At 42.4% G+C, this 71,876-nt stretch overlaps 3 protein-coding genes across 8 annotated transcripts; 1 reads left to right on the forward strand and 2 right to left on the reverse strand.

Annotated features, from left to right (window-relative positions):
• Positions 1–4,332: 4,332 nt before the first annotated feature.
• On the reverse strand, positions 4,333–56,882 carry FYCO1 (FYVE and coiled-coil domain autophagy adaptor 1). 6 transcript variants are annotated; one of them, XM_064444099.1, is made up of 18 exons: positions 56,696–56,882; positions 46,970–47,154; positions 45,344–45,450; positions 44,115–44,240; positions 40,355–40,461; positions 39,343–39,486; positions 38,506–38,599; positions 35,468–38,098; positions 34,327–34,419; positions 33,183–33,301; positions 31,625–31,792; positions 31,053–31,202; positions 29,390–29,595; positions 28,913–29,057; positions 12,111–12,206; positions 10,031–10,241; positions 8,625–8,734; positions 4,333–8,188 (listed from the first exon to the last, which is right to left on the reverse strand). In XM_064444099.1, the coding sequence occupies exons 2-18, from the start codon at positions 47,022–47,024 to the stop codon at positions 8,113–8,115; spliced, it is 4,638 nt and encodes a 1,545-aa protein (XP_064300169.1). In that variant the 5' UTR covers positions 47,025–47,154; positions 56,696–56,882; the 3' UTR covers positions 4,333–8,112. The 6 variants fall into 6 exon arrangements, with proteins under 6 accessions (XP_064300169.1, XP_064300168.1, XP_064300171.1 ...); XM_064444098.1 differs by having other exon boundaries at positions 56,692–56,882; XM_064444101.1 differs by having other exon boundaries at positions 56,599–56,882.
• Positions 22,933–23,996, forward strand: CXCR6 (C-X-C motif chemokine receptor 6). Its single transcript, XM_009510949.2, has one exon. The coding sequence runs from the start codon at positions 22,960–22,962 to the stop codon at positions 23,992–23,994; it is 1,035 nt and encodes a 344-aa protein (XP_009509244.1). The 5' UTR covers positions 22,933–22,959; the 3' UTR covers positions 23,995–23,996.
• Positions 56,883–69,747: 12,865 nt separating the features above from the next.
• On the reverse strand, positions 69,748–70,761 carry XCR1 (X-C motif chemokine receptor 1). Its single transcript, XM_009502023.1, has one exon. It carries the CDS (start codon positions 70,759–70,761, stop codon positions 69,748–69,750), a length of 1,014 nt encoding a protein of 337 aa, XP_009500318.1.
• Between the last annotated feature and the right edge of the window lie 1,115 nt (positions 70,762–71,876).

Genomic DNA, 71,876 nt, shown 5'->3' on the forward strand with positions numbered 1-71,876 from the left:
CCAGGGTCTCCTACGGAGGTGGCTGGGCTCGGGAGCCCTGCCTGCACCTACACCATGTCCTGTCGGCTGTAAACAAGAACAGCTTTTCACTCCTACACTGGCTTATTGCATCAAGCAAATGCTGCAGTCTGTGATTGTGCAGATGCAAGTCTGATTTACCACATGGGCAGTTTGTGTTGCAAAGGAAAGCCAATGGTTCGTGTTTCTAAGGTGGGCGATAAAGAATTAGATCTATCTTTCTTCTATATTTTAGCTATGTGACATAAAGTGAAATTGCGTATAATTTATTTGCTACAGCTCCTACTTTGATACTCGAAACAAATCACACCTCACAGTAAAAATTCAAGGGCGTCAGAGATGTTGAATTGTCTGTCCTGGAGATATTTGCTGTATGGTGCAAAGCTGTAGTAAACCGGAACGCAAAAACCAAACCCATCGTTCAACAGACCTCCAGTTACATGCTGATATCTTTGCTAATGGTAGGAAAATATATTTAGCCTGGGGCCAGTAAGACAGAGAGTAATTAAGCGTCGCACCTAATGTTAATGAAATTTGGGTTGAGACTTCAGGTTGGTGGCGGCAGTGGTTCCCAAAAGCAGCGTGCTGTAATGCACCCTGCAACTTCTATACGGCTTTCGGCATGCTGGCGGTGGCACGATAATAGTCCCCGAGGCCGCAGGGGCACCGGGTGGCTGTTCCTCCTCGCTCTCCCCCTCTCTGGGATGCGGCATCGCTTGTCCTGACCAGCTGCACCCTGCATCTCCCAGCCTTCAACCACAAGTTGTAGTGCTGAGGAGGCTTTCTTTTAAACCATCACATTTAACCTGTCTTGCCTTCTGGTAATTATTTCTCGCAGGAACAAAGTGTTTTCATTGTGCATTAATTGTTAAAGTGTCAATAAATATGAGCTTTCTGCAAGGTTTGGTGTTGCTTTTTTAGCTAATAGGGTATATCTAAGCAGATATGATGCTGGTTTTATACATATTTATTAGGATTTTAAAAATTTTTTTACCTTTTCCATAGGGAAAAAAATGGTGAAAGATGTATACATTTTTCACAGTATGTGTAAGAAGGGTTTGGGGGAGTTTTGTGATTTGTGTGGAGCTCAATACCAATGGAAGCTGAAATTCTGTTAAATAAAGGCACAGCCACAAACAGCAAGGGGATGAACTGGTTGTTTCTTGCCCACACGTCCTTCCCAGGTTTGGATCTGTATGCATAACCTGTTTCCAACGGCAAGATTTAACCCTCCTCAAAAAGGCCAGAGGAAAACCTTGCTCACATGGTTTACTATGCGTATCGAAGCCTTGGGGAATGGAAGTCGCAGCTGTGGACCCCTGGAGCGCGTTTCAGCTCCCGAGGCAGTGGGTGGGGTGCAGTTTTGGGAGGGAGGGCAGGTTTCTGAGGGTGTGGGGGAACGGAGCACGCTTGGGGCAGACACTTCCCCACAGTAGCTGAGCCCCGCCACCCCCTCCCAGGGGTGGGGCAAGGGTGCTTCTGCCCAGGGGGTCCTTCCAGCCCCAAAAGAGCCCTTGAGTCATGAAAACAAACAAACAAAGGTACAAACCTTATCTGCCGCTGACCAGTGGTCCTGCCTGGTGGCCTCGAGGTCCTCTTCCCTGCATGGCATCCTGCTGGCCCTGGGAACTTGAATATCAGGGCCTTCTCAGAGAAGGTGAAAGCTTCTTTGCTCCACAAAACACAGTAGGAAGTTTTCATGCTTGGTTGGCAAGTGAAACTGTTGAGGGTTGTGAAATGGCGATGAACTTCCAGCAGTCTGGGGTGGTGGGGTCATCCCCGGGTCATGCACCTCCTGCTGCGAGTCAGGCTGCTCCCCGCTGCTTTGCTGGGGGGAGCTGGGGGACCAGCCCTCCTGGGCCGTTTTTGCCTCGTGGGCTCTGTCCTGCCAGGGCTGCCTGCCGCCCAGCGGCTGCTGGTGGCTTCCCAGGCTGCCAGCACCCCCCTGAACTTGTGGGGAAGCTGCCTCCCTGTGACCCCTCAGGCTGCAGCCTTGTCCCCAGTGGGGTCCCTTGTCAGTGGGGTCCCTTGTCACTGGCCACCACACAGCAGGGACTTGGTCATGGAGGTGTTTGCTGCCATTACCCCCTCTTCCATCCGCTGGGGCCTCTGTCTGCCAGCAGCACAGTTCCTTGTGGTCAAGCCCTCACTGGGCTCCTCTGTCCCGCTGCCCTGAGGTTTTAGCTGGGTTTATCCCTCTGAAACCCCTCTTGTGCCTCCCTAGGGTGTCCCCAGCCCTCAGCTGGTGCTGTCTCCTGGGAAGAGAGGTTTCCCTGAAGGCAAGGGGTATTGCCTCCCCTGCCCCACAGCCCCTCACGCCTCCCATGGGGTGCTGCCTGCACCTTACCCACAGCTCCACCGGGACAGTTACCGAGCAGTTCTTGGAAGTCCTGGGAGAGGCCTGAGATCTTACACAGCTCCCCTCCCCGCTCTTTAAGGCTATTTTTTCCCAGCTGATCCGAGTTTTGTGTTGCAGTCTTCACCGCTGTCCCTTTTCTTTGAAGGTGCAGCTTGGCTTGGCTGTGCCCTAAGCCTTACAGTGTCACCCTGAGACCCGTAACTTCAACTCCTAGTCCCCATCTCAGACTCCTGAGAGCCAGAAGTGTGCCAGGACCCCGGATTTCACCCAGGCAGGAACTGGGCCAGACCTGCCCGCTGGCCTAACACCCCTGAACGAGGCAAAGGCTGGGAGCTGTGCTGTAGTGGGAATGGCCACGGCAGTTGCTGTGTGTTGTCATCGATGCGCTATGGTGAGGGGCTCGGAGGTAGCCGCAGCTGTGGTACAGGCAGTCCCATACAATTGCCCAGCCTGCCTGTGGTACAAGGAGAGGAAGTTGAGAGACTTTCACTCTCTGCAGGCAAACCCACCTAAATGATGCCTGCTCCTGCCTGAAACAGAGACGTGCTTTATAGAAGTGCCTCTTCCCGAGAGCAAAAAAACAATGGGAAGGTGTGACAGAATGGTGATGGGTGTGGCAAGAATGACTGAAGTCGCAGTAAAGTAGCCCAAAACCGGAACCATCAATCTGAGTTCGGTATGCACAAACCCACTGTTTCCAAGTATGATCTGGATCAGTTACCCATCATTTAACTGACCAGATACTGACAGATACGGTCCCAGCACCCCCAAGTGCTGCCTTTTTTTCCAAGCCTCCTGGGCCATATGTGTTTTGAAACCTGATATTTGGACTTCAGAGCGTCCCTCTGACATTTCAAGAGCTAACGGAGAGGATACTGCTGCTCGTGGCAGCTTTACATGGTCCCCACAGCAGAATACCACACTGGGTGTGCCGAGGCCAAGAAAGAGGTGTGTTGAGACCCCATGTAGGGCAGCACTAAGGCTGGAGAGCCTTGCTCCCAGCTCCAAAGAAGGGAGGAGATATTGTCTAGTCTGGCTAAACATGGATTACTGGAGGTGTACACACAGGCTTTGAACAGCTACAGCTTCCCCTGCCGAGCTGTTGTACAGCAAGGTATGGTCGCTTACAGGTGGTAAGCGGTGCCTTGCAGGTCCCTTGCACTGTGGGCCAAGCGTTGCTGGAGACTCTGTCCCAGCAAGGAGCCTCCGAGCGCGGAGCAGGGGCTGGTGCTGCTGCTGGGGAGCAAGGATGGGAAGTGTCGCAGCCTCCACCCCAGCAGGAAACTCCTGTGAGGAAACAAAATAACAGATAAAAGAAGCGATGACTGGTCACGACAGTGCCTGTTGTCCTCCGGACCCCATTCCGATGGCCCCAGCAGCTCAGAGGAGCCTATGTGTTTACCACATGCCCCGGGTCTGGGACTACAGATGCAAATGCAGAGGCAAGGCGTGACGAGTGCCTGCAGATCACACAGCGCTTCTTGCCCTCCCACAGCTGTGCAGCGCAACCCAGGCGCAGAGACCTGGCCAGGACCTGGGGGAAACCCGATGGGAGCCCAAGCTGAAGGACAGCGCTGCTCGGTGCGATGGACGACGGTGAGGACTGCTGTCCTTGGGGTAGCTTTGTTTTTGCTTCCGAGGGCAAACAAAGGTGGATGAAGGTGTTTCTCAGCCACAGGGCTCTGCCCTCGCTGGGGGAGGCCCGGCTGCTCTCAGCCACTGGGACACGGTGATACTTCCTCTAGGTTGGGGGCTGGCTCAGTACTTATTTAAGGATCTCTGCTGTTGCTCTGTTGTACTGCACAGATGGGCTCTGTGTCCACCAGCACGACAAACTATTTTCTATTTTCCTTATTTTGTAAAATTTTTTCCTGCTTAGAAGTAGATCATACAACCATCTGATTTATCTTCCAGGCAAAGCTACCTCTACAAGATAGGCAGAAAAGGGACACACATTCTCAATAATATAGAATTTTATTTTTTTAATTCATGAGGTTAAAAAGGGGAAAAAAAAGCATCAGGAAACATTCCAGAACACAACCGCCTACATTTCTGTAACTGTACAGACGCTGGTATACATAAATCTTTTTTCCCCCCATCTGGAGCATGAAGTGTGATGTGAATGGGGTTTGTAATTCTTTGGCAGTTAAGACCAAATGATGCTTCTGAACAAGTTACAGCCTTGGTGATAATTAAAACTATAGTGCAATTTCAATTCTAAAAAAGGAGCAAAGTCAGGCTCTTGTAGCTTTGCTATTTTGTAACGTGGTAAACTCTTGTGCAATACATCTCTGTGATTTTTCATAAAGCAACACTGAGTAACGCTGAGTAAAGGGACACTGTCATTTTATTAAAGCAACTATGTTTTTTCCTTTGCATAAACCTCCGCATACCAAAAAATATTACCCTCCATTGTTCCAGCATCCAGGAAAAACATCCAATTGCTTATGCTGACCACAGTTATACTCTCCTTGTCCCACGAGTGTGACATCCCCTTCAATTAATTTAATGATCAATTTTAAATATTTATTTTCTCTTAATTGTATTCCTGCAGATAATAAAAGGCCCAATTCAACAAATCACCCGAGCACCTGTAAATAAAGAGATTTATCAGCATCCCTTGCACAGTTCACACAAACAAGTGCTTTATGAGTGGAGGTACAAGGTGCTTGAATGAAATAATCTCTTGCACAAACCTGCATTTGTGCCAGGTCCTTTATTGGGTTTCCATGGCTCCATCTGGGACCTTCAAAGAAAAGGTCAGTACTAATCACTTTACTGCCTTCTCTGCACAGCCTTTGAGGTAGAAATGACTCCCTCTTCTAGCTGACGTGATGGGGTTCCTGCTCTTGAACAGCTGCTTTGAACAGTTGCACTCCTGACCACTTGTACCTCACCAGCTTGAGTATTTCCTCTTTTGAAACTTTTTCTCCGTCTTAAATACCCTCCTTGGTTAGAAGCAAACCTTTTCTTTTCATCTTTTTACTACAGGTTCTGGCTCCCACCCTTAGTCCTCTTTCAGAGAGCAAAAAAAGCCATAAAATTACTCTCATGGGGCAGGAACACCTGAAGAAAAGGTACCATAAGACACAAATGCAAAATAAAACCAATCCAGTGTTTTTATTCCCCTCCTCCCAAGCATATGCTTCAGCCAGCCTCAGGACTGTGTACACGAAAGACTGGCAGGGAAACATCTGGCTTACTAGATGGAGCCAATTACTTTAAGATTACATAAGTAGTAGTTTAAAAATATTTGCCACGGGATGAAAAAACGTTAAGAACTGGGATGCAGAGAGGAAAACCAGAGGCAAGTCTGTCAAATCATTCTGAATGGAGATATTTCCAATACTTCTGAGCAGAGTTGTCACGTTTTGGCCTAACATACTTGACAGTGTCCCTTGACCTTACATTTGGCATTTTAAGAAAGACAGCCCAGTAAGATTAGTATTCTAACTAAAACAACAGCAAAATGCTTTTTAAAACCACACCTAAAAGCTTAAAGGAAAACTGCAGCAGACTGCAGTAGCAGCTCAGTGAAACTGCATAGCCTGTGGTACACAGTACTCCATTTTTAAGCAATAAATAATCTCTTCTTGCCTAGTTAAATATAAAACATAGCTTCAACACTGAAATACACCGTAATTCATGAACAGATCTGTGTGCTGTTTATTGCCAACTTCAGCCTCTTGTCCACCTCATTTTCACGCACACAGCCAGGTAAGGGTTTAACTGCGCTGCAGCCTGTTCCCTCGGGAGGGGCAGTAAGCCAGCTTGCACCTTCCGCTCACCCCTCTGCCGGGCAGAGGCTGGAGAGCACAACACCCATACTGGGAAGGGAAAGCTTCTGATGAGCCAGACACCTAAAATCTAGGTGCTCCACAAAAGGTAGTCATTCTTTCACAATCTTTTTCAAGATCACTGTATTTATACAGTGTTAACAACTGGAATGATTAGCAACCCCTAGCTTTATCTGCTGTATTATTTTCTTTCCTATAAAAAGAAATTTCCCTCTCCCTCAGCTGCTACTGTGTACCTGTCCAACACCTGGCTTGTGATCACCATCTTTTAAACAACAAGCCTTTTGCTGTATAGGAGATCCCCTGTGGGTAATGGATTGGACTGGCAACACATAGACACCAGCTGGACTCTCCTGACTTCCTTCCCTAGCTGACCTGATCCCTTAAATTTACTGCCCTTGTTTTTACATTTACAGGTTTGCCGCTGCACCTTCTTTCCCCTTCCCTAAACCATCTGCTTCAGCTTGTGCTTGCCCTTTTCTTCTTCCTTCCCCTCATGTTTTATCTTCTGTCTCCCACCACGACCCCTGTAAACCAGCTACAGCTGCCGCCAAGAGTCTACAGGGTTCTTGGCAGGCTGAGCTGGTCTGCTACCAACTGCTGCACAAAACCTTCCAGGTCTGAGGTTTCCCTGGGAGAACAATAACATCAGAAATCAAACACACCTAAAATGATGAGGAGGGCTGGCTGGGACAAAGAGCTTTTCTCCTTTCTCCTGCCAAAATGTTTTGCCTTTCCATCAGAAGACAGGATTTTTAAACAGGAAAATCTGCTTTCAGACACTTTGACAAGAAGGTGAAATTCTATATAGAAAGCAGAGAGTTTGCGTGGAAATTTTGCATAAACGAGAAGCCAGTCTTCCCTTAAAAGGCAGTGTTTACAGCAAGCTCTGTCCCCAAATCCATGATGGAAAGTTAGCAGTTGGCATGGGCACTGCAACGGTTAGGAAGGGGCAGAATATGCCGGCACCGGGTGGAGAGCTCATCAGGGCTGCATATGCATTTGGTTTTGGATGAACTTTTTGAGACCGATTCAAACGTTATTGCTACCTTTCATGTGGTCCAGAGAGAGAGAGACTGCTAACCTCCTCAGAACCTGTGCTTTCCTGTGAATGCAGATGATTAAGGTGCTGAAGCAGGAAAAAGGAATGCTCCCCTTCCTGATATCACACAGTGAGCAGTACTTTATTCTACAAACGACACTCCTGATTCTGCCACTGGTACTCACCGCAACAGCTGATTTCAGTGGACCAACTTACAGAGTACAGTGAGCAAAGGTGAAAGGAGTCGCTGCTTTGTTTTGTATTGTTCTGTAACTGGTATTCAGTACCAAAGCGTTTGTAGAAGTCAGACTACCAAATCTTAGCCCGAAACGTAAAAAAGCCCTACGTTTGCTGTTTATATAAAACTTTGAAAAAACTTGGAAAACTTGGAAAAGATAAAAATTTCTAGATGCATTACAATATATGCCTGTGAAGACTGAAGCATTGCATAGCTGCTGTCCTGACTGTAAGGGCAGTAGAGCAGAACAGAAGTGGTTATGTTTACTTCTCGTGAAGACGTCCACAAAAATACGCATTTTTCTTTAGATTTCCTTTTGAAGGATATGTTTTGAAGCGAAGTAATTCAATTTTCAGTAGAGAATTTCAGTTTGCATTTAGACGCCCCCACGCTTGTTCTTCTCCCCACTGAAAAAAATTTGGTTATTATTGACCTGTTAAATCAAACAGCATGGCTTTTCAGCAATCTGTACACAGTACAGAACCATTAGTGTTCCTAAAAAGGCTTCCATTTCTTAGTGTGTACATGTTCTCTAAGTGCATTTTAACTATTGCATAGTTTCAAAGTCTTCAAACACAGTGGTAATCATAATGCTTACATGTACATAAATAATAGCATTTCTTAAAATTTTAATTAAAAATAACACAGTATATTCAGGCTATGGAAAATCACTTCCATCATAGATGACAGGTCGCTCAATAGCCAAGTGATAAAACACTTTTTTTGAGATAAACCTGTCAAGGGAAAAAAGAGATCATGTTAGCTGAAGTCAACTAGACAGGAAGCCTCAAAGTTGTATTCAGTCTTTCAGTTTATACTCAGGCAAAAAACTGACTGCTGTTAAAAAGAAGTATGCCTGCGCAAATTGTTATGCCTGTCTGTTGTTAGTAAGATGATGATACTGACTAAACTGCCTTGGAAAGAGTCACAAGTGACTTGCTCGCTTCTGTTTACCTTCCCAGAGGTTAAGACAGAGGAGTCGAATTCTGCTATGGGGGGAAAAAAAACCCGAACAAGAACAAGAACCAAAAGTCGGGCTGAATGACGTTTGGCAAGCTGGGACCACTCTCTCATACTTACTTCTGAATGGCAGAATAATGGTACCTGTGACCAGTTCCACAGTCTGTAAAACCAAGCTTATTTCACCTTTTACACCCAGCTAGGACCTACCTAGAGAATGTGTTGTCAAATATCAGTGTGTAGATTCCAGAGTTTCTGACTTTCACCTGTCCTCTGATGGTTTCCTTATGAGAGTTGCAGCGGGTCATAGGAATAAGAACCTGGAATTCAATACAAATCAAAATGAAACTTGCTATTTGCCCTATAAATTAACATTTGCTTTCAGAAAAATATTTAGACTTGCGCCATCTTGCAACTCCCAAAGTGTATGTGTGCCTGCTAAACTATTTTCACTGATAAGCATTAAAAACTCACCCAAACTAAAATCTCTCAGTGAGACATCTGTTTTCCTTTGATAACCTCTTTACAGCATTAAGCTATGGCTATAAATCTCTGCTTTAGAGATAGAACCAAATCCTGATTTTTTAATGTTAATCTAAGCAAGTTTACTAACATGAGCAATGCTACATCACATCTATACAAATATATCCAAGAGCAGGATTTAACTAAATATGTCTTTTAATATATGCTTTTTTACTCCCTGTATTATAAAATAAGCTTTCTCAGCAAATCTTAATTGTTCATCTAAGCTTACAGCAAATGCATGTGTAAGCATCTGTCTTGCTGTAAAACCCTAGCAGAGACAGTTGTCGGAACAGCAGCTGACATAGATCAAGGACAACCCTATAAAGCCCAAAGTTATATCAAGTAGATATATCAAGACAGAAGCAGCATTCGCTCTTCGTTTGGCTTTCAGATTAAGAAAAAAGGAGATTTACATGGTGTTAGTAACTGTGGAGTGAATTAACTTATGCTATATAAATGTCTTATCCCCCCCGAGAAATCACAGCCTTAGAGTTCCTCCTACCATGGTGGGTTAAACCAACAGCTGCCTTGTCTTCATTAAAGCTTTGCAATTAGCTGAGTAACATAGACCCACTTGATCCATAATTCTCATGAAATATGGACAGCACATATAAAAACTGGTACCTTGGGCACTGACAAAGTGATTTGGCGCACCATCAAGGCACTTAAATCTCTGCATCACTGTAAGAAATGCAGGTAACCCAATCAATTTATCTGTCTGCTTGTGGCCTCTGCTTAGCAGACTGGCTAGATCAGCCCTAAGAAGCTTACAAATTAAGTAATATTGAGGAGGTAAATAAAGAAGAATTTTGCAGGCTTGGACTTTTATTTTGGCCTAATAATAGTGGGTGAATTTCAGATGTGACCAATAGCTACAGTGCCTTTCAGCTCAACTTTTGCAGGCAACATTAAATAAAGAGCTCTTAATTTAAAAAGCAGCTCTGCCTTCAGCAGAACTGTAGCTTAATTGGATAAACAAGTCCTTAATGCAATAGCAACTGGCACTTTTGTGGAGACCTCCTAGCTATACTCTAGGCGGCTGATTGTAGTGTATTACAATCTCTAAGGTAGCAAGGAAACAAAGGCCTTACTTTGCACTGATCCAGTGGTGTGTCTTCTGATTCTTGGTAGACAACGCTGAAGGATATGCTTTTAGGGTCTGATGAAAAGATCCAGCTAATTGTTAGCCCCATCTCTGTAACGGTGATAGGAATGATACTGTAAGTGCTGGATTTAATGAACAGCTCTCTGTTGCCTTCCCCAAAATTTAAGATGTCTTCCACTGTAAGGGGTAATTTGATCCTGTGAGGGAGAAAAATACAAATACTTGAAAAGACACAATCAAATTACTCAGACAGAAACAACAGTCATTGCTTTTTATTTTCCGTCTATTTGAGGCAGACTCCACAGCAACTCTGGGACAGGTCCACCAAATGCAGGAAAATTCAGCCTTGGATGAAGGCAAGAACTGCAGAAAAGATGACTGATATCAAGCACTTTCACTGCTCTGGCAAATGTGGATATTATTCACTTATTTATTTCATTTTGACTAGAAAAATCTAGTGCTTTAATAAAGCTTTTTAGAGTCACTATAATAAAAAGAGTCTGCTGCCCTCTACTGTTCATTTTAAACAAAAATTTAAACAAAAAAAGTCACATAATTTCTTCACCTTTCTAGATACCATTTGTACAGGAGATAGGGATCAGGAGTAGAGAGGGGAGAGACGGATGGAATGTGAACAGCAGGTCTGCCTAGATCCTCCGAAGCACTTAATGCTACAGCTTGGTCTGCAAGCTGAATAAAAGCTGACGCAGAGAACTTCCAATTAAAATGAAGTTCTTAGCACCTAGATGATCCTGAGTCCTGAAGCATTATATTAGCTTGCCTCATTCTAATATCTATTTCAGACTGAAAACAGAGAGGCCCTTAAACAGGACAATGCTGCTTGCTTTCTTCAGGGGAAACCTGTAATTTCTAAGAGCTGTGGATCTCACCTCTATTACCCTAACTAAAATTAATCTAACATACCACTCTTTAGGCCAAATAAATTGTTTCCAAATCTGTGATTTGTTTGTTAGCAGCTATCAAAAATAAACACATTTACCAGAAGATATCACAGTCACCATGATGATTTGCTGTTCTATAGTAAGGAGTTCAGTTTCCAACCATGACTACACAGTGGTTAGGGATCACAGCTGGTTTATTATGATAACTATTGTACTCTGGCCAGAGAGGAAGCTTTATATTAAGTTTTGTTTACCTTGTTACTTCTTCCTCTTAGCTGAAGTAACTGCTGGGGTGTCTCAGGTGATCTTTGTTTTAATAAACTATTACTCTTAGTTTTGCCTTACAGCCCAGCTATGCTTTTAGTTACTGTTTCATTTACCTGGTTCTCTGAACAGCAGCAACAAGGTTGAAACATGGACTAATTTATCTCGCTACAGTCAAAAGTTTAAAAACTTCCCTGTAACTAAACCAAAATTTCAAAGCTAGGCTTAAGGGGAGAATGAGCAAAGGGGAGTTTCTCCAAGTCACAGGCTTTTTCATACGTTAGATGCCCTTTGCTGTGCAGGTGACATGCTGTATCACTACTGCACATACCTATTAACTTTAGAGCAAGATACATGCAGAGAATTGTGTGCACACAGAGGTTCAGCGGAACATTTTATGCTATAGCATATACCAATCAGAGCAGGTAAGACAGTTTCTGTGAGGCCACCAATAAATAATAGATACATGCTCCAAAAGGCCATGAATTCCCTCCCTGTGACAAAGGTCTGACTAGCACAGCAACCCCTGACTTTCCCTTGCTGTTTCTTCCAGAGACTACTAGAACTACAGAGCCTTCTCTCTAAGACCCCTTCCTGTTCACAGCACCTCCTGCAATAGGGGTAGGAAGGAAGGTTTTCTGATGTGATGTGGACCCAAATCTTCCCTTATTATTCCCTACTTGCACTAAAGCTTCGCAGGACTGAAGAGAGAGGACCTGGCTCATTGCTGCTGCTCTGTGTAGTTTAGCTATACCCTCTGCTCTTCCTCAGACAAAATTCTACTGTGGGACACAAGCGATCAGTTCTTCCAGGAGTCTGCAAGACTTGTGCTCACACAGCTGATATCTGAGCTCAGCTTTTATTCTTTCAGCCTGGTAGTAATGAAACTGTTCTGCTTACATGATTTCTCCTGACTTCAACAAGCATATCTCAGCATCTTGAGCAACTTGCCACTCTTCCGATTCATCAAAGGTTGAAGAATTACCTGTGCTGTTTCTAGGACAAAGGAAAAAAAAAAAAAAAGAAAGCCATGATTCTCTGAGTAGTATGTGGTCAAATTCCATCTGCATGCTGATGCCTTCCTAAAATAGAAATGCTTTGATAGTCGTAATGCCAAATTATAGAATTCTTATTTTGTGCATTTTAGTGATGAAACTGTCTGGGCAAAACTGCAGCCCTGTTCTTCTAACCACTGTGCACAGATGTAAAACTGTTCCTATCCTGCTTTCATGAGCTAAGAGGAATATATACAACCAGGACATTTCTTCAACAGTCTAAAGATAAATTTCCTGTTGAGCCATTGCCAGGTTTTAAAGATTCCCTGGCAGGTAGAAATCTTGATGGAGGGCAGACACAAGCAAAACAGTCTGGACTTGTCCCTTAAACAAAGCTTGCACAGGGATAAGACATTTGCTCTGGATTTAACCCATGAGGTGTTTTACTAACATATTGTCCAGTTCTTTACACTGACAGTGGTACACAAAACATATTTTATTGTTGTAGAATCACTACCATGTATCTTTTTTCATACAAGGAATACTGCATGATTCAAAAACAAATACACCGAAGAAGCTGTTACCGGATGACAAAGCAGGATGCCTCCTCCCCACCGTAATGTGTCCAGGAGAATAGAGTAAGCAGATCGAAGAACCTGCCATCCACTCCTTACCTCAAAAAGTGTGCATGCTCTGGGTGAACACTGGAGTAGCACCAGCTATGAATTACAGGGCCGGGGCACAGAGAGAAGAATGAGTTTGGGAGCTAGTAAACAAGTGCTGACAGTTTCCAAGTAAGTTAGAGCTTCTCTAGCTGATACTTACTTTGCTTCTCTGCATCTTAGCAGGTTGATAGCTGAGACAATTAGGCTGTCATTCCCAGAAAAATGCCAAGGATTCTTATATACAGGGAATCAACTGGCTGGTTCCTTCCAAAAAACAGTGGGATCTAATAAAATGCACTATCACTTATATGTGCTTCTGAACTACCAAGTGTAATCATGTAGCAAGGGGATAATTACCACACATTCTGTAGACCAATTCTCAAAACCAATGCACAGTTTAGCGTTTTCTTTTAAATCCTATGGGACCTTGCTCTATGTGCATCACTGCTGAGTAGAAGAGCAGAAGAAAACGTTTCCAGGTAAAAGCACCTTTAGCTGGTCATTAGCAGTGTCTGAATATACTGTGCCAGCACATGCAAACACCTGTGGGTTTAGTAGGGTGACGCTACAGGAAGAATTTATGGTTATGACTGAGAATTAAACTGCACCCACTCTCTACATGTTTCCTGAACTCATAAAGCACTGTTTCCTGAGGAATTCATGTTCTCTTATTCTGGCAGCCTCTTGGGCAACTTTTGACTTCTTCAGAGTCATACCACTACTGTTAATACCCTAAGGAGACAGCTGTGACCCACAGGGATGACTCAAACCTGTGACTAAGTGCCAAAAGCTGAGTTATAACCAAACACTACCTGCTGACTGAAATGTAGGAATGACATAGTACATGTTGGTCCATAAAGGTTAATACAACATCTATGCAAATACTTAGCAAGCCATACAAATAATTTCATTGTTAACTATCTTTATACAGCTAGATAAGAAAACTGATTCTGGAAAAAAAAACCTAGAAAACTGAACTATAGCATGTAAACCTATACATATATTTTGCTTGCACAGTGGGAACAGCAACATACTTCATCCACAGAACTCTCCCTTCCCGCCATGATAGGTACACAGCTTTAATTTCAGAGCCTTGAATTCACGTGGACCAAGAGAACTACAGGACTACAGGTTCCCAGAAGTGTCAAACTCCATGATTTATTACATAGTGCCATTAGAGTTCCTTATTTAATCCATTAATTTCACCTTTCTTTTAGGACACTGAAATGTAGACTAAATCCCAGGACCAATACATTTTCCATGTTCTCCTCTAACACATTAGTTTCCTTATTCCTGCTTCTGCAACCTAGCACATGGTTAGGTGGTTACCTTGCCCCTTGGCTACTCTAAGCAGTAAATTCACCACACCTACTCACTGTAGGCTAAGGGAACATTAAGTCTCCTACTTTGTCTCTTAAACCCAAGTGCATTACAATCACAAAGCAAATCCTCCTTCTCTTTATGATATCCCACTGAGTCCAACAGTCCAAACTGAGGTCTGGTAGCCTATGTGGAAAATACAAGAAACACAGTCTCACGATTTAATTGGGGCTCTTGTCCTCCAACAGAATTTATCTTGCACGACACATTCACACTAGGTGGCAGCATTCCTGCAGCTTGCCAGGTCCCCAGCTTAGGAATATGCACCCTCCGGTATATCTCTTAAAATACAGACTGTTTCTCTTCTTTTTCTTTTAGAAGTGAAATGAAATGGGGCTGAAAAGCAGGAAGAACTGAAGCATGGAAAAGACACGACAGCAAGCAGAGAACAACTTTAGTTTGGTTCAGCAAATCCTTGAGACAGAGAGTGTCAGAGGCTGGTGGACACTTCACAATGTTCCTTTTCTTATGCTCTTCCTCAGGCTTCTGCTGTTGGCCACTATCCCTTGGCTGGATGGTCTGGTCCAGTGTGCCTGTTCTTATATATGGAAAGCATTTTTTACAAATGACACTAAAAATACTGTGGATCAACATAATGAATGGTTTTGGGAGTTAGAAATAAGAAGTCCCTTTCAGAACTAAAAGCTGAAGAAAGCTGGTTCAACTTTGCCCTCAACAATTTTCTGTTTTCATAGACATCTGAGCTCTGGCAGCTGTAGCTATGCGTCTGAGGTGTCAACTTCATGTGGCTGAGCAGTGAAATCCTATAAGCCATCTGCCTGTCAGCAGTGCAATGATTTCCGGATAGAACTTCAGTCATCCAGGGCCAGAACCTTACCGAATTGTGTGAAAGCCAGAAACCTGAAACGGAGAGTAGGGGCTCTGTACAGCCTCCAACAGCTGCTTAGTCCAGCAAGCACCTTTGCAAATGTCTCTAATGCCAAGAGACAATCAAAGGCATTACGCTGAAGAGCACCAATGATTCCCTGGGCCTGCTGTTACCTAGCAGGTCTGACCTGTCCCAGCCACCCTAACTTACATATCAGCTTTCATCTCCAGCCCAACAAACAGAAAGAAAAAAAGAAAGAGGATGGAGAAGGATCAGAAGAAAGGATGCAAAGACAGCCCTTGGCACAGGCAAGAAGAGAGGCATGATTTGGGATGCAGCATGGAGGATACAGAGCTCACTGAGTTTTTAACAGGGTGCAAGACAGTATCTTGCATGAAGGAGTGAGTATGGGTGGGAAGGGTATGGAAGGGTCATGGGCAAACCCTGACATATATAGGGATGGGAAAGCATCATGTGGACAGCTGATGTGCTGCAGGTGACCTGCATAATGGTACATAGGAAATCCCAGGCATTTCTCAAAAAAAAAACAAACCAGTACAATTTAACTATGCCACATCCTGTATGCAAAAAAACCCCAACAAAACCCAAAAGGACTCCCCTGTCTTAAAACTGGTTATGCTCTATTTGTAAGACCAGAGGCGACTAGTGCATACAGAGAAAGGACGCTAGGGAAACAGTCATCACAAAGGGATATCTCTGTACTCCAATGGACAACATGCAAAATCATTTGAGATTGTTTTAATATTGCGATATGGAAGTGGTTTCGAAAAAACTCTGAGATAAAGATGGCTTTCAGTTGTCAGTCAAATGCCACATTTGCAAGATGTTCAGATAACAGGTTTCAAAACAAGAAATTTGGGATTACCAGCGTGCTTTCAGCACCCCTCTCCAGCAGTAGACAGCAAACAGATGACTATCAGAATCAACACTAGAAATACAGGTAAACTGCTGCCCCAAAGATACTAAATCCACAACATAGTCTATAGGTCACCAAGGTTATAGCCAGCTCTATGGGTAGCCTTACTTTTTTTCAGTTGTGAGGTATTTGCTCCCAAGAATGAGCTGGTTTTTTCCTAGATACCTTTGAATTTTCTCCTTGCACAGTTCTTTAGAGGCTATTACAAGGAAACTGAGGCAGAATTATAGGAAAGGTATAGAAGAGGCATAGCAGAGGCAGTTTCTGAGTTGGGTTTGCAGCACTATCTACCAGGAGCCCCAGGCCCTTTCAGCAGAGCTGGTGCTCAGCCCTCAGCGCCCAGCCTGTACCTCTGCAGAGGCTGCAGGTTCCCTGCAGCCGGTGTGGTTTCTGCACACAGGAGGCTTCACAACTACACAATTTAAATGTACATTCATATACAATACGCAATGTTCTTCAGACTGACCCGTCCAGGAGTGACAGCTAGTCTCTCAGCCCTCTCCCTGAGATAAACTCACATAGCCCACCTTTATTTTTTACTGTAATTCCTACGTTACAGTGATAATTCAATCACGCTACATTGCCTCTCCTGCAGGCAAACCGAGGAAGGCCATCCAGCTGTACAGAGCTACATGCATGCAGACGCACACAGCAGCAGCCCTCATGATTCCTGTGTTGGAGAGGGCTTCTTCAAGCAGGCCATCAAAAAATTCTATGGAAACACGGTTTATAAAGCAAAGGAAGAAATATGTCAAAATACAGTTAGGCTAGCAAGCTGAAATAAAGTATCTCTGAGTTTCTTTTGATCCTGACTGCATGATAAGGGGTTCAATACTGCTGATGCTGCTGTCTTCTTTGGTAAAGAGTTTATTACAAGTTACACAGAAGTGATCCCAGGGTTCCTTATGTAGGGATAAGGGCAAATGGATGTTGGGAGGGTACTGCTCTCCATGGGAATGCCAGGCCTGCCCACACAGTCTGAGGAAGGACCATCTCTGGTGACTGAGGAAACAGCAGCTGCAGTAAGGTCACTGTGAACTAGGCTGACAGAGTAGCTCAGATGAGCTCTCCACAAATGCATGATTAAGATATTCCAAAAGTGACTTTGAGCACTTTCTGGTTTTAAGGAATTTAAATGGGCCTCATTGGCAGAAAGGGCCAATGCTGGCCCTTTGCAACATGGTGGGAACTTTATCTTTTATCAAGGCAGACATTCACACCGATGTAGGGTACATATGCTGCCACAAAACTTAGCCACCGCTATATTGTCCTCATACCCTATTCTGCATCTTAAAATAACTGTGAAGAGCAGGTGGCTGTTGCAACCCATTGTTCCCCTGTTTGACAGGAACAGTTTGTGAATATTTAACACCTTGCTGAAGGTTTGTTTCTTCGAGACAGAGGAATAGCTACCACATGCAATTAAGCACCAGGCAGAACTCAATTTTAAAGAGCATTACCGGGCCTTGCATTTCTTGTGCAAGTAGCTCTCTTTCTGTAAATGATGTTGTATGGTTAAGTCAAATTTGGTGGTGGGTTGTTTTTTTTTTAATACACGTTTGCAGGCACCAAATTCAAGTACTCAGAGGTAGAAACATACAGCTCTACAGGACAGGTCCCAGAAGCACTCCAGCTACTGTAGCACAGGCTGCTGCAAAGATCTATAACTGCATGGGCTAGTTTGTCTGAATACTGCCTTCCTCTCTCCAGTCTGTCCATGAGTAAGACTACTGCTTTTCGACACTGATCACTGCTCTTGAAGGTAGTCTCCAAAGGCTATCAGAAGCAGCAAGGCACACTAGGTTATTAAGCACAGCTAGGAAATGCATTTAGGAAACCACCTGAGATGTTACATACGACGCATGCAGCTCATTGCTTTGTGGGATGTGCAGCTATTGGGCTCCTCCTATGAAGGTATACCAAAGGAAAGGTTAAATGAAAGCTACAGCTCACACTGAGTTGTGGTGATGGCCAGGCACGTAGTTTAGTTACAAGGAGTGCACAAAAGACATCCCAAATTACAGCAGGAACAAACAACAGCAGAGTATCACTTCATTGAGCAGTGTTGCCCAGGTACCTCCACTTCACTGCATCCTCTCAAGAGCCTCCTCACAACTATTTCTTCCTCAGATCTTGTACCCATAGGCTGTAAGTCAATTCCCACCCCTGCCTTTGCAGCAAGTGAGAACAGACACCCCTTGGAAATGTATGGAGGCCCTCCCAGCTTCTTTCATTGACTCTGAAAGAGAATTCGGCACATGCGCTAACTTTAACTTTGGCTAAGATTATCTTAAAGATAAAAAACTCATGTGGGGCTGGTCACCAACACAATACCTTTCTAGCCATCTCTAGCTCATCTCAGATGGGCAAAAAATCTGAGAGAAAATTGTCACTAGAATATTTTTGCCCCAGAGAAAATAGAAAAACTAGAAGGAATTGGAAAATCTAGTACTGACACAAAATATGCATGAGTGGTTAAAAAAGGTAAGCAGTAAATACAGATTAAGTTTTAATTCTGTGAATAATTTTTGAAAAATCCATTTGATTCTGGACTTTTCAGATGAATGGCCACATGTAAGTGAATTTGAACTGGATCTTGAGAACACAGCTTGTTCATACTATTGTATCTGTAGTAGTATCGCTCAAGAATCAAAACAAAGGAGTAATTTCACACCATGTTGCTTTGGTAAACAACAACTTCGAAAGTGAGGCAGCATCACAGGCTTCAGCACTCATAAATAAAGCAAACTGCTGCTTTCACATTTCCTTTGAAAGATAAGACGACTGCGTTCCCCTAAGATGTGACACCGTCTAGTAAGTGACTATTTTCTTGACTTTAGGTGAATAGGTAGACAGTTTAAAAGAGAAACAACAACAAAAGTTTTAATATTTAGAAATATTCAAACTTGAAAGATTTCGTTAGTACCATACATATTCTCCATCCTAATATGCAAAATTTACGAGAAAGGTGTGTGTGGGTTATTCAGACTGTTGAAGATCCTGATTTTGCATTCTAATTTTGTTTTTAAATCTTCTCCAGTGCCTTGTTATTGCAGTAGCTCTCTGGTTTACACTTGCTAGTTTTTGAAAAAGATCTTTACGCAAATTTTTTTGATATCTGGAACTCAGAGGGTGTATGCTAATGATGCCCTTTCCATTTATGCTATAAAATCTGCTCTTCCAACTGGTATGTGCTTGAAAACCTCTCACCTCTTCCAACAAATATATATAAGAGATAATTTCACCTTTTCTGATTACAACCTCAAAACCCTTTTGTAATGAAATCAGTTAATTTCTAAGCAAGGCACATGACTCTGACAAGCATTACATATCTTTCTGTTTATAGTCTATATTTACTGCTAAAATTACTTTTTATTTAGACTTAGCAAAAAAAAAAAGAGTGATCTATATTGGGATTTTCTGTTTGGAACAGTGGGACAACAGAAAGGAACAATGGGCAAGATCATTATTACTGCTTTTTACACCCTGCTTTTCAGGTGTAGCTACTAAAGCAGGATAGCTGATCAGCACAACAGAAATTAGACCGTGGAGACTAAACAGGGGAAAATCCCTGTAATACGACTACCAGCTCCTGTGATACCCAATTCCCAGAGTGGTGGAAACGGCAAGCAGCCTTGTTCTGGTCACAGGATGACAACTATCTATGCTAGGGCAAACCAGGATAGCTTGTTCTGACTCTCCATTACTTGCTTGCATTTCCATTTCATTAATTCGAGAGTTAATTTGAACAGAACCAGACCTCAAAGCAAATCCTGTATTAACACACTGGACACTGCATGGCTCTCTTTAGCTCACTTTTCTACCCATGATGTCGTTTCTATCCAGTTTAAGCTTCTATTAAACTTCTAAATCTTTTTAGAACCTAGACTCAGTCCATACAGACTGTAAAAATCCCCTGCAAATAAACTAATCCTGCTTGCTATTCTGATCAGGGAATTTTCTTCCTCCTCCCTCCCTCCCTATATACCTAACACAATGCTTTCCCACTATCCCACTTCAAGCAGAATGATTACTGCTGTTCTTTCCTTTGAGGAAAGCTGGAATAACTCCATGAATGACTAGTCTGACAAGGCGTAACATCTCTGAAGTTTGAGAGAGCGTACAATGTGGATTCTAACTTAGGTGTGTGAGTAATGAGCAGGATGCTTTAAAAGGTTCTGGCTAGAAAAATACCAGGTAACATAATAACAATGCATCATGACATGAAAATTAAAACCTTTTCAAAGGAAATTGCTGGGCTTTCTTTCTCTTAAAAGTTACCATCCACTGTGGGGGACAGAGGGGAAGAAAAAAGCTTACTGGTCTGTGTTTTAGTGGAGTGGAGAGGCTAGTCTACAGAAGGTAAGGATCTCTCCCTGTGTTTTTAACTTCCATACTGCTTCATACACACTTGCTGCGCATTTTCAGTACCAAAGATTGAAAAAGTTCGGCAGACGTGGCCAGCTGATCCAGAAACTGTTCAGCCTCATAATACAGGATCAGCCTTTAAGAGAGCCTTCTTCAATAACTCTGAGCTGTAACTTCAGATTGTCTGGAACACAACAGTTGAGATATAGTTTTTGGCTTTTGTAGCTCTTTTTCAGCTCCTTAGTGCTCTCCAGCATTAAAAAAAAAAAAAAATTAAAAAAAAGATATTTGGGCTAGAAATTTCCACACCTGACTTTGCCTCAAAAATGAGTGTACAGTTCTGCAAGGTTAACCTATTTGTAGGACCAATTTGTAGGACTTTTCCCTAGAGGGGTTGGTAATCAGGCATTTGAGACTAATTTCTCCTGCTGTCAAATCACGAAGGAACTTAAATGGCTATATTCAGACAGGATAAAGAAGGAAAAGAAAGAAAACTTAAGGCCTTTAAGATCACAAGAATGGAACATGAAAATACATTTCTAGAGCATCAGCTGAAAGGTCACATTCATGGACCCCCAATCAATCCTTTGCTATCTGTTTGATCATGTCAGTTACCTCACCTCTGTCCTAAAACATGAGCCATAAACTCTGAGTTTAGGAGTCCAGCTAACTGAGAAATTTAAAGCATATGACATGTTAAAAAACATTTTAACTTAGATCTCTTCTGCATGATTCTGTCCTCTTATCAATATGTGGATCTGCTCACATCAGCATGTGGGGGAGATAACAATAACAGAAGCCAGTGGCTGCTATTTGTATGTAAGAAAATTCTTCACAGCTGGGGTTCAAAAATTATCCTAGCCTGGCTTCCATATGAAATCCATAGTAAAACTCCCATCTGCTTTCACCAAAAACCAATTAGTGTATTACTGCCTGAATTTGAAATTTCCTGTAAAGAACATTAATGTAATAGGAAAAAAGTTAGTTAAAATGTTAAATATTTTGGTCTGTCCAGAGAGAGAATGCTGTATCTTACTATGGGAAAAAAAAACCCTACTATGGATTTAAAAGAAATTGTCGTTTTAAAAGAGTCAGTAGGACTCTCCTAAAGGCTAACTTCCAGTAAGCCTGGACACCAGAAAGATCTGTACTACTTTAGTAAGGCTACTAATGCAATGTTATGCTGTCAAATTACAAAACTGTGCCTGGTGATTACTTTGTTTCAGCTTAGAGGAAAACACCTTTCCTTTACAAGAAAGAGGCAAGAAACACCAGCTGACTGCTTCTGCAAAGAGTACGTAAAATAAAACACAGTGCTTCCTTTTGTTTCAGTATACATTGCCTTGATGTTGTTGAGCCTAACTCACTGTTGCAGGTTATCTTCATCCCATGCTTGGCCTTCATCTGAATTGAAAAGTAAAGTATTTTGTAAAGAGCCAGTATCTTTTCAAAAGGGGCACGCAGTTTTATAGTACTTCTCTGGCGACTAACAGACTGCACTGGCTCTGCCTCTTGGCCCCACAGAAACTACTTTTTTGGGTAATGTTCAATCTGCTGCAGGTTATAACAGGCGAGGCCTTTCTGCCAGTCTAAGTGATTCAGAGGTGAATTCTGCTAATCTTATGCTGAGTAATATCTCATAGTAGGATGAGTCCTATGGTAACACGTTTTGTAGCTCAGGAGACAGGACATTTAACCTTAGGCTGTATCTTTGAAAACCCCATTAACCTGCCTCACAAAAGACTTTATTTACAAGGTAAACAGCTTGCAAATCTGGTTGTTGCTGCTACTCTCATGTGCTGGTGACAGCGCTGACAGAAAAGAGCCCCTTGCCTTGGAAAGCTGACACTGTGATACTGCATCAGCTCTGGAGAGGTGGTGTGATGGAGAGGGGTTGACAGAAGTGATCACTCCTCTGACAGTAATACAGATGTTTGAAACAGACCAAGTAAAATCAAGCGGGGAAGAGATGTTAATGAAAATCCTCCATGTTTCACTTGAGAAGGGGTAAGGAAGATGTGCCAGCATCTGACGATGTGACTAACATCAAAACAATGAGCTACGGCTGACCTCTAAAGTGCTCACGGAGACTCAAACCCTACTTTCCGAGACAGGTCCAACCCCAGCCAAACAACTCTCGGTGCTCAGAGCCTGCAACCTGAGCCTAAAGGCTGAATTAGGCAAAACGAGTTCTGTTTCTCTCATGGGTTCCCCCAGAGTCCCTTGATCCAAACACTAAACAACTAATGTATTTGAAAGCTTCAGCTCTATTCTGTTTTCAGAAGCATCTGTAATTGTCTTGTTTAGCTTTTGAGTCACTGTCAGTACAAATAAGGTAACAGATGATATGTTTAAATTCACCAGCTGTTGTGTTTGGGTCTTGACTGTCAAGACAACCCTCTTCAGCAAATAAATGTATTTGCTTTTGTCTGTTATGGATGTTTTACTACAGCTTTTATCTGTTATCACTTAGGATTTTGTCTGTCTCCTGGATGCATTAGGATTTAATTATTTGCTCAGTAAAAAAAAAATCTCAATGTGTCTCCTTACAGGCTGCCTTTAAAAAGAAGACAACATGGCAACTACAGATCCTACTGACTTTTATTATAACTTCTCCATCGATCCCAATGAAAATGGTAGTGAGAATTTTCACACATTTACAAGAGCCTTCCTACCCTGTATGTACTCTGTTGTCTTCATCCTTGGGCTAGCAGGAAACGCGCTAGTCTTTGTCATACTAGTTTTCTATGAGAAACTGAAAATGCTGACAGATGTATTTTTGCTGAACTTGGCTATAGCTGACTGGATCTTCCTTTGGACGCTGCCATTCTGGGCATATTCTGCTGCTCAGGAGTGGACTTTTGGCGCTGTGGCATGTCGTATTATACGGGGCTTGTATACTCTGAACTTGTACACTTCAATGTTAACTCTAACTTCTATCACCTTTGACCGGCTTATTGCTATTACTTTTGCCACCAAAGCACATATGTGTCAAACCAAACGAATGACATGGGGCAAATTAATCTGTGTCTTGATCTGGGTGATCTCACTAGCATTTGCTGCACCGCAGTTTATTTTTAGTGAGGTATTCAGTATTGATAAGGCAATATGTCAGGAAGAATATCCAAACCATCACACAGAACTGGTTCTTGAAGTGATCCAAGTGACCCTTGGCTATTTTATTCCCGTGCTAGCCATGATCATCTGCTACTCACTAATTATTAGAACCTTACTGCACGCCAAGAGTTTTCAAAAGAACAAATCTCTGAAAAAAATATTTTCTGTAGTTGTCATATTTATTCTTACTCAGTCACCCTATACTTTCTTGAAACTGATAAAGATCATAGACTGGAGCTTTAACTTGAACAGCAGCTTTGAATATGCAATCATCATAACAGAAGCTCTTGCTTATTTCCACGGCTGTCTTAACCCTGTTCTGTATTTCTTCATGGGAGTGAAATTCAGGAGGAACTTACAGAAAATTATTAAAAAATCAAGATGCTTCAAAGGGCAAGTTACAGCTAAACAGTGGCAAACCAATGAAGAGGAAGGCTCTAAAACCTTTACTGCCTCAAATAATGCAGATGCAACAAGCATGTACCCTCTATAAAAGTGCCTAGAAAATCTGGCAACTATTTACAGCTTCTTTTTCCTCTGAGACTGCATTTCAGTCTTCATGCTGGGTTCCATGTGTGGTTGGGTTTTTATGTGGGTGTTTTGTATTTTTCTTTGGGAGAAGTCTCCACACATGCTCCTTTAGTGTTCATCTAAAATTTCTGTAATAAAGCAGCATTTTCATCTGCTTTCCATCTAGTATCAGGTTCATGGTCTCAATCTCCCATACACATCTTTGTATCTTACTTCTGATAACAGAGCTCATGTTGTCAAATGACTGGATCCCCTGTCAACACAAGGGATATCATCCAGCACGTGGGCTCTAACACTGAGTAGCATTTCCTTAGACACAAACTGTCACACCGTAATTCCCACACATTCTTTGCACAATGACATCCTTCCAGTCTGTTTTTCCTGGCATCCCCTCAGCACCCTGGTTCCCTTGCCATGAAACTGTGGATCCCTTAGTAGTTCTCCCTCCTTGTTCCTGCAGTCCCTCCTTTCCACCTCTGGCCTTTTCACTTCCCAGAGGGAGGCAAAAAGGTGCCCAGGGCGCAGGGCAGACTGGGGCAGAAAGTATGCAAAAGCTCTTACAGAGAGTAGCAGAACAGGGGTGGAGACTGGAATAGAGAAGAGAAAGAAGGCATGTTGGAGGGAGCAGAGGGAGGGCTTTATGCAGCTGTGGGCTGCCTATGATAAAGGCAGGGTTGGGTCGGGCCCAAAGGCTGAAAGTCCTTTGCATTACAGCTTTGAAATACCAGTTTTAACCTGTTTCAAACCACTCTTGCAATTACCTCGCTCACTCTGGATGTTCCTTTTCTCCCCGTTAACACTCAGTCCCTCCTACCAGATCACTGCAGCTCAGTGGTACCTGACCCTTATCGACACCATTGTGTCCATGTCACCTTTTTCTCCTTAGAAAACAGCTGCTCAGGCAATCCCTTCCTTACCACACAATCTCTTGTTTCTCCCATAGTGAAATGGTACAATATCCTTAAAAACAAACTAGGCAGGAACATGCTGTGCTTTCACGTCTGTGCAGCAAGCAAAGCTGCTATCCCGACAAACAGCTGCACGGCAGGGTTTGCCAGCAGAGGGTGGTGAGAGGTGCTCCTGTCCCCACTCCTTGCCCCATCCAGTTCTGTGAATGCTCCAGACCACGTGCAGACCCCCCTTTTGGCTACACTGGCAAATGCGAGCCATGCCTGCTCACAGGCCTGCCCCACCATGTCAGTTGTAATTAGGTCAGGAAAGAGTGCTATGAGTCATTAAGAAAAAAAAAAGAATCAAAACCAAAGAACCACAGCGCAGACAGGCTGAGATGTCCTTTCTACCAAATGCCGTACCAAGGTGTGAACAAACTATTTCCATACCAGGGTAGCAGCATTTTTTTTATTTTTCACATTTCTACCTCCTATGATCTTGATTCTGCTGCTGCAACATTTACTGCAGGCATGTAATTTCTACAATATGTTAAAAAGGAAACACAGTGCAACAGTTTACCCTGGGGACTTTGACCTGGTGCTATATAATATCCTAACCTTTGTTTTAGCATACAACCTGCAACTGTGAATGCTTTATAAATAAAAGAGTTTAAAAATACAACACTTCAAAAGAGAACCCGTGAGCTTTGAAGTAGCAGGATGTGCCGCAATTGCACGACTTATCTCAGCTTCTCACATTAAGATTTTAATCAGGTTGCTCCAAACAACAGACCTGAAAGCATGAAGAGACTGCTGCCTAATCCTAACCCTTAGGAAAGAGCTGCTTCAAGGTCAGCTGGTACAGATCAGGTTATGCTGGTAGCGCATCCATCTTACCTTGCCACACACCTGTGCAGCTCATGACCAAGATGCGTTTTATTTGGTTCTCAACTGACCTGTACCAAAAAAAGCAGTCTCTCAGAATTTGCTCTTGCAAAGTAATGTTGTAATCATTCCATGCCACTTCAGGGAAAGAACTAGGAGGGCAAGGTTAAGTGAAGAGAACAAGCGAAAACTAGAGTAACGGTACAGTAGACACCAAAAGGTGGACAAATAGAAAATAAAATAATTCACTGCTTTGAGCACCAACTCCCATTTCCAATCCAGCAAGGACTCACACCCAGAATAAGGTAAGGTCAGTGTGAAAATCTCAGCCTGACACTCAGCTGGAGTAAGGCTGTAATAAACTATGTCAATAGAGCACGTCTATCACAGATCTTCTCTCTGTCTATTTGGACTGCCCAGCCTCCTGTCTCTTCCCTCTCTTGGCTGTTCATCTCCCTCCATTTTAAAGCTGCACCAGTTAGTTCAAATCTCTGGCAAAAAAATTAATAGCTTGGACTATTTTCAGCAGAATCCCAATAAAGAAGTCTGTCCTGAAAGCTTACTTATTTGTATGGATTCCTCAGACACGCATCTAGCAACCACAACCTTGGATCCTTTGTGTCTTCCCCAGGCACAATACCAAAGCAAATTCTACCCCATATATTCAGTTTCATTCAAAGAGAACATTAATCGGATGCCAGTGGATTATTTTTCATACTTCAAGACTACCTGAAGCCTCCACATAGAAATCACGCCACATTCAGCTGGACACTTTAAAAAAAAAACCAACAGAACAACAATAAAACCAAACGCCTGTAGAAAGTCAAGGTGGTCTGCCAGTTCAGTATGGCCAAGAAATCTGCAGTAGCGAAACCAATAGCTCAGAAAGTCCCTGAACTGCAGATCCTTGGAAGGTAGGAGAAAACACACTGGGAAATTATCAGTACATCTGCTGTGTGCTGCTGTCAAAGACAGGACAGAGGGTTAGCAGAGCCTTGGCTCACATTCAGGAGAGTGGTTCTGGCGTGTTTACCCTCAAACACCTATGGTATCAAATGCTGCACTGATATGCATCAAATGCTCATGTGCCAGGCTACACTCAGGCTTTGGGTGCACATATACTCCTCACCACAGAAACAAGTGAGGAAACTTCTGTGCTGTCATAATCAACATCGCGCTCTGCTTTTTTTCTTCAACACGTACCACAGGTGCCACAGGTACCATCTGCCTCACATACCAGTTTCTGCATCTCCCCCGTAACACAAAACCACCCAATCAAAATGAGATGCTCAAATCAATCAGTGTAGGAAGGCCATTCTCCTGCATTATCCTCCAGTGTTCAGGCTAGTGAGACCTTGCAAACATTGTAAGTGTCATGGGGAAGGGCAGGTGTGGTCTGTGTTCTCTGTAAAGTCTGTCTCAAACTCCAAGTATGACCACAGTAGGACTCTCCCACCGGCTCGTAACACTAATGAGCTGAGAACAACAAAGGATAAAACGCTATTTCCTGGCTTTCCTGCGTATAATCTGTGAACAAGGGTAGATGGACACCCTTTAAAAGTTTGCATGGTATAAGTAGGATGTTGCATGGGCACCCTTCAAGAGCGGTATTCCTGCATTAGTGGCAATCCTTCCTTCCATCCTGAATACTTTGTGGGACAGAGAAATCTAGCCCAATACCAAATCAAAAATATGGTGACATGCACTTATTTCTTTTCTCCTGGTTGTATTCTCCAGAGATAACTCACTTGTGGTATCCCCTCTGCAGACAGCATGAATTCTAAGTAGTAGTACATTACACCTTTTTTCTTCTTAAAACAAATACAAATCCCCCACTGCAAATCGTCCCTTTGCAAAACAAAGGCAACACTAACTTCACAAGAGCCTTGTGAAGCTCAGTATGTTCATGTCTGCCCAACGCATGATAAACACGAATATACTGTCAATGTCAACAGCATACAAAATAGGCAGAATACACAGAACTTTACCAAGAAACAAAAATGTACAATTTTGAAAAGTTTTTTTTTCCAAATAAACAAGTCTGTATAGTCTGTCTTCTATCCAAGTTGCAAGCCACTGTGGTTTATGCCAGAAATGGGTCTGCTGAGGGCAAAAGAGTCTAGGTCTGCTTTCTCAGCCTTACGCTGGTTAATCTCTTGCTATTTTCAGTTTCACATTTTGATTTATCATGCTTATTTTTCTGCTCAGAAGCAAAACAAGTACAGAATTTAGGTGAAATTGTTCTTTTATTTCTTCGCAAATATATAAAAACTTAAGAAGATTATTATGTAATCTTGATGATTATTCTGTATTTTACAGAACAGAATTTTTGGAAAACATTTGAAAATATTTGAATGATAGTAAACTAGTACTTTGTGTAAACGTGCATATACATTAAACTACAATACCTCAACACAGTTTGCAAACCAAGTACTCGGATATTTGGATGCCTTTAGATCCTGTTCATTGCTTATTCATGTAGAAATAGATGTTGAAAAATTACTTAAACCTGCATTGACTCTCATTTTCTTAAGAAAAAGAGAACAAATTTATGCCAGATTTAGCTACACATTTCCTGTTCTTTTTCTTTTCTGTAAGCTGTTATCTTTGAAGTAGTAAGGAATCCCACAGACACAGACCAGTTATTTCATATTCAGTTCCATGACGCCAGTCACAAAAAGTACAAATCTTTCTGTATCTTTTCCACACCCCCTTGTTCTCTTGATATTAAATAATGGTGAGTCGGACAGAAAGTATTGCTTAGCTCCTATTATAAGTTAAGTGTGAATGACCAGTGATCCAGTGTGGCCTGCAAGCTGGTTTTAATGGTGACAGCTGGCCTGGTGACAGCACAGAACTGGGACTACTCCTCTGTGCCATGGTGCAGCAGGTGGAAGGTGAGGATGGAGCTGTCTGGATTTACTAGGTTTGATGCTGACTGTGCAAATAGGCCAAAATTATTTTGTGTTGGTCTACTGAATATGTGGCTGGCAACAGAAGTGTCTTCTCTTTATGCAGGGGTTGGCTATCCCCACTGAATGGAGAAAAACCCACTCAAAACAAAACCCAAAAAAGTCCCCTCTCCACAAAGCAGTGTTTACTCACAGGTCTGTCACGCTTTGATCCAGAGACTCTCTCTCCATCTGACTTTCATTGTGGAGAGAATCTGATTCCTGTACTTGGCACAGCTCCTCATCAGTGATTATATCAAACGCTGCATCATCTGGTAGTTTAGAAGCTTGACTTGCAACTGTGCCATAAAAGGACATGAAAAGAAACATTAACAATATTAGCTGGTTGTCAGAAAAGAAACAAGCAAAACCCTTAAGGGGGAAGACTGGGCCATTCCTCTACCTTTACAGAAGCATTAGCAACTGAAAATCTCAGGCTGACTGATGCTCATTTAATATACATGCAAATTTCTGTCAATATCAATCAGATTCAAATATGGGACCAGTCCCACCCTGAAAACACTCCATGAACATGTAGGTCCTTGGAGCTGGAGGTGACCATGTGATTTCTTGGAGAACGTCTAAGAACCATCCTACTGATTTCTCCACAGCATGCAAACAATACACTAACCAAAAGCCCTCTCAGACAGTGACACAGGTGATTCCAGTGAAGCTGGTGATCCTTCCTGGTTGGCACTGGATCCAGAGTCATCTGTACTGTCCATAACGACTCTAGGCTTATTAAAACAAGCTCTGCAGCAACGCTCCTTTTTTCCACCAGGCTTTGTCACCATGTAGTTGTTGCAGCAGTAGTAGCAGAAAATGCGACCACACATTCTAGAAATGATTCAAAACCAAAGGTGTTAGAATAGTACCATGTACAGGTGAAACATATCTACATGACAGAGTTTGAGGTTTTGTCATAATTGTCTTGTTCTCTGAAAAAGCCTGAATGCTACATCCATGGCAGAACTCAGACTGTGCTGCTTCCTGAGGTGAAGCAAGTTTTCTTGACAAACACAGGACATAAATTCCCATTCATACTTTGCTGTCCTAATAAATAGGGAAAACAGAAAAAACATAAAAATACTAAAAAAAATAAGTATGTTTAAATATAAAGACATAAAACAATTAAATACCCACAAATATCCAATACAAATAAATAATATATAAAGTACATACAAAGGAAATGTACTTAACATTACACAGGCCAAATCTAAGCTCAGTTAAAGCAAAACTCTGTATACTGTAAGGACTGAAGAACATATCTATATGTCTCTACTTAGTAATCACCCCTTTCCTCTTCAGACAGGGAAGAAGAAACAATCTTGGACAACATACATGCACATTCATCCCTCCTGCCCTCTCCACTCTGTAGGCTCTCAGTATTAAACCTGTCAACTACTTTTCAATGAACATGTTAAGACTTTCATGAAGAAAACCACCAAACAAGGATGACTGTTATTTGTGAAGTCTTAGTGGTTTTGTTTTTCATAATCATTAAATCCTTACTAGGTGAAAACATGAGCAGGTTTCACAGACTTTAGCAGAAATGAGTAGTTTGGAAATTTTAATCAGAAATGACTTTGTTATTCATTAATCCCCATTGAATGTTCCCTCCATTCATAAGCAATTGAAACAGTCCCAGTACTACATACCTTACGTGATGAATCAGGTCATGAGGACAAAGAACAGTAAAGAGCCAAAACAAACATGTCACTAAGATCCCAAAATGTATCCACTTAAATATATTTGAATAAATATAGATTGGGTAACTAATAACTCCAAGCAGGCAAACTGTTTAGGAAATAATTTAATATTAACTTCTTTTTAAGAGATTACTCTGCAACTGGTAATTATCTCTGAACATACCTAGAGTAAGTAACCAAATTTATAATTGCACAGCATGTTGGATTTGCTCTGCAATACTTCCACCGCAATAGCAAAACCATCTTAGTGAATATTGCTTACAGCATGCACAGAGCAATGCATAATAAATATATTAAAAACAAGTCCTTCAAAAAAAACAAACTATGTAGGGTGTGATTATCTTTGTTTCCAGAAATGAGAAACTGACAGACTCCCCAAGTCAGAGTTGCATTCAGATCCTTGCCTTAATACATGTCAAGGGACCTTTCAATTAATATGTCTTGTTCCCTTGTGAGCTTAGGCGTTTTTTCAGCCTCTACAATGTCCTCTATCAATGATTTTGACCAATGAACTGGATTTCATCCTTGTAAATAATCATAATGAATTTTGCTTTTGAACAGCGAAACAGAGTTCAACAAACTGACCTGCAGTGGTGTCGGCGCACCATCCATGAGAACTCTCTCTGGCAGTCTAGACAATGATTAACCTCTGTGTCCCCCTGCCACCTTTGCTCTGCACTAAGCTTCTGCTGGAACTCCAGAGCATCTGATTTTTGCCACAAAGCATCCTTATCTCTGCAGAAACACAGTTAGAAAGAAAAACACATAGAAATTATCAGTGCTGGTTTCATGTTAACCAACCTCAATTTGAACGCTGGTCAAAGCTTCACAGTAAAAATTGTTTTGCTGTAACTTCTGAGGAGCTTTCAGAAATAAAGATAGATCAAGAAACTGAAACTCTTGGGAAGGTGGGTAAAAAAATACACACCATGCAGAGAACTAAATATTTTTGCAAAACAGACAGCAAACTGAGGCGGAGATAATATTGGATGCTATATTTTTGACTGCATTATGGAAATGCAAAATTTCAACTGCTGATAAACTTGGCCATTACCTGTATCTTCTATTCAGAAATATGACTGAACCACCTAGGCAGTATCTTTTAACAACCTAAGCTAGGATTTTAATTTCTCCTTGCTGTTTATTTTGGTGCCAACCTGATAAGTTCTATTAAACGTTCTTCAAGGAACTGTTTTGTTCTCGTCAGGTCATCCAGTTCAGCAAGTAACTTCTGGTCGCTGCTATCTTTGTCTGCTGCCACCTTGCTGAGCTTCTCACTGTAATCCAGGACTTTCTCTTTTGCTTCATCTGCTTCTTTTTGGATCCTGATCAAATACAAAAGCAATGAAGAATTATTTTTAGCTCATGTGTGTTCAAGCCTTCCCCATGGAAGAAAGGGGTCCTCCACCCTGATAAACAGGTAGTTTCAGTGAAATTTTTCCCAGTGTGCATATTTTTTATAGCTAGCCAGAATCTCTCCAGTTTTATGCATCGCTGAAAGTGCACGCAGATCTGTTATCTGGTGAACACAGCCAGCAATCAGCAATTTCTTGGATTCCCTGCTTATAGCAAAGCTTATGATGGCTACCACACTGCGAATAAAATTAGTGTCCTTGGAAGCTAAGATATTCAGCTGCTGCAAACTGAGCTAAACAGGGAAAGTCCTATAGCCACAGGTTGCCCAGCAACTGCAGGTTGCACACAAAAGGGACATTTAACACATACTTCTGCATAGCCTTAATGTTCACAAAAGGGAAGCAAACTAGTTTCTCACTATATTCTTCTAACACAGATGCAATTCAAAAACTAAAGGTTAAGACAACTCAGTCCACTGCACAATCAGTGGCAAGAATTGTCCACAGGAAGCTTCCAAGAATATAAGTGTTGGCTTGGCAATATGGTCATTTCAGTACTGTGAGACCTTGCAATGGATCAAAAATGCTATAGCAACACAACATGAAGGGCTGAACTGGGCTGAACTCACTCAGCCAATTCAGCTGAATTCAAGTATTTTGATGAATTAGATTTTGTACTGACAACCTTCAGCATAGATCAAAAACCATCAGTCTTCCCACAAAGACAGATGATATCAGCATAAAAATGTGAAAATACATAGGCTTTGGTTAACCCATTAGACTCCATGTGAGCCCATGCCTCACGAAGATCTGTTTTGGACTGCAAGATAATCCACACCACACAGGCCCACATTACAGACCTTGGAAACATAGCCCGCATCAGACACGAATAGTAAGAAACCTGAAAAAGACATGCAGGATGTGGTCCCATTCAAATAATTCTTACTGATTCCCTGAAACTTCATGGAGAGGAGATAAAAAACAAACTGTCAAAAAACATACATTTTCCATTCCTTATGAAAAAGAAAGAGCCAATACTGGTGTTTTAATTTTGTGACTAACCTATAAGGTAAAAGGAGGTTACAGAATGTCTCGCAGTTTCATAAAGGAAGACATACAATGTCATCAGCTAGATTAACAATGCAATGAAACCTAAACCTTGCATTCATGTCTGCTGTGTAATTGACATACTTCTCATCTGAAGTGTCAATCTCATATTCCCCATCAGTGCTCATGCACTATTTGCCCTATATAAACCCCGTGGCATATGCTAATTCACAGCCATTTTCAAACTGTTTTGGTTACAGGCCCCTTGTTTGGCTTACAATTAGCAGCTTGTGTAAAGAACCCAAACTCCCACCTTTCCAAGAGTTCTCTCAGAGACGTCACTTCTTCTTCCTTCTTCAGCCGAGCAGATTCTGATTCAGACAGCTGCCTTCTTGCTTCATCCAGCTTTCGAGACAAACTTGTGTTCGCAGCCTAGTGAAACAAATTACTGTATTTGCTTACATACAAAACCAAGACTTTTCCAAGAATTCGACTATTACCAAGACATCTAAACAATGCTTTAAAAGAATCAGTTAAAGCCAAACCACCAATTAAGATATTATTGAATAAGCAGACACTAATTAGTTGTGTACTGGTGATTGATTACTTCTGTCACACTGAATAAGGGATAGGCTCTAAAGTAAGACAGCATTAAGCCTGTAATTCTTATTAGTCCATGTCAGTTGAGTTTTCCCCTCTTTATAAAGGAAAATCTCTCAGAGATAATGGCAAAGGAAAAGGCCCCCAAGGTTTTTTCACCACCTAAAAGTTTCAAAAGAAAAAAAAATTTAAATGAGGAAAATGTTGTTTATTAAAACTATATGGAACATGAAGGACAATGGAAACAAAAACTTCTTTCACAGCTAGGCTCTCCAGAGAAGCCTGCCAAACTCGGAGTTCTCAGGGAACATACCTAACTGCATCTAAAGGTGTACGTATTTCTACTAGCAGACAGGGCCAGGTTCAAAACCCTTAACTTTCTTCTCTCTGGATTCCTTACATCTCAGTACAACCGTCCTAACTCAACAGTTTGATAAATGCATTGCAATAAACCTATTTTTTTTGTGGCTGGGTTATTTCTCAGCCAGATTAAGTCTCTGATTCAGTGCCCCTTGCAGCCTGCAAACAGTTGGATCCACACTGGTGGCTGTGTGCGGTGAGCATGCAGGGCCTAGGACAGATACCCCATTTAAGAAGTGTACACATAACCAGGTCTTAGACAAAACCTAACTAGTTTTCAAAGCAGGACAAATCCTAAGTGCCACTGTGCTTTTCGTAATCTCTGTTTCAGTGACCGACTTTTGGCAGCTGAGTATTTTGTCTGTAGTACCTGTATTTATTCAAGGGCATTCTCAGACTCATAGACAGTTGTCAGAAATGCTGACTGCCTTCTCAGTTATAACACTAATGCCTGCTGACACAAACACCTCTGTCTTTTAATCAGATCAAGCACCTACTTGTAACTCTGCAATGTCTTCCTCTGCAGCGTGCTGTTGTCGCTTCTGCTCCTCAATTTGCTCTCTTACTTTCCCACACTCTTCACTGACAGCCTAGCAGAGAGATTGAGCCCGGAGTTAGCATTCCTCTAGTGGCCACCCCTTCATCTACGAAATTCCCCATTGTGAATCACAAGTGCTCTTACTGCCATGTATGGGATAAATGTAGCACCACTGTCAGGCTCATGAAAGACAGTTAAAGGGACACCCAAATCATGGATTCATGGAAACTCCCCTCTGCGGTGGTAGACCAGCTGTGTTTTACTATTACTTGCTATGGGCTGTTACAATTCTCAACAAAAAGAAGGCACAGCTTGCAAATTGCTTTGGCTCAAAAGAGTGAGATAGCCTGAATCATACTGAAGGTTTAAGAAGCCTTTATGAAAACGAAACATAAATTAATGTATGCTCTTTTCTCAAACTCACGAGGTTTCTGGTTACCACCGGTGGCATAAGCCTCTGATCAACTGCCAGTCTTAGACATTACCTCAGAATGGCAGAACAAACACAATAAATCTTCAGCCTTTAGGTGTGCTTTTTCACATGTACAGGGCTGACTCACGTTTTTCTGGAAGCAAAACTTTGATCTTCTTGGCTGCTACCCTGAGCAGTTGAAAGAAAAATACATGAGGGAATTAACTGCAAAAGTATCTGGGCTCAGTCTAAGTTTGCTTTCATCAAAATCAGTTTTAAGGAGAAGTAGGGTTACAGGTCTTGCAATGTTCCTACCAAAAAAAAAATTAAAAATCACAGCTGTGACCAGAGGGAATAGTTACAGAAAATGCCACCTTCAGTGCCAACATAAGAAATCATCACCCTCTTCATTGCTGACTGGCTTTTCCATATCACATGGCCTCTCCACTGTGCTCAGATGGCCACACTATTAATCTCCAAAAAACTCTGAAGAGTTATTTTACCTCAAATAGGCCTAGGTCATGAGTGCGAGACATTTTCAGATTCCCAGGCTAAGGCTAGTTGCGTGCCAGTCTCAGAGCCTGACCAACACAAACCTTATGATTTCATGCAGTAATTGCCGCAGCAGATGGTAAAGCAGGGGAAATCCTGCACAGCTCCCTCAGCTATAATAATCACATTAATTTACCTTGAATTTTGTCTGATAATTTAGAATCTCTGTGCTCATTTGAAATTTTATTGCAGACAGCTCTTCTTGGCTGGTCTCTTGGAAACTCTGTGCCTGTTTCTTTACTGTCTCCAGCTGCAATTGCAGACTTGGGACAGCTGCAGCACATATCTGAGCCTCCTCTAATTTCTCTTGCAGGCTTTTGTTCTCCTGTCTGAGATTAGAGATGTCAAGCTTCAGCTTCTCCAGTTGCTTTGCTGCCTGTTCTTCCAGTTCTTTGAGCCTTTCTGTGGCCTGGGCTAACTGCTCTTCTGCAAACACCTTTTCAGAGGTCAAAGCACAAATCTGAATACCAAGCTCAGCCATATCCGTGTTGGTCCTGTGGAGGACATCTTTGTTTTCTTCATTTTCCATTCTAGCAACTTCCAAGTAGTGCTTAACCTTGGATAGCTCTTCCTTCAGGTTCAACAAATCATCTTCCAGCTCAGCTTTTTGATGGGCTGCTGTCTCCAGCTCTTTTTTCAGCCCTTCTTCTCTTTCTTTACATTTCACCAGTTCTTGCACATGGTCTCTGTTGAGTGTCTCACTTTGCTCTTTCAGCTGCTGGACAAGCGCCTTCTGCTCACCCAAGACAGTCTCTGTGATTGCTATCTCACTTCTCATCTGCTCTCCCTCATCAGTGGTCTGCTGAAGCTTGACTCGCAGGTCGAGGACTACTGCTTGCAGCCTAGACACTTCACCTCTGTTGACCTCCAGCTGCTCTTCACTCACGGTCAGTCTGGAGGCCAGCTCTTTTGCTTCCTTCTCCAGAGAAGCCACCTGCTGTAGGTGGTGTTTTTCCACTGATTCCTTTTCTGATGTGAGGGATTCAATAAGCTTTGTCTGATTAAGGCATGTCTTTTCAACACTGAGCTTTTCTACCTCAAGAGTCTCTGCTTTCTTCCTATGTCTTTCAGCTTCTGCTCTTAGCTGCTCACACTGGCTCTCCATGCCTTGCAGTTCTACCTCCTTCTCTGTGAGCTGTGACTGCAGACACTCTTTGCTTTCCTTCAAGATGCCTAAGCTTTTTTCCATTTGTAAACTACGCTGTTTGGCACTCTTCAGTTGTCCTTCAAGTGAGTCATAAGACTCCTTGGTGGTCTCTTCTCTTCGCTTTAGTTCTTCATAGTCTGAGTGCAGTGCCTCTAATCTCTCCTCCAGAATTTGGCTTTGTCTCCTGGCATTCTGCAAGTCTTCATCCAGCTGTTTGTTCTGGCCCCGGAGCTTCTTCTCTTTTTCATCAACTGACACCAGGGCATCATCTATCTCGCTCTGAAGATGTTTCTCAGAGGCTCTCAGCCTGGCTACCTCAGCTTCCAAGGAAACTTTAGAAGCTTCCAAATTTTTCAGCTTCCCTTCCATTTTCTTCTTCGACTCCTGCAAATTTGCATTCTCTGCTTTCAGCTTCCTGCTCTCCTCACCCATTTCACTCACTGCAGTGTTTTGATGCTCCACCTGCTCCTCCAGCTCCTTGACTTTCTGGCTGAGATGCTCTTTCTCAGACAAGAGTTTCCGGTTTTGCTCCTCAAGGCTACGCGCAGTCTGACTCACCTTTGTTAAGTGACTCTCCTGTAGTTCAAGTTGCTCTGCTTGCGACTGGGCTTCCTGCTTTAGTGCTCCTTCCCTCCTACCATGCTCCTCCTCAAGTTTCTCTTTTTCTTTCCTTGCTTCCTCAAGATTTTTTTCCAGTGACCCCACCTGAGCCAGTGACCCCATTACCTGGGTCTGGAGCTCAGCCATCTCATTTCCTTTCAGGGTGAGGGCCTTCTGAAGTGCATCCATTTCCTTTGCCATGGTTTCCAGGCTCCCAAGCAGCTTTTCACTCTCTTCTTTGGAGTCAGCACTGAGGCGATTGTATCTGGATTCCAGTTCCTTCTGTGCCTTTTCTTTCAGCTGCAGCTCTTCCCTTGCTGCTTTCAGCTGAGATGCATGTTCGTCATTGAGCCTTTGCATATTTGCCTTTTCCTTTTCTGTCTCCTGAAGCTTCTCTAACAGTGCCTGTATCTGTAGGGCAGAGTCATAGTGGGCTGTGGCTTGCTGTCCTTTTTCCTCCGAGGCATCATCAACTTCTGCCAGGAGGTTGAGGTTCTTCTGTTCTGTGGAACTCAACTTGGTTTTGAGCTCATTGATGCAAAGATCCTTCATAGCAACCAAAGCCCTAGAGGCCTCCAGCTCCTGATTCAACATCTGCAGTTTTGAGGCACAGTCTTCCTTGCTGGTCACCAGCTGCTCCAGCTTTGTTGAATATTCCTTTTGCTGCTCGACTGTGTTCAGTTCCAGTGACTGCAGGCACTTCTTCAGGTCATGAACAGTGCTCTGAGTGAAGTGTGAGACCTCACATTGCTTCTGTAACTCTGTGATCATCTTTGTCAGCCGGGAGTTCTCCTCACTGTAGTTATTGCTCTTCTCCTTTTCTACCTGTACTTGTTCTTTCTGAAGACTAACAGCTGCGTGGAGCTCCTGGTTTTCCATTTCTAGCTGGTGAATACGACCTTGAAGTTCCCTCTGCCTCAGCTCAGCCTGGTCAAGTTCTACACGCATCTCTTCAAAGCCCTCAAGGTGTTCAACATTTAGTGAGCTATTTGCATCAGGACTGGAGGGAAACTCTTGGGCCTAAATGAACAGAAAGGGAAAAACCAGAAAGTTTAAGAAGTATTAAACATGCATTTAAATGGCATTTTCAAATGAGAGCAAGTTCAGGTTCTTAATGCACAGTGACATTATATGTTGCGTTCACAGCACTACAAGATATCAACTTATAGGAAATGGGGCTTATTTTCACAAAAGATAAATTAAGACATACTTATCTGCAGGCGGTCTTCTGAATATATTTTTTTTCCTCCCTAAGATCTGCATGTTCAGTTGAATCAGTTACTGGACAATTCCCTTTACTTTTAATTAATAACTCTTTTTGTAGTTTACCATTGTAAGAGTTATAATCACCATAAAACTACCGAGCTCTCTGGAACTACACCATTAATCTACCATGCCACATAAACATTATTCTGTAATTTGCTTACCTGCAAATAATTGCTCACTAAACTGCTCATGCTGGAACTGCAACTTGGGGCCTTCCATAAATAAGCTGAAGATCCAAGCGAGGACAGTGTCCTCCTGTTGATGACACAGAGAAACAATATATAAGAGAAGTTTAAGCACATACATACTTGTCTTTCTAATCTTACATGTAAGATTTATCTAGTTGTAACTAGCACATACAAAAAGACATGTTTGGGCCAACAACCGCTGAAGCTGATGGAAAACAAAACTGGAATATCAAAGGCACCAACAAAAAATTATGGGACTGGTAGCCATGGCTTCCTTCATCCACAAGAACCAATGCAGCTTTGCTCTACAAAACTGTATTGCTGTGTGGTGGCAGCTCAAACAGATGGTGGCAGCATGCAGCCTAGAAAACTCCCACTGAAAACTCCTTAGTAGTTTTTGTTATTCCCTGCTTTGAGGTGGGATCAGGCTTGTGGTGACCACATATTGCCATCTCCACCATTGCTCCAACTGAAGCACACTGCTTGGCTGTTCAGTCACTACACATCTCAGCTCAGAAGGAGCTACAAACATTTCTTCTTGTGCCTGTGAAGATGAGAATAGCTTGGGATTTGGGCCTAAACTGCAGTTACTGGAAGTACTCCATCAGAGAGCATCAACTCTGATCTCTGGCACACAGTTCACTAAAGGAAAAAAAGGCCAATTTGGTTGTAGACGAATTACATGGAGAAAGTGTATGCCTGTTCTAACACAAGTACTCCTACCCTCAAAAGCAGAAGGTTTTACAGATTTTGTAGCAGGCAGGTATTTTATGGCTGTTAATATAAAACGACAAAGTGTTTCTATCTTACCTGGCAAATGCTGGCCAAGAAGCATCTAAATCATAGCCTCTTGATGCCAAGTCAAACTGAACATCAGTGAGCTCATATAGTTGACCCACAATGTCAGAACTCATTTTAGAATTCAGAAATGGACTTCTTGCATAGTACCAGTCACTTGAAAACAAAACAAAACAAAAATTAATTAATACTCATTCATAAGTAAAAAAGAAGCAGCAGTTTCACTTACAAAAAATTTCCACAACATCGTTATTCACTCCACTCCAGAAAAATTATCATACGCTATCCAAAACACAAACTGGAAACAACCAGACCCACCAACCAACATCCCATCACTTTGATGTTAATGAAATCAAACAGCTTCAATGAATTCCACAGAAATATATTTAATGAAGCCCCTGCACAAAATATTTTTTGCTCTAGTGCTTGGGCAAAATGCTGGCAACACAAAATATTTGCTATACACTGGATAATTACACAGTAAATACCTAAAGCACACACTTACTGAGGGACAGAAAGCAGCAACCAGAGTTAACACATTATGCAAATAGTCAGCTTATTCTAAAAGCCCTACCAGTGCCCTTCAACCAACTACAAACTATCTTCGGTGTTCCTTGGCCAAGGGCAAGCTGTTCCTCTGTGTGACAATCCAGAGATACACACAAATGCTTTCTGGGGCTTTGTGCAACACATCCAAATTAACCCTCCCTTATGATGTACAGCACAGAAGATCAAACCCAGGATTTTCAATGCTTATAAAAACGTCACCTCTGAAACCAACATATAGAAGCATCAGTCCACCCACTCCACACACATTTACCTGTAACAACTTTCAACCTTTACCAGCCTAAGATAGGTATGAACCAGTGACCCAGGCCCAGGTCTATTATCCTTCCTATCCTATTACCAGCTCTCTACGCCAACCATTTGGAAGGGTTTCAATTTCTTTCAATAGCTACTAGGTGATGATGTTTGATTGAACTGAGCAAACACCCGTTAGTTAACAAGGTCCTCTGCAGTTCACCTGGTCACCTTGGTGTTCATAAAACATTGCTGCAAGGTGTCTGCTAGCCTTTGGTGAACCAGGGAGTAACGAAGAAATGCTCTTCCTTTTCCAAGAGATGTTCGTAGCTGGAAGGGAGAAACCACAAGAAATCATTTGTGATCATGTAGAGACATGGCCAAAACAGCCTACATACGGACACAAAAACCCCCACAATAAGCCATTAGTTGTAAAGGAAGCAGTTAAGAACTGCCACTGAGAGACACCTTCTCCCAACACAGTTATTGGGTGGAATCTTTTCTGAATGATGAATTTTTATCTACAGCTGGCTGTTGTTGACTTTATAATACAAAAGACATCACAGGACCAATGAATCACATACTACACTGAATACATCAGCACAGACTATGCTAAGGGCAATTCCCAATATAAGGCAAAATCTCAATGTGCTCAGCAAAGCCAGAAGTGACTGCTTAGGCTACTTAAGACGTGTCTGGCCACAGCTGGAAGAGCTTTAGGGCAGATCTAATCATAGAACAAAGAGGTACACATATACAAATATACATCCCCACGGACAGAGTAACCCCAGATGATGCAAAAAGCCTTTCTTAATACTTAGCTGTTAAGTTGATAAAAATCTAATTCTTACTTCAGATGAAGAGCAGCTGCATGACTGAAATTAATGCATCTTTTTATGAAGACAGCTGTTAAATCAACATAAGGGGGATCACAAAACTCAGCACTAAATTTTTTTACAGCTACTGACTTGGGGAATTGACGTTTTGTCTTTTACATCTGAGCTATTTGTTGTCCTGCAAAATAATGAAACACTAAAAAGTAGTGTTTCATTTCTCCTTTCCATCAAAATCAGTAATCAATTTAGGAATGGAAAATGAAAGAGATGAAAATAATTTCTCAGCCATGCTCCTAACCAAACAGCTCATCCAACTAACAAACCAATTATATTAATCATTTGAAAATAGAGGCCAAGGAAAATATTAGAGGGGCTAAGGCTCAATTTAGTAGGTTACTGTAAATATTGCTTGAAAAGTTAGTGTGAAAGAACGCTCAAAGGCCACACTAGCTTTCCTTCTGATCAGTATTCCACTGTGGTGAAATGAGAGTAGTATCTTAACTCTCAGTTTCCTTGGTTTTGCTGTTAACTGGGCTTCTGCGCTCAAGTAATACACACGTTCCTCATTTATCTCAGCAATCCACTATATACAAAAATGCTCTTTATAAATGGAGTGATGAAATGTGGAGCAAAGGAAGCAACATCTTTTACTGCTTTTTGTTTTGAATTCTATAGGACAAAAAGTGTGAAATAATTTGTTCCCTAAAGGCTAAGTACCCCAGAAACAGTAAATTTAATTTGCCAACTGGTTTTTGCCCTCATTCGCCCTGTAGATGTCTGCATAATTCTTCAGGGAGATGCCATCCCTGTTCTGTGCACAGAAGCTTACAAGTGTTTTTCCTAACTAGGCATATTTTGTGAATATCTTAAGAAATGTCAAAAAAACCTACTGGAAACCACTGAACTAATCCTATCCTTACTCCCATTGGTTTACCAATTTAAACCGCAATGCCTTTTTTAAGCATGGAGATACTAGAACAGATGTATGTGAGGAGAAGTAGAGGAAAATATTTAATATTTACATATATGCAGCTACAAGTAGCCAAAGACTTTGAATGGGAAGCAAAACCATGCCACCACCTGCTAGAGCCCTGCCAGAATTCAGGGAGGGAGGCAGGCAGTGTCTGGTATTGCCAGTGTTTCCATGTTGACTGCAAGTGGTGTAGCTAAGGTGCAATGTATGCCTGTAGCACTGCAGCATGTGCACTGTGTGGCTGTAAAGACTTGGAAAGATGTATATCCAGTGTAATCACCTTTTGAAATGACCAGAACTCACTGCTCATGCCATCAAGGACACAGCGCTCTGTTTAATTAACAGCTGGGCAGTTTCCAGGGTATTCCTGTTTGCTTCCTTGCTCCACCTCTCTAGCATATCATGCTCCCTAAAATTAGAAGCGCTACTGGCAAAGCGGAAGAGGAGGCATTATGCTGTTAAATGTTTGACCATCCTTAAAAAGTAACGGCTATTATTACCCCTTCCTCTTGTTCATTTCCATCTTTGAAAGTCAACAAGTACTGTTCAATGAGCAAATACTGACATTTGGAAACCTTTATGTTCTACCCAGCCAGGTGCAGAAATTGGCTGCTGATTTCCACCTGTAATCAAAGGGAATGACCAACACATTTTTCTGTCATCTGTCATTTCATTTCTGGATCTGAGACTGCCAGGTCAGTTATCTGAAATGGTTGACTGATTTTTTTTTTTAAAGTTCATATTCCTAAACCACAAGCTAATAAAGTTAAGTCTTCCACAAGCTAATATCTGTGGCTGCACAGAAACTGAAATAGAAAATGTCCTTCTTCCAAACCATAATTTCTGATATCACGCTAATTGTTAAACAGCCAGAGGTACTGAAGAAAGAGGAAAAAGCAGAGCAGCCTTTACATGTGATAATATGCAGGTGATGCCACAGGCAACAGACTGTTGAAGGGTACAGCACAGTCACCTTTGCAATGAAATCATATTGGCTACTGCTGCTGAGAATTTAGGAGCCAGTAGCTACAGTCAGAGGATCTTCCCTGTGGCAGCAGTCACCGTCCTTCTTCAGTCTTTCTGGAAGTAGTGGGAAAGCCAAACGCCATTTCCATGGCTCTCCCGTTTCCCCTCCCAGTGGTAAAACCAATTGGAGCCCTTCCTTGGTTTGTTCACCTTGGCACAGCAAAATTCAATATCGCCTAAGTTGCTTAGAGCAGAGAGTGAGGTAGGGTATACAGAGCCTGCCTCTGCTAGAGTATCATGGCTCTCTTTCAGATGGCTCAAGACAACATTATCTAGAGCTGCTGTGGAAGAATTGCTAAGAGAACAGGGGAATCTGCTGTAAATAGTAACTTGCTAATATAAGTTAGCACTGCTCACAGGTAACAGAACTGAGCATCAGGACAATGCTGGCCGGCACCACCATACAGCTGCCTCTTTTACCTACAAGGAAAGTTCTTCAAATGATTATGAAGACTCAGACAGGATCAGCACAGAAAGCTTCTCACAGCACACACTTCACCCACTCATTGAGCTGAAGACATAACATGGCTGTTACAAGATTAAGCTTTTATTACTATATCTAATAAAAATAAAGCTTTCTGCCCTCTTCATGACAGCTTACCCAAGGGAATAATGACAACCACCTCAAGCCACTACATCATGCTATTTGACATGGAGGGACAAAGTTGAGACAGCAGATGGAATGCTGCTCTCAGTCAGTACTCCTCAACTCTTCTTAAGACTTCTTCAACTGGTCAGTAATGTCAAACATGGTGAATCTTTCCTCTTACTCCTAGAGCAAGTCCTGCCTTAAGCTGCACTAATGATGGCAGGCTCTACGCTTGAGTTAATTTTTCATTCCTTTTTAGAGAAAATGGCACTATGTTTATGAAAAGGTGGGGCACAACCAGAGATGAGAAGGACCATTCACGTGTGTAAGTGGTCTTCAAAATAAGTAAGAGTCGGGCTATCTAATCCTATATAATTTAGTACCCTAGTAAAAAGAGAAACCTTGCATTTTTATACTTTACATAAGAGTTAAAAATAAAAACTCCCAACTTTTTTGCTGTATGTTAAAGGCAGTGTATTTTCTTTTGGTTTCTACTGCCCTCTGAAAAGACATACCAAAACATAAACCACATATTTCGATGCTTAACTGATATACTTACTTCTGTAATAGACTTGACAAAGCGGATTCCATCATTAGCTCCTTTGACTTTTGCCAGGCAGTCACAGAAATAATCCCAGTAGTCTTTTCTGTTCCCCAGCAATGTGTTTTTTTCTTTCTGGTCAAACTTAAACAAGTATAACAAAAAGCAATGAGAAAAACTTAAATATAAATATACTTATATATAGGTACTTGGAATTCTCTTCCTCTCTGTTCCAACAACATGTACTTTCATGACTCCTCTTATTTTTAGCCAGTGTATTGACAAAGGAAGAAGATATTGTACTGCACTGATGCAATCCAGCACTTACCAAAGCTACTTTAGAGGCAGTAACGGATAATAATGTTCTGGGTCTAGTTAAAATACAGACATCTATTCAAAACTGCTGAAACAAAGACTTGCGGCAGACTCAGCAGCTGTTCAAGAGCAAGGGACCAACAAGCAGTTGCTGAGAGTCCTGCAATCAAGTGTGGCAACAGCACACATGTACATACCAGGAAAACCTGCTCTAGCTAAATCATGTTCAGAGCAGCAGTGCAGTGAGGGTGTGGACTGCAGTTTGGACCATTCAAATCCTGAAGGATTCTTCAGCTTCTGTTGGAGCCTTTGCAACCCAATTAAAACTCCCTTGCCTAGATTAAGGCTAGATTAGCACGTGTTTGTTGCAATCAGTGACATGATTACAGTATGTGTAGACACAAGACTATGCACACTGAATTTCAGTTTGCCCAGCAGTGTCCCCTTTTACTTAAATTTTGAGGATGGCCAAAAAGCAGCATTCTAGATTAAAACTCAACGTTTTGCATTAAGCTTTCCATACAATAAAAATTAATTTCCAAAGTGAAGTTGCTAAAAATCCTGTAAGTTACCCACACCACAATCTTTGGACCATAAACAGCTTCCTAGTATTTATTTTGCATTTAAATATTGTCAAGATTTCATTACCACAGTTTTTCCAAGATAATTTAGCAGGATATATCTTTAAAATCATGCTCAAATGTTTCAGATCAAACTGCCAGCACTGCCTTTTGATTACATTTATTTACTTTCACTGAAATAAGTACAATAAACAGCACACACCTCAGTCTGCTTACTGAAAAAAAATTAAAAAGAGAGACTCAACTGGATAGTCATGATTATTTGAGTTAAACCCCACATACTGAAGAGGCAATAAGAGAAAACAAGGCCTAGCTTTGATGGTGGATTACAAATGACGCATCACTTTTTACCTGTAGAAGGTACTCAAGCTTGTAAGAGAATTTTTGCAAGTTGACACTGTCATCTGTGATCGGTTCCCCTCCTTCTTTAAATTCTTTACTTAATTCAGTCACAGCATCTTTAAAATAAGACAGCAAAATGGTTAACTAATGCAAGAGATACATAGCATGAATCCATAAACAACCAAATAAATGGGTTTTCTGCCTGGACATTATGCACGTGTGTTCGGTTTCTTTCAGTCAAACTGTCTTAACAACAGTGCAAAAACCTTACTGATATGCTTGCAATTTAATACCACCTATAATAAACCCTAAAACTCAAGTTATGTATACTGACTACTACTTCTTAAAAAGAGCAAAACCCCCTTCTGACACTTAGCAAAAAACTGGTAACAGACAATTGCTAACTGGTTCTTCAGCAGAGGAAAGAGAAATAACTTTTTGCTGCCTCATGTGCACGTTAAGTTATTGCTACAGGACAAACAGAATTCTGATTAGAAAGGACAAAGCATGTAATCTGCTAAAGGGGATCAGTAACACGAGAACAGTCATTCAGTCAGCACATTTGTCTTCTCCATGCTTTATTCAGGAAGGTTCAGCTTGTGCTGGTTACAAAACAGAAATTGGAAAAATAATTTACATAAAAATAAGCATACAGCAGCTCCTCTTCCCTAAAATCTACACCTGTAGTTGGTGAGGAAATTTCAAGTCAAAGCAAACTCCACTGTCTCCCTGGAAACTCTGGCCCCAAAAGGGTGTACTGCTCAGCATCAGAAATGACTGATTTTGAGCTTCCTTTCCACTTGCTTTTGTACTTCTTTCAGGTGCCTGAGTGAGCCTTAGCTCCCAATCCCACTCGATCCCCTTTCCAAATTAAAATCTGTTCTTGTCAGCAGGCACTTAGATCTCCTTTTTATGTTACAGGAAGATCTAGATTCCCAGCTTTGGTGGATATCATACCTTATATTTAACAAAAATCAAAAGGAAAAATATCTGGATCTTTGTATAGTCAGCTGATTAGGACCAAGACAGAGCAGGAAAATAGTTATGAATCTGTTGCCAATTTTGCCTGCAACAGAGCTGTGGAAAATGAGGTTGTCTACTGCTAGTGGAGGACAAGTCAGGTGCACAGAAAGCATGTTCCATGGCAGCAAGAACAGCAGATCCAATTCTCCAGCACTCTTTCTCTGGGTCTCCATTCCCAGTTTGGTTTGGCCTCAGGGTTTTTTTTTCCTTCCTACATTAGCAGGAACTCCACACTAGCTTCCCATCAAGGGAGGGTCTAAAAATCAGGCCTTCTCCTTATCTCACGTGAAGTCTTGTAACAGCATAGCTCTATTCGTGCCAACAAAGTCCTAGCTCACACCACACACCCCACAGACACTTTTTTTTTTTAATTGTAAAACTTATTTTTCATCTTGTATATTTAGATTTGCAGGATTTAAGAATTTAGGATCCTACAGAAGGTACAGCACAACTCACGCATCTTTTGAGCACATCACACACCTTGAAACATGTTGCTATAATTGCTGCACAAAAGTGTTATGCAACTGAACACACAGCTGCAACTTTTGGTTATCTAAAACATGCAGGACGCAGCCCAGCTGACAGAATGAATCTGTCGGCATGGCACTGTACCTTGCAAGTCTCTGATAATCCGCTGCAGCTGGCTTTCTCCACTAGCTGCTGCCATCTTGAAAACCAAAGGAGCTCCCCTTCTGGGCTGTTAATCTTTTCATCCATCTAGATAAAAGTAGCAGAGTTCATATCCTTGATGACCATTGGGCTGATGAAGATTATTCTTCCCTGTGACACCTGCAATTCTGTAAAAGTCAAAAATAAAATTAAAGTCTTTATCATCTCAAATGAGCAGAAGAGAGGTGCTTTAGGATTTTAGATCCTGTTTAGTAATGAATTCCCATAAGGCCAACTCTCTTCCAGAAACCTCCTTTGTATTTCCTTCTAGATTTCACCTTCCATTTCAGTTATCTCTTCAGTTACATCTTTCAAAACTACTGAGCAAACCTCAGAGAACAATTTTCTCTTGCTGGAATTAAAACACAGTTAGCCTTACACCCCAGCTCAGGCTAGCATTTTATGCAGTTCATCTTGTGACCCTGAAGGAGCTTCTGATGACATGGGACTTCCCCTCCCAAAACCTTCTGCCAGATTTTGCCTACAGGCTGCAGAGTAAAAAGATATAACAGCTTTTCCATTTCAGGGAGAATTTCAAGACACAGACTAGGCACGGGCCAAGGAGCCAAAAAATGACACATTTGATTCTCTGGCTTTGGAGCATATTTTTAACTCATAAAAGCTACTAAAAGATTTAGTACTAGAGACTGGTTTTAGCACAAGTAACATCTCTCATCCACTCCTCAGAACCCACTGTTCCCAACACATGTAAGAGGACACCACTTTATTTTAAGCTGTTACAGGGTCCCTGGCTGGATAAATATACCTTGCACCACCTCCCTTGCTTAGGACAACAACAAGTGAGTTATACCTAGCGCTCATAGAAAATCTTTCCTTAACTAAAATTAAACAATTAAAATTAATTAAAAGCCTCAAACACTTTACTAAAACAACCATGCCTGGAAACCCAAACCTTTGAACACTAACCTGAGAACAATTGTTCAAAAAAAGCCACATAGAAACTGCACAGGGAACTTACTGAGCATCTTGCAAATGCTCAGAATTCTGCCTGCAGTGGTATAGCCAAATTTGCAAGTAACCACAATACCCAAAGTACTGAATCTTTAGAAAATTTGCTGTTACATTTCTGTGCTTTTGTTAGCATTCAAGCTGAACTACAGTGAAATTAAGTTGTAATTAAAATCTTACAAACTTTTGAAATACAAATGTGATTAGGTCAAATTATTGTATCTCTTTTATCTTTTTTTTTCCTTTCACTCACAAAATAACTAAATTGACATGGCCAAAGTACGTGTCTGAATGAATCTAATGGACCACCCTTCTACCCTATGTATTGAGGTATTTTTTGGAAATGGTCCTGATGTGATACTGTATTCTTGCCTTTTTGAAACAAAGCAAACCTTAACAAAGCCAGAGAGACAGACACATAGTAACTATAAAGAAAAGGCTAGAACTTGGCTTACTAGTGTGTTTCTCTTAATACCTGTGTTTTTTTACCTTCTAGTTTCCATTTCCATATTTGACAGCAGTTGTCATGTTATGACACAACTATCGTGTGGACCATGTGCTGTCTGGGGAAGGGCCTTGGTGTGCAAAATCCCCACCACAAGTATGCTGCTTCAGGTAGAGAACACCAGCACAGCATAGACCGGATGACCTTTTGTGGTGCCAGACATGATTTTTCACCCTAGATTAACAATATTACATACTCAAGATTCCTATCTTGATCATACTGAGTGATCATATAAACTATCACACTTCCTGGCAACTCACTGAGTTTGGGTACCAGTGAAAAAAAGCAAGGATAACAAACCCAGTGAGTCAATGTTTCCTCTTCTAAGCAGGCACAGTAATATCAGCCATATCTGTTCAGTTTGGCAACTGTTAGAGAAAGGAGCCTAAGTGAGAAGACTGTGCAATGCAGGCAACAGCCAAAATCTGCGGCCATACCAAATGCTCGTCCTCACACAATCGGGGAAAAGAGCAAGGACCAGCAAGGAGATCCTTCCCATCCTTCCCAAAGGCCAGAACAAGCTCCAATTCAAGGCTCCAGAGAGACAAAGACTATGCGAGAGGCATGCCAGCAAAACAGTGACCAGGCCAATTGCAGGCATGTATAGAGAGCTTGAAAGAGATGGCAGCTGGGAGTTGAGCCCTTATCTTGCAACAGCCAGTGGGGAGCAGGACATGGGGCATCCTATGGCAGACAGGCGCAGCACGGGACCTTGTTAAGTGCTAGTTCCCAGCAGACTGCCCAAGCAGAGATGTACTGGGGGAGGATTAAGGAGGCTTAGAGTTGCTCCAGCCCTGCTAGCAGTACCTAAGTTAGTGTGTTTGCCCAGAAGTCACAGATAAATGACTACTGCTGTGCACAACAGTTCAGCAGCACTGTGCAAGGGAAAGCAGGATGTTCCCAATGGGTTGATCCTGTTGTGCCACAGCAGCCCAAGACATGCACCTTTATCCCTGCCAGGATCTGCTAGGCAGAATGCAGGAGCCCTGAACATAGACCACAACTCAGCTGGAGGCATGTAGCTGCATAACCCACTTCTCTTCTTTGTCTCCTCCTATCACCCCTTTCCTCAGCACAGGAAGCAAGGTCTCACAGTTCCCCCTTTCCTTGCATCAGCTCACACCCATGAGATGTGCACCTACTCCCTTCTTTTCCCAGAGGTGAAGGGGACCTTTAGACCTGGGCTATTGCACCAGAATGTGCTGAAACCTTTTCTACCTGCCTTCTCCTCTACAAAATGGGGAGAAAGGTACTTCTCCCCTCTGTGGTCATTCCAGAGGTGTTCTTAGAAAACACAGTCCATCCCACAGAAAGGTGCAGAGCTCCCACTTCCTACAGCAAAGGAAGCTGACAATGTACCTTAACTGGTTTCCCAAGGTTTCAAAATAGGAAGAGCTTCTGTAAACACCTGATCTAGTCCTTCCTGATCACAGAACATTTTGCCTGGAATTCTTTAGAGCACAACCCTGTTCCTCCAGCATTTCCTATCACGTATGCCTGTAAATATTTGCTATTTGAAAACAGGATGATACACGTCAGGCATGAGTGACCTACTGTGGGTCAAAAGCTTCTTAGGTGATGCATTGTTACCTCTTATATCATTTGACTAAGGCTGACAGCATTAACTTGCACAAAACTGCAGAGCTGCAATGACATCAGTGCAGTTACGCTAAGGACCTGGCACAGAGTATGGCAGAGGAGGCAAGACAGGGCATGCCATCAGTCCCTCCTCACACTCTTGGGCCATGCCTGCTGATGTCTGAAGGTGGCTGCTCCCTTTCCTACTGGCATAAGTACTAGTGTGAGGGTGACAATCTTCTTTAAAGAGGAGGATATCCCAGAGATTAAAGAAAGAACCAGAAAGGAAACAGACCACTTACAGGAAAAGAAAATATTTACCTGAAGGGGAGTGAGACACCTACAAAACAGTAAACAAAATTTAATGACTGTAATTAAATTGGTTAGTGGGGTAGCTACAATGACCTACTTTTAATCTGATTTCATAAAATTTCTCTCTGTGTTACCGTAGGCGTGTCTGCATCTCCAGCAGCTATTTTTTTTTTTAATTCATTGGTCAATTTTGGCCAACCTTGACAGAAGGCAAAGGTCTTCAAGGTATTACACGCCTCCTTATGCAATCAGAACAGGAAGCTGGGAGGAAGTCCCTGAGTAGAGTTTCTCTTTATTGGTAAAAGGGCTGCAGCAAGACCTCTGTTATAGCCTGATATTGGAGAAACCACTCCCTGCCCAAGTGTGTTTTCAGTGTACGCTAAGAACAGAGCTCACCCTGCAGATCTGGTGTAATTTAGTTAAAAAGTAAATGAGATCTGCAACACAAATTCATTGGAAACCAAAGTCCACTACTTTCTACTGCTTATGGAAATATTTCACGTTAATGTAACTACTCTGGTCTAGCCATTCCAAACAATTCATCAATGGCCCACACTGGTATCACAACACCTTTAATTATTTGGTGCCCACAATGCTATACCTGTTCTAACACTCTATATGAAACAAACAGGCAAGTAAGGATACTGAGCTAAATCCTGTCACAACAATTTTAACAGTGATATTCCTTGCGTAATGTGAACGCGATTTGTCCCACAAAAGCAGACACTGACTGATAACTGCAAGGCACGCTTTTGAAAAGTGTATGGAAAAAACAGCCTACCTGGTCATACAGTTGGCTACAAGACACACTGACAAAAAAAAAAAACAACACTGAACGCAAACCTTATGGCAAAGACGAAGGAAGAACTGGGAAAAGGAAGTCTCTACCTCTCAGGACCGTAACACCACTGATTTAGTTAAATAATTACATTTCATTAAGTGTCTGGAAAAAGTACTTCATACTTCGTAGTTGCAGGAAACATAGAGTCCCAGTGGAATTTAAGGCAGCTGTGCTGCTAGCTTTTCTCATTTTACATTATGAAGGTACATAAAGCTGCACATCTGTAAAGCTAAAGAACTGTTTGCTGGAAATAAGGATCTGAGGTGAGCTGCAAAAAAGTCAGTGTGACTCTTCTGTCCTGCACACACACATGCTTTTACTGGGGAACTCAACCCTTTGTGCTTTAACACTGCCTATGAAGATATGTGACTGATAAAAATGCACACTGGACTACATTAAATAGGATGATTAAAAACAAAAAGGCTGGCATAGCCTGATGTCAGCTAAGGTTTCCATTTGGAGTTTTGAAGCTTGGTTCCATTCTGAGAAGTGAAATTTTCTTGCTAAATTAGTCTTCCCCCTTGGTTTTCTACAGCAACAAACCTTCCCATTTCAATTACAAAAATATGGTTTTGAAGGAATATTTTTTATTTCTTTTAGTACTTCAATCAGGAGACCATGCTGCAAACCTATGCTGGATTTCCCACATGCTCATACACACAAACCTTGTTTTGAAGTGTTTGGGTGTATAAACATGTAGTAATAAAACATCTTGCAGAAAACGTGTGTCCTGAAAAACAAATTCAGAGTATCGTAGCATAGCAGAAGAGAGTAACTAGATGAAGTGCATAAAAATATTCACATATTTTACAAACACCAGACAGAAAAGTAGCATTTTATAGTTCGGGACTCCTTACAGTAAAGTCCTTTTGTGGGGAGGCCCCTGCATTCTAGGGATATTTGCATTTTACAGCATAAGAACACAAACTAATGACATTCACAAGATACTGCTTGCACCCCTAACCTGACAGGAGAGACTCACAGAAATGAATGAGTAAAGTTTTGTATAATCTTTGTGCAAACTTCCCTATTCTATGGACAACTGGTCTGCATAGCCCCCTATTCCTTGTATTTGCAAACTGTTCTTAGAAGAAGATCAAAACTAAGCAACAGATACACATATACAAGTGGCATGATGAGAACTGCATGAGTAATAGTTAACTTTTAACCCTCAGTGAGGAAAGCTGGCAACCCTAACAACTCTTTTTAATGCTGCATCTACTAAATTGGACCTCTGCTCTAAGACCTGACTTAAACCCCTTTAAAACATTACACTGAACTTTGCCAAACCGGACAGATGCATCAGACCAGGGACACAGTTTCCTGATTTGGAGAATGCAGTGCTTTGTCTCTGATATTCCTCACATCAATAACTGTTGAACAACATGAACTCAAATGACCACTTACCACAAAGAACAACACAGGCACGAGTTTGTACATATCTCACAAAGACAACCCTGTCCCAGACTTATCCCATGATGAGAGAAGTTGTCCATTTGAGGAAGCAGTCAGTTAACAAGGAGAAGAGCACTCTTCCGATAACAGGAATTGCACTAGTATCACTTTTAACAAACTCATCTGCCCTTTTTCCTTAGAACACGCCAGACCTCACCCCATGTCAGGAATGCTACACTGAGTTTACTAACATCTACGACTTAACCATAACTCTCCCAGAGACTTGCTTCTCCTCAGCTGCTCCCACCCTATTTCACTCCCCGCCAGGGAAAGGCACCCCTGCTGCCCCAATGCCTGTACGGTGAGTTGAAAAGATAGGTTTCATTCAAAAGTTAAAAGGTTTTTTCTCCTTTTGCACTCTTATTCTTCCAAGCCATTCTCACCATTTCCCTATGTACCCTCCCTGCCACAAAACCTGCTCTTCCTCTCCATAACTCACCCAAGTATTTAAATCTCTTACACGTTCTTCAAGCCAGGCACCTGACGCTTGGATGCTATTCTGAGGAGCACCATATAGATACCTACAGAAACAGAAACACTAGAGGACTTCCAGCTGCAAAGGAGAGTTGAGTGAGTTGAGCGTCATGAATCACCATTGTACAAGCTTGGAGTCTTCAAAAAAACTCATGTTTTACAGGTCTCCAAAGTTGGTCTCTGAGCCTTGTTTACCTCCTCAGCAAGCTCAGCCTGACGAAAGCATCTCAGCCACCTCTGAGACTTTGGGACAGTTAAAAGCAACAACCATTTCATCCTAACTCTGAATGGGGACTTTCCTTAGCAGTATTTTTTACCTCTGTATTCTGCCGTTCCACACGGTCCCTCCAAGCCAATGTTTCAGAAGTACTCAAAAAGGCTGCCTCCAACTAATGGTTTTGGGAAGTCTGGCAGGTGGGTGTTGAGACTTGCCCATCTGTAGCACTCCATCTGTCCTTCATCCAGCCAAAAGCAGTAGTATCTCCCTAGGGCAACTCCTGGCCTATATGTAGTTCCCAGTCAACTAGCAACAAGCAACACTGAAAATTACAGGTTTTGGCTACATGCATAGATCAAATAGGAGGTGAGGCAAGCATATGAAACAAAAACCACATTGAGACAACCCAAACTGCCAGGCCACTAAGTGAATCATGCTGCCCCAGAGCCAACAACAAAAATTCTTGTCTTCTTTCCTCTGTAGCAGGAAATAGAGTATTTCCTCTCTCCCTCTTTTCCCATGGGTTTCCCCATGAAGGTCACCATTTTGCAGGGGTAAGGGGAAATTTCAGAGTTACAACCCCCAAAGATTTAAAAGCCTTTGGAAGAGAGGCCTGTATGAGACTGCCACTGCTGAGCCACTTAGGAACAGACAGGCAGACAGGCTCACAGATGACGCAGGCTTGGCATGAGCCCAGTTTTTTGGGGATACCATGATCCAACCTGTTCACTTTCAAAACCTAAATAGGCTTGCAGCAGTAGCAAGACGTTTCCTCTGCTCAACCTCCTTCCCAGCAGTAAATTAAATGTCATGGTGGACACACGTGGGGTGAACTGTTTACAAATATCTTTGCTGACATCACTATACCATCAACAACCACAGAATACTGTGATGGACAAAAATATTACATGAAAGGGAAGGGTGTACAAGTCAAGGCCCTTTGCAGCAACAGTTTTCCAGCGCTATTCTAAGCACTGAGATTGAGACACCCTACATTACAGTTTGAAACACTGGTAGAAGGAGCAGAACTTTTAAAGCCTTCTTCTGAATATATCTGGGCAAAGTATTTAAAACTACTACTATTGTAGAATCTTTGGACGCAAACAGCCACCACTCCCTGGACAACCTGGAATTACTACATGAAAAGATGAACTAGACTAGATACAAGCTGCTAAGAAGTTTCCTTGCATTGGCAAAACCCTACAGAAATAAAAACATGGTAATATAAATAAATAAAAATAATAATGGGTAACAGTAAAAACACTTAAAGCTTTTACAGTTCCCTTCAGTTTAATAATCTCAACATCATCTAATGAATGCTAGAAGGGATCAGTGTTTATTTGACAAATAGGCAATTGTTAACTTTTAAATGTGATGAACTAAGAAAAGCAAGTAACAGTCTGAATTAAAAACAATTCTAGCACTACTTTTTCCATGAGTCCACTGCATAATTTCTGCAATTTTACACAAACTTCTCTTTACATTTTGTAGTTTTCCCTGCCTAGTTGTTCTTTTAGGTCTTGATCCCCCACCAACCAAGTCTTAGAGGACTTCAGTATATCAGTATGAATTCCTATTCCTTTTATGTAATCCTGTCGCAGTGGAGATAGGGACTGCAAATGCAATAGATCACTGTTATCAGACAGTGTACATAAAGGGCTCCTTTACACATGAAAAACAGGCTCCATAACTAACTGGCTCATCAGAAGAAGTAGTAAAATGTCGTCACTACAAATGCTGTCCAATATATATTCTACAACAAGAAAAGCAAAATCGACTATCACTTGTTTTCCACCATAGTATCTTAGATACAACTTTTTAACTGCAGTGCAGTCTTCTAAATGTGAATGTTTAGAAACACTGTTTGAAATATCTGGAACATTTTTTTAACTCAAGGACTCCCATAGGGATCATTGGAAGACTTCAGGAAATTGCCTTGTACACAATAGTATCTGGAAAACATAAACCTCACTACTGCAAAGCAGTTTATCTCCTCTGCTCCATGTCCTGCAACATCATACCATAACCAAAAACAAGAAAAACACCAACAGAGAACATGTCGCCATGTTGCTGACAAGACAGAGTCCATGTTGTACCCTGAAAGTTTAATCCCAGCCTGCCTCCATGGGCACGTGAAGTCAGAGCTGGATAAAACCAAACACCTGCTTTCACTCTAAAGCATAAAGAGGCAAAGGCCTGGTACTCCTCCCTCTTTGATTACACTTGAAAAGTAACTTGGTTTCAAGTGAAAGGGTGAATCCAGAACATGACACCTACAGCTGACCAACTCTGTGTGCCAAGCAAACTTTGCACAGGCAAAAATCAGCAGGAGGCTGGGTGCAATGACCTGGGCAGAAAACACCAGAACCCTGAGCTCCAGAACAGGCAGCTGCAGCAGCAACAAATTCACCAGCCTCCAAAACACGGCACAGCCCCTCCGCAGCCCGACTCACCACCGCAGGACATCTGCCCTCGGAGAATCCAGAGCCCAAAGGCATCGGAGAACCATTTCATTAAAGCCTCCCTTTTATTTTTCTTTTTTCCTTGCTCCCTCTGGATTACCAGGATCAACGTAAGCTGAAGGAGGGCCGGCTGCAAACCCAGCATCTGCTCTGCAGACCCAGCCTCCCCGCATGCCAGCAAAACTCTCCCTATCCATCCGCCGGAGATTTGCCGACACAAGGGCAAGTGGGATTAGGGCCGCGGCAAATATTTGCCTTGTCAGCACTTTATAACGGGTGAGGGAACGGACACGGGCGGGGAGTTTAGTTTCTAGCAGGGCCCCGGGGTGGCTCTGCTCCTCTGGCAGCTGCTGTGAGCGGTGGGGAGGAGTCGGAGGGTCCCTTCAGGGGTGGATGAGAAGGGAAGAAAACTGAAGGCAGTGTTTATGTGGGCCTAGTATCATCGCTCACCAGGTGGACATGATGACACCTAAGGCGACTGGGCCTGGGTTCGGGCTCCCCGTAGCTCCCCGTCCCTCAGGGCCAGCTGCTAGGCGGACATTGGCCACCATCTAGGCCACCCACGGCCCGTTTGTGCGGAGCTGGTCACCCACCGCGGGCTAAGGCGGCCCCGCCGGGCCGCCGCTCACCTCACCACAGGGCCGAGCCAGGGCCGCCTCGGCCCCCATCTCTCCCCCTCCGTCCCCACCGGGGCTCCTCCCCTCAGAGCGGAGCTCCGAGCGGCAACAAGTGAAAGCCGCAGAAGTTACTTCCCCCAACCTCTTTCTCTCCGGCAGCTGCTGTCTCTTCCCTACCGGCCCCGCCACCCTCCGAGCTCCCTCAGGGAGGGGTGTGGGGAGAATCGCGCGTTACCTACGCGGCCGCCGCCATGTCGCGGAGACGCGGCCCGGGGTGAGGCTCCGGCGCCGTTCAGCTGCTCCCCGTCGACTACAACTCCCGTGAGGCCGCCGGAGGTGCCTCCCCACCCCCGGGGCGGTGGCTGCTTGCGCCGCTGTGGGCTCCGGGCCGGGGCCGGCGGCAGTCACTTCAGCGGGGCGAGGAGGTCCTCGGCCGAGCGGGGCGGCTGGGGGAAAGAAACAGTGGTGAAAATAGAGTTTAAAACGGATTTGCGGGGGAAATCGCCGCTTTCCCCTACAGCTGCAGGGTTGGGTCGGTTTCCTCTCAGGGGTTTGTGTTTCTGGTACCCTCAAGGAAGGTCGCCGGTCGAGAAGTGTAGCTTTCTAACATACTACCGACTGTCGCTTTTACGGCAGTTCAGTATAGGGTTTTTTTGCATCGGTGCATCAAGCTCTTTGCAGGGACAATTGAAGTGAATTTGAAAGTCGGCTCAATACGTCCAGTACACAGCAGATTTCCCCTTTCTGCCTGTGTCAGTTGATGAAAATCCTCTTCCCACAGCAGAAAGACGTAGGTAAGGATTAATAAAGGCCACGTACCGTAAGAGACTGGGAGAAAGAGGGTGTGAAACTGGAACAGGAGGTTGCTTCCTAACGGGGGGTGCTGGGGGGGTTACGTGGAGCACGATGTTTCTAATACTCCCACACCATCTCCCAGCTGGAACCAGGGTCCTTCTACAAGCAAGCTATTTCCACTCTTCCTTTTCAAATTTTAAGCCTTCTATAAGGCATGTGATACTCCAAAAGGACATTTCTTTCACAGCGTCTGAAATAGGCAACACTGATTTTGTGTTTGAAGTGTACTTGAAAACAAAGTTCCTTTGCTTTTTTCCACGTTGCCTTGGTAAATAAATGGTTTTAAATAAAACTTGTGACCAGGTGGTTTGTCATGGGTTCCTGCCACAATGCTTGTGACTATATTACTGTAATAAACTAAAGCTTAGGCAGCCATAGGATCAAAGCGTCGTATTTTCAAGACTCTGAGGAAGTACATGTATGTAGTCACTGACGTGTCTCCATCATCCTCATTTTTTTCAACCTCAATTTAAGGATGACTAAGTGACCTTAAGCTTTGGTGAATAATCTTTATCTAATGTATGGTTTTGAATAGCTCAAAAGCATTTTAATGTCTCCAGAAGTGCAGGTTATAGGGCTAAGCATGTTGTGGGCACATGACCTGTGAAACACAGTGGGGTGTCTTAAGTAGTTTGGACGCAGCCTTTGGGCTGACTTCTCTTGGCACACTTTGCTGCATCATGCAGTACGGGGTCAGGAGCATCTGCTGAAAACAAATGTTTGTTTTCCATTGATCTGTTGACAACAGGGTGTCTTCCAAAAGTAACCCTGGGGTCATCTGTTGCAAATAATGACAAATCCCAGATAATTTCACTGCAATGGAGGGGGTTTTATATGTTTTCAAAAAGTCTTTGTGCCATTTTACTTCTCACTCAAAAACAATCAAGTAGAATGGATTGTTCCTCCTCTTAGTTACATAGTGACAAGCTACTTTCAGAACTATTTAGTTACTGACATTAATTATTGAATTGTTGCCTGTTTATACAGAAATCAATTTCTTCAGAGAAAACCATGTTGTTTCCAGCTAGGTCTGCTGATGACCAACACTTCCTTAGAATTTTCTGTATTTTTCATTTCATAGCAACAAAAGATGTTCAAGATTTTAGCTTTTTGGAAGCTGCCCTAATGAAAAAAAAAAGTATTACCTGCTTCATTTGTGTTGCTTTCCTTTATTTTTATTCTGATAAAAATTATTTATTAATTTCTTCATAAACTATTATAAGCTGGATGGGAATTATTGTCAATTTTACTAGCCCAGGAAAGGCAATGTCAGCCATCCCGGTAAAAGGAAAGCCTTTGTTAGGAAAAATCTTTGCACTACTTGATGGAATGTTACCCTTGTGATTGTAAATATATTCCACAGAGGTACCCAAGTCGATCAACTAAAGCTACTAAATTACTGCCTGAACATGTATTAAGGATCATTAAAGGATCATGCTGTATTGTCTAAGTTCTATTCCATATGGCTAAAATGTAGGCCAAGATAAATATTTAAGGGCTGAAATCAACTTCTGAGATCAGAAGCTAAATCTAATGCTGACTGCAGTTCTTTCAGGGTGATTCTGAAAATACAGTTTGATTGTGGCTTGGTTTGGGGTTAGGGTTTTTTTTTTGCATTTCGCCATTTCTGTACAAAACTTTAAAATAAATATAGAATCCTTTAGTTTTATTTGTGATGCATAAATATGCTCTATTTTTGTGTGGGAAGACTTTCCTCCATTCAGGCAAGTCAATTTATATTCACACTGTCTAGCTTGTCATAAAGTAAACTTATACACTGCCATCAATCCTCTCATGCTGACTACACTTTGGTACCTCATTGACTAGAGCAGATCTTTACTAAATCTTAATTAACTTCTTAACTAACTGGGCTCTATGAAAAAAAACAGAAAAAATGTCTCCTGTGACTATTGGGTTCTGCAAATATTTCATAGTGGTCTCTGAGTATGTGTCCATAGCACACATTCTTTCCATCTGTCTGACATTATTGTTACATCTGCTACATATTTTCTTTTAATTTTTTAAAGAGTTAATTGATGGTATATAATAACTGAGGAGGATTTTACTTCCACTGGGCACTTGAGGTATTTTATGAGAGTAGCAAGCTCCCAGTTTCCCTGGTCACCCTCAGTGGATTAGCATACCATTGTAGCTAGACTGAACAACAGGCTGCTGTTCATCATCAGAGACTTTCTGTGGCTGCGGGTAGAAAGCTTTGGAAGCACTTTTTGCATTTGTTTGCATTCTGATTTGAATAGTTGGGCAAATAATTGTCAGTAGGTATAAAGCTGGAAGCAGGCAACATAAAAAGAACCAGCAAAGCTCCAGAAAACCTCTAGAAGCAAATCTGGCATTATGGACAAGGTGGCTGAGGGGCTTAGAAGAATATTCTGCTAATATCAGGCCAGCTTCTGAGACTTGCTTCCACCTGAGCACATCAAGGTTAGGAGGTATTGCTGCTCAGAACTGGCTGCATTTCACTCCCGCACTCCCATGTGAACAAAGTAGGTACCAAGATGTTGAGCTGTTTCGGTCCTGGTTCAGCTGAACCAGCAATGATATGGCAGAACAAGGACAGAGACTCTGGACTGTGCAGTTTAAATGAACCCAAGTCTTTTGTATACATAAAGGTGTGTGGCAGATGGATGAAGAGCATACAAAGGCTTTGGAGATTAAGAGCTGGTTAAGATGGCTGGAAGGATATCACCGTCAAGAAACATAACTTGACCTCAGAAAGCAGCATTGTTTGTAAGAATGAAACAAACTCAAAAGTATTTTTGATTTACTGTCTCGGCAGTTCCTGTATTTGGAGAGAGTATTCCACTCCCTGCACTTTTCTGTGTTGTTCTCCGTTCTTTGCTTCACTCCAGCCAGGATCTTCTGTCTTACACTGCTCTTCTGATTTAAAGCTGAAGATACATATATATTGAACATTTACAGAGCCTAAAATTTGCATCTGAAAATGCCCATGATCTGTCAGGAGGGGCTGGCTTCCTTTCAAACCTCTCTCTTGCGTATGGTGCCTATTGAACGTTTGCAATAAAATATGCTGATTCCCTGTATGACAGGAATTTCTGGTTTCCATCGTCATGAATGAATCTTGCCAGGAACTGTATTCCTTGCTGTTTCTATACCTACATAGAAAAGCAAAATTAGACCTGTTTAAGTAATGCTGATTTTTTTAACAGGCATAATCTCAACTAGGAATCACTTCCATGACATATTCATTGCACAGGTCAGTGAAGGCTTTGGACATCCAAACCTAACTTTTCGGTTTTGAATTTTGTGTTCAGTTCTCTTAGAGGACTGTGTTTTTCAGGCTGAATTCTGTACTAAAACAACCTCTAGGCAATATTTACTTGGTTTAATGTCTTTCTGGCAACAAATCATAAAAATCAGAGTAGTTTAGATTTGAAGAGACCTCTGGAGGTCTCTACTTCAAACTCCTGCTCAAAGCAGGTCTAATCAGATGAGGTTGCTCAAGGTTCAGTTGACTCTTGAACCGCCTCTCTGAGTTCCCGTTCTAGTATTTGACTACCCTTGTAAAAACCCAAATGTTTATGCCTACCTGAAATAATCCCATGTTCCAGCTTATGTCCATTGCTGTCCACTTCATCTTCTCTGTATCCTCCAGTCAGGTAGTTGCAGATGCAGTCTGCTCTCCCGTGAGGCCGTATGAACCCAGGTCCCTCAACCTCTCCTCATTCATCATGTTCTCCAGCCCCTGACTGGCTTAAGGGCTTCTACTGGACTCCCTCCAGTATGTCCATGAATTCCCTGTACTCAGGAGCTCAAAACTAGATACCTACACCAGATGCAGCCTCACAAGTGCCAAATAATGGGGAAGGATCACTTCTCTGGATCTGCAGGCTACACCCTTGCTAATACAGCACAGGATGCGGCTGGCCTACCTTGCTATGGGTGTGCTTGCTGGCTTATGTTCAAAGACCCCCAGATCCTCTTCTGCAGAGCTGCTTCCCAGGCAGCTGCCCTCCCCAACCTGTATAGTTTTTCCATTCCAGACACAAGGCTTTGCAAATGAAGTAAGAAATTAATAATCATCGTGTTTGCACACCACAAATTGTTTTCTGCAAGGTCAGACTTACTGGGTTCTCTAATCTTTCACCGCTGTAACTCTTATATGAAGAAGGTGAGATGCAGAGAAAGACTGCTAGTGGCAGTCCCTTCCCATGGGTCATTGCTGTGAGATGGCTTCAGTGTTCTTCATGTTTTAAATGTGGATAGGATTTCTTATGTGAATAAATGGGCTTGAAGCTCACTTTCAACATTCAATATGCTTAGGAGCAAGTGAGTTCATCTTAAGAACAGCTATGCTGGTAAGTGAAGCACTGCTGTGTTTGTTCCTCCTTTATGACGATATACAACTGGTCTTCATAGGGCATCTTTACTGGTACTTCCTACTGGTCCATTCTCATTTTGACTGACAGCTAAATTGCATTATTTTCCATTCTAATTTTTGTGCTTGCGTTAGTATTGCTTCATGAAGAGCATGTAGGCATCTAATCAGTACAGTAAATATCAGTCGAACTTCTCTCCATTTAACACACGGCCTTCCTATTTAAACACTGGATGGGCAAGAGCATTTTAAACTGCTGAGTAAACATAAAGAGAAAATAAAATATAATTTTATTTATGATTTTAATAACACTGGTGGTGGTATTTTCAAAATATTGAGTTATAGATGGAGGTACCCTGACTCCTGATGAAAATACTTCTGACAATAAGCACTGCATGCTGTGCTTTGCCCAATGCATTACACCTGTTTATGAGTCAGATTCTTGGTCTGGTTATGATCAGAAGCAAAATTATCATTGATTTTAGTAGGAACAAGATGCTTTCTTCAATGTGTGGATTTTAAGTTTACTTATTTTATTTAAGACAGTTTGCATTAGCGGTGGAAAGGATTAATTTGGTTACCTGCCTTACCCCTTACCAGGGACGATTTTCTCTGCTGGCAGATCATTGACTGATACAGGCTCCCACAGCTGCACAGAAGGTGGGAGCTCTGGCAGGCTATGGCAGTGATGCTCAGTTTTGTGTTGACCTGCTGAAAAGACAGGCAGAGAGAAGGGCCCAGTCCAGCTAGGTTGCTTGTGGGAGAAGCCATTGTTGTCCCATTCCCACTGGGCGGAACTTAATACGGAGTTAATCAGAGCAGCAAGAGCATGCCTGTTTAACTGTAACTTGCAATTAGGGTTAGAGGTGCCATTCTGCATTAATGCACCCCTGGCACTGTGCAACAGTTGTAGTATTGAGACCACTCAATCTGACACTACTGCCCTCCCCCAAACAGACTGTGGTTTCTAACAGCAATTAATGTCTCCTTTTTCACTTCATGAACTTATTTCTCTCAGTTCTGCATTTGCTCAGACCACATAATAGTTGATTGAGTGATTGAAATTAAAGATTCAGGGTCCCCTGAGCATTTTGTTTTACCCAGAGCAGCCTGTATTTTCCAGGCATCCGGAGCTGCCAGAAGGAAAGAGATGCACAGGCTGCCCATCCCCAGACCTGCACTGGGCATATCCTGCATCTTTAGCAATATATAGATATTTTAAAACATATGTGGATAAACAAAGATGGAAGCTGCACCAACATATTTCCTCTTGACAATGAATATAGCTCCAAGTGCCTTTCTGGTCTCTATGCCTAGTAGCAGAGTTTGGAGAGAGGGGTACTACCCACAGGAGGAGAATTGCTTTGGACCTACTTAAGGAGACTGGACATATGTGGGACTGGGCAGGGTGCATGTGGTGGTGCTGAGGGCATTGCCCAATATCATTGCAAGGTGTTACCTATTGCCTCTGAAGGCCATGGTGATCGGGGGAGGTCCCTGATGACTTGAAAAAGGCAAAGGTCATGACCCTTTTTAAAAAAGATGAGAAGGACAATCCAAGGAACTATAGTCTGGTCAGTCTCACCCCTGTGCCCTGGAAGATGGCGGAAACCATGACCAGACAGATGCAGGATTAAAATGTTTGGCAACAGCCAGCACAGATTTACCAAGAAAAAATAGCGCCTGACCAACTTGACTCTCTTCTACAATGAGATGACTGTCTCTGGGGAAAGGGGGAAGCTGTGCATGCCATTTACTTTGACTTCTGCAAGGCTTTTGGTGAAGTCCCTCACAGCATCCTTGTAGCCAGATTGGGGAGATATAGTCTGAATGTGTGGACTACAGAGTGGATGAAAAACTGACTGGACCATCAGGCTCAAAGGGTAGTGGTCAAAGGTTTGAAGTCTTAATGAGTGGCTGGTTATAAGTGGCATGCTTTGGGGGTCAATACTGAGGCTGATACTGTTTAACGTCTTCATTTACAAGCTGAATTACACCTTCAGCAAGTTCATGGAAGAAACCAAATAAGAGGGAGCAGCTAATACACACTGAGTTGTAGGGCTGCCATGCAAGGAGACATCAGTAAGCTTGAAGAATGAACTGACAGGTTCATCTGTTCATCTGCTGGAAGAACAATATGGCAGCTCGCATGTCATCCACCAAGTTCCTGGAATACATAGAGGACTGTTTCCTGATACAGATGTTAGATGTGCCAACCAGGAATGAGGGACTGCTGGACTTGCTATTCACAAACCGAGAAAGCCTGCTTTGTAATATCTAAGTTAGTGATAGCCTTGGGTGCAGTGACCACAATATTGTGGAGTTCGAGATCCTGTTGAGTGTGCTGAAGGTCAGCTCTGAGACAAGGGTTCTGGATTTTAGAAAAGCAAACTTCAGTTCACTCGGGGCTCAGTTGGGAGGGATTCGATGGGAAGCTTCCGTGGAAGACAAAGGAGCTAGTGAGTGCTGAGAGTTCTTCAAGAACCCTCTACTGGAAGCACAAAGCCAGTCTATCCCCTACAAAGGAAACGGAAGTAAGCAGAGCAAGAGGCCCCCTTGGCTCAACCATGACCTCCTGGGTCTACTCAGATCCGAAAGGGAAGCATACCAGAGATGGAGAAGTGGAGGATTATCTGTCAAGAGCTACAAGGACATTGCCAGAGCGTGCAGAGATGCAGTTAGAAAAGCAAAAGCCCAGCTCAAATTGAAACTGGCTGTAGATGTCAAAAATAATAAGAAATGTTTCTTCAGGTATGTCAACCATAAGCAGAAAAAGAAGGAAAACATAGGCCCACTGTTAAACGGAAAAGGAGAGTCAATCACCAACAACGCTGAAAAGGCAGAGGTCCTCAACACTTTCTTCACCTCTGTCTTTACCAGCACTGTCAGGTCCCAGGCTTTGGGAACGAAATTGCCAGTTGATCCAAACACTGACCCACCATCAGTGAAGGACGAGTTAGTACGTGAATTATTACAGGAGCTTGGCCCCTACAAATCAATTGCCCCTGATGCCATCCACCCGAGGGTGTTGAGAGAGCTGGCTGACATCATTGTGAGGCCACTCTCCATAATCTTCAAGAAGTCGTGGAGAACGGGAGATGTCCCAGAGGACAGGAGGAAGGCAAATGTTACCCCTATCCACAAGAAAGGCTCAAGGGAGGATCCGGGTAACTATAGACCCATCAGCCTTCCTTCAATCCCTGGGAAAGTTATGGAATGAATCCTTCTGGGGGCCATCACAAGTCAAATGAAGCACGTGATTGGGAAAAGCCAACATGGCTTCACCAAAGGCAGATTGTGCTTGACAAATCTGGTGGCCCTCTATGACAATAAAACTTGCCTGGTTGACATGGGGCGGGCGGTGGACGCTGTCTGCCTGGACTTCTCTAAGGCCTTTGGTACAGTCCCCCACAGCCTCCCCCTGGAGAAATTAATGCGTTATGGCCTAGACAAGTGGTCTGTGCAGTGGGTGGGGAATTGGCTGACAGGCTGCACCCAAAGGGTGGTGGTAAATAGCTCCTTTCCAAGTGGCAACCTGTCACAAGTGATCAATACTGGGCCCAATGTTATTCAGCATCTTTATAAGTGATCTGGATAACGGGATCAAGTGTAGCCTGATGAAGTTTGCTGATGACACCAAGTTGAGTGGGGAAGCAGACACTCCAGAAGGGAGAGCCACTCTGCAGGAAGATCTGGATAGGCTGGAAGAGTGGGCCAACAAGAACCTTATGAAGTTCAACAAGGACAAGTGTACGGTCATGCACCTGGGAAAACATAATCTGGGAGTGCAGCACAGACTGGGATCCACCTGGCTGGAGAGCAGCTCTGTGGAAAGGGACCTGGGGTTCCTGGTGGACAGGAAGCTCAACATGAGCGAACAGTGTGCTGCTGCGGCCAAGGCGGCCAACAGGATGCTGGGTTGCATCAAAAAGGGCATCACCAGCAGTCACCAGTCATTATCCCACTCTACTCAGCGCTTGTCAGGCCACACCTGGAGTACTGTGTACAGTTCTGGTCCCCGCTATACAAAAAGGATGTGGACAGGCTGGAAGGGGTCCAGAGAAGGGCCACCAAGATGATCAAAGGACTGGGAAGCCTGCCATATGAGGATAGGCTGGGAGAACTGTGTTTTTTCAGCCTTGAGAAAAGGAGGCTTAGAGGGGATCTCATCACCATGTACCAGTACTTCAGGGGTAGCTACAAAGAAGATGGAGACTCCCTTTTTACACAGAGTCACATGGAGAGGACAAGGGGGAACGGACACAAGTTACCCTTGGGGAGATTCCGATTGGACACGAGAGGGAAACTTTTCACAGTGAGGACAGTCAACCATTGGAATAATCTCTCCAGGGAAGTGGTTGCCTCAGCTATATTGGATACCTTCAAGAGTCGTCTGGACAGGGTGCTGGGCCATCTTGTCTAGACTGTGCTCTTCCTAGAAAGGTTAGACTAGATGACCCTGAGGTCCCTTCCAACCTGTGATTCTGTCATTCTGTGATTCTGTGATTCTGTGACAGGAGCCCTGAAGTTCAACAATGGCAAATGTGAAGTCCTGCACCTGGGATAGCCTAACCCCCTGCAAGACTGTGGGTTGGGGCCACCCAGCTAGAGGTCAGCTTTGCTGGAAAAGATCTGGAGGTTCAAGTGGACAACAAGTTGAACACAACTCATTCTTGTGCCCTTGCAGCTGTGAAGACTAACTGTGCATGGGCCTGTGTTGCCATCACGTTGAGTGGAACCTTTATTCCCCTCTACCTGATGTTCATGTGGTCACACCTGCAGTAGCATATCCAGTTTTGGGGCCCCCTATACAGAGAGAGATTGACTGACTAAAGTGAGCCTAATGGAGGACAACCAGGGTGGTTAGGGAGTTGGAGCACATGGCATATGAGGAGACTAGATCGGCTGGGGTTTGTTTAGCCTCAGGAAGAAACAAGGCTTAGGGGAGATCTCATGGCTTTTTTCCATAATGTAATGTAAGGACATAGAGGCAGTTTCACCAGCTTGCAGCAAAAGAAGCAAAACCAGTTCATGTAGAAGGGAAAAAATCCGCTATGAGAGTTGTTAAGCATTGGAACAGGGACTGAGAGGAATTATGCAGAACCTGTTGTTTGAGATTTTCAGAGTTTGATCAGACAAGGCCCTGAGCAACCTTGTCTAACTGGAAAGATAGAACTGCTGTGAGCAGGGTAGAGGAGTGGATGACCTCCAGAAGTCTCTCCCAAGCTAAATCAATCTATCAAAATTCATAATTACTTCTTCAATTGACAATACCTTAACTTTAATAGATGGTTATCAAAGGTGGAGAACAATAGCCACAGTGTAGTATTCCACTGAATTTCTGAATATTTATTAGTACCACTTTATTATATCAGAAGGGGAAATCTCTACATGCTGAGTTACCTTGGTTATAGTAGGCAGCAGTACAATTGGGTAATATTAAGCATTCCCTTTACATGCTCAGATATACTGTAACAAAATATGCTCAAGCTAAAAACAGATTGAAATAACTTGTCAAAAACTGGGCAGAGCAGGATCATTTTAATGTCTCATGCTTCTGTCATACTCCTTGACTTTTTTAGATAAATGTAAAAAGTATTGACAGTAAAGATTTCAGGGTAGTATAGCTCCAGGACAATGAGTTGAATGACAGTTTGTTGAAACGATGTAGGTGCACGAGAACTTCTTTTACTCATCATTACTGCATTTTCCTCTTGTAGAGCTTTACTGGTGCCCGTGAAGTGGTCCTGGCTTACCAGAACAGAAGAAGAAGAATTTGGACTAATTTGTTCTTCAGTAGGTTGACTCTTCATAATTGACGGTATTGAGCCCCCAGTCCGAAGTCTCGTTGAAGTGCATAGGAACAACCACATTCATTTCAAATGTCTTTTACCAGGAGACAAGAGCCAAAGGCTGGTCTCCACCACAACCAAAGAAATGACAACTTCTGCCTTTCCATGGTTTGTCTGAACACAAGTGAGTTCCCCTGTAGGATTAATGAGTAACCTTTTTAATTTTTTAATTTTTAGGCAATAACTGTAGTAATGGGATACCAGGACTGACGTGTTCAGAAAAGCACATATGATGATAAGGAACAAGATATGATAACTTTGTTCTGGCAAGTAAACTGAAGGTCAAACTAGGAACCATAGGCAAGCCCTAGGAAGACCATTTGGAGATGTGTCATACATGCTTGCCCCATTCTTACGCATTTTCTTACGTATTCTTGCTTCTGGATATGATCAGAAATAGGATATTGTACTATGGGCTTGTCTGAGTTTCTGCTTTTTATAAATTATGCAGCAGCTGAGAAGAATCTGTCGTCTGCTCCATATGATCTTTAGAGATCAAATTAAATTGTGTGGAAGCAACACAGAGATGTTTTGAGATGGCTGCCCAAAAAGTCAAAATGTTGCTTAGAAGCATTGCCAAACCATTCCTTGGTGCCACTGCAAAACTACCTTGGCTTTATATTATAAATGCTAGGAAATGAAATATTCTGGTTTCCAGAGGCTTTGTCATTCAGCTACAGTGGAGTATGCACTACATGTTACACTGCCTGAACAAAAAAACCTACCTACCAGACTATTATGAAGAATAATGAAGAAGAATAGCCATTTCCTTGAGAAAAAAGCCACCAGGTTTGGTTGGTGTAATCAGAATGTGCACGGTTTTGTTGCAAAAATGCGTGCTGTTGAATTGAATTCTGTCAACTTGCTTTTAGTTGGGAAATCATGTTTTAGTGGTCATGTAAAAAAACTCCTGCACTTAACACAACTAGCCTTCTTAGCAACATGTCCAAAGCTAGGTTCATGCAAATATTTGCACTTTACTTCTCACCTGCCCATGGAGATGAGATGCATGCATGAAACAAGAGACTTAACATGTGGCCAGGCAGCTGGTTAGACCGATGTCCCCACACCTCAGAGGTACAAGCATATGTGGTATTTAGACAGATGTGAAGCATGTCAAAAACAAACACATGGGTGGCTTTGATGATTAGGTTTTAAGCAGAGATTTAAACATCTCTGTGAAGCATTTTGTTTTAAATTATGTGAAGCAGCAAGCATCCAAGTATATAGGCTAAAACCTGCTGCCCTGGCTTAAAAAAAAAGCAAAAACCACAAACAAAAAAAGACTAAACATTAATTTTACAGATAAAGCAAACTATTTCTACCCTGCCACTAAAAAAGCCATTTGTTCTTGTACTACAACCTTTTTTAAAAGTTTCATTCTTCATAGCACCATGGCAAAGGGAGAAAAGGAGGGAGAGAGCATTTAGAAGCAAATATGCTCCTGTGCTGCTTGGGAGATGGGCTTCTGATCCACTGCAACCACCTGAAGGGATATTCAGAGACTGTAAGGTGCCTGTGGCAGGAGCAGTAATGGGAGAAAAACGAATATCCTAGTAAAGTATCTGCTTAACATTTTGTGTTCCTTCTAGGGCTCTCCCAAACTTTCAATTTCAGGCCCAAAAGACTACTTTTACACTAAGCTAGTTTTATGTATACTTATCTACCAACAGATAAAAGAACATTTGCACTGAGAACTTTGGAGACTCTGAGATCTTGTAGCCGTTGTCAGGTCAGTAAATCCCGAGAGCCCCAAAAAGAGGGAACCGATGAGTTCAGCACTGAGAAACACTGTAAAGCATTAAAAGCTACAGAAATACATATGCTATGTACAATCCAAGTATCTTAAGTCAGGCAAGAAAGCAATATGCAACACCATTTATGTTAAAACCTGATGTTTCAGCTCCCAAAAGAAAAAACAAATATATTTTTGCTTTTAAAAAGAAACTATAAATGAGAGAAAATCCATCTCACTGTGCAAAATATCATAAAGATAAGACTTACAGGTCAATGAAGTAATTTCTCAGCATTCTCAGCTCTCCATCCTGCTGCAAATTTTTTAATTACTTTTTATTACATTTTGTTATTCCTTTCCAGACAAAGCATGTTTGCAAAGAGTAAATTTGTGTGTCTTTCTCAGGGAAGTGCCTCTAAAAATTAGAGATTATCCATGGCTTTTAAAATCTGAAAGTTCATCCAGGATTAGTGCTAATAGCTAGGCCTCGCTTCAGTAGATGGACCCATCTTCATAGTGGAATTTGCCTTCAGAGCAGATCCTGGGCCTCAGGACTTGACCATTGCCACAGGGTAAATACTGGTTGCATAAACGGACCAAATGCCTCTTGAACTTGACTCCAACAAATACATAGAGCACAGGATTGAGGCAGCAGTGGCAGAAAGCAATTTTACGGCTGATGTGAAAGGCAAGGTTGGAGTCTTTTTTATACTGACAGGTAGGTGGTGGAAAAGTAATCAGAAAGCTGAGGATGTTGTAAGGTGCCCAGCTCAGGAAAAAAGCCACCACAATAATAAGGATGAGTTTCACAGTCCTGTGCTTTCTGCGAGATCTTGCTCTGAGCAGGATTATCAGTATCTTGAAGTAACAGAATATGATAATCCCAAAGGATAACAGGAAGAGTATATTTCTCTGATAAATGTCTACCTTTTTCCATTTCCAGTCAGCATAATCACAGGTCTTTTCCCCTTCCAAGTTTTCTTGCACTGCGGTGTGAATCATCTCAGGAACCACAATTAATATACTAACAGTCCAAACAGCCAAGCTCACCAGAAAACCACAGCACTGTGTCTGGGATCTCAAAGTTGAAACGGGGTTCACTACAGACAAGTACCGCAGGATAGTCATGAGAGTCAAAAAGAAGACACCGCTGTAGTAGCCGATGGAGAAAACAGCATTCACCGCTTTGCAAAGGAACTCACCAAAAATCCACCCAAAGGACTGGTCCACTGCCCAGAAAGGCAGCATGCAGGAGAAGACTAAATCAGAGACACAGAGATTCACGATGAAGATGTTTGTTAAAGATGTAAGGTTTTCATATTTGAATAGGATCCATAACACTAGAGTATTTCCTAGCAGGCTGAGCAAAAACACCAGAGTGTAGAGGACAGTAGTGAGATGGGTGTAAAATAGAAAATAGTTGCCCATTTCACAGACGTTGCTTTCGTAAGAGTTTTCATATGAGTAATTATAATCTAAATCAGGTAGATAATATTCTTCATCCATTTGTCTGTGCAAACCTTGCACTGTTCTCCAGCAGCTACTTCAAAGAACTGCCACAATCAAACCAAAATTTTGGTGAAAATCAATCCGACAACTAAACTCCCGTGGTGGAGGCTTCTGTTTTAAGAGACAAAAAGAAGCAGTGAAACTATGTTATTTGTCCTGTTTTTGGGATAGAAAGAAATTATTTCCTCTTATGTCTAGAGCACGAACAGGTAGATACTGAAGATTTATGCTCAAAGTGACGTCAAGATCTTAAATGCTTAAGAAGTCAGAAACTAAGATGTTTCTAAACCAATGTGGTTAGTGACAACTGGTAATTATTAAGCTTCTACTATGTGAAGGTTGAGGGTGCATTGTTTTTTAACGTAGGTGCCAAGACATTCAAATCCACTACTACTTTTTAAGATTTCTGGAATGGTATCAAATTCCTAAACACTTCATATACGTGATTCTCTGTCACTGAGGTTCAGCACTGCAGAAACTTAAAGAGCTGAGCAGTACCAGTATCAACACGTGTAAGCAATAAGAATGGAAGAAGCCATGTTTCTTACAGATTTTTGTCTTGAGATTGTTGACACCTAAAAATCTCCAGGCTGTGATGAAAGCATCCCTACGTTGGGTGGGGGATCCATCCATCTGTGTGGCCTGCTGATTCTCAGGGGTGCGACAGGAACAGAGCTCACATCACACCCCTTTCTGGGGGCTGCTGCCCTCCTCTGCCTGTCTGCAGGTAGGAATTCAATACCAACTAGATGGTTGAAATTGGGCAAACAGCATCAAAAATTACTGGGACTTGGAAGATGACATACAATCAGGTGAACATACAAGGGTAGCGTAGTTACAGTAGGCTCATGTCTTTATGAAATTAAGCTAAAAATAGGTATAGAAAATTAATTAATGGCTCCAACCAATGGTTCAAAGTCTAAATTAACATTAACCTGGATGAAGCTTTACCTGCAGCACTGTGTCTGCATCTTGATTTGGCTGATGCCAGTGAGAGACCTGCCACTGATGTCTTTGGAAGTACAGTCACAAGAAGGAAACTCCATGAGTCAGGCCAGAATTGTGCTGGTGACATTTTCATTTTTGGATTAGTGAAAGCAGAATCGGCCTGT

Source organism: Phalacrocorax carbo, chromosome 2 (assembly GCF_963921805.1).
Source record: "Phalacrocorax carbo chromosome 2, bPhaCar2.1, whole genome shotgun sequence".
NCBI lineage: Eukaryota > Metazoa > Chordata > Aves > Suliformes > Phalacrocoracidae > Phalacrocorax > Phalacrocorax carbo.

What these genes read in the sequence shown, in the direction of transcription:
- CXCR6 (XM_009510949.2), top strand. Translation starts at nt 22,960, where the DNA reads ATGGCAACTACAGATCCTACTGACTTTTATTATAACTTCTCCATCGAT.
- FYCO1 (XM_064444099.1), bottom strand. Translation starts at nt 47,024, where the DNA reads ATGGCAGCAGCTAGTGGAGAAAGCCAGCTGCAGCGGATTATCAGAGAC. An exon ending in TCTTGGCCAGCATTTGCCAG is followed by an intron (nt 38,600 to 39,342) that starts GTAAGATAGAAA and finishes TGTCATCAACAG; the next exon opens with GAGGACACTGTCCTCGCTTG. An exon ending in TTGAAGTCAGGAGAAATCAT is followed by an intron (nt 10,242 to 12,110) that starts GTAAGCAGAACA and finishes TCTCCCTCACAG; the next exon opens with GATCAAATTACCCCTTACAG.
- XCR1 (XM_009502023.1), bottom strand. Translation starts at nt 70,761, where the DNA reads ATGGATGAAGAATATTATCTACCTGATTTAGATTATAATTACTCATAT.